The sequence below is a fragment of the Mustela nigripes genome, chromosome 1 (genome assembly GCF_022355385.1).
Source record: "Mustela nigripes isolate SB6536 chromosome 1, MUSNIG.SB6536, whole genome shotgun sequence".
Classification (NCBI taxonomy): domain Eukaryota; kingdom Metazoa; phylum Chordata; class Mammalia; order Carnivora; family Mustelidae; genus Mustela; species Mustela nigripes.
In genome coordinates this window covers 215,603,406-215,674,606 of record NC_081557.1, presented here as the reverse complement: position 1 = coordinate 215,674,606, position 71,201 = coordinate 215,603,406, and the positions used below count along the sequence as shown (strand labels likewise).

General features: G+C 44.2%; 2 protein-coding genes across 2 annotated transcripts; one reads left to right on the top strand and one right to left on the bottom strand.

The window, feature by feature from the left end:
* Positions 1-21,802: 21,802 nt before the first annotated feature.
* CLRN2 (clarin 2) lies at positions 21,803-34,031 on the bottom strand. The gene is made up of 3 exons (XM_059395830.1): positions 33,616-34,031; positions 27,632-27,811; positions 21,803-24,912 (listed from the first exon to the last, which is right to left on the bottom strand). Exons 1-3 carry the CDS (start codon positions 33,866-33,868, stop codon positions 24,647-24,649), a joined length of 699 nt encoding a protein of 232 aa, XP_059251813.1. The 5' UTR covers positions 33,869-34,031; the 3' UTR covers positions 21,803-24,646.
* Positions 34,032-37,363: 3,332 nt separating this feature from the next.
* QDPR (quinoid dihydropteridine reductase) lies at positions 37,364-56,165 on the top strand. Its single transcript, XM_059381454.1, has 7 exons — positions 37,364-37,522; positions 39,702-39,794; positions 44,624-44,720; positions 47,566-47,706; positions 51,606-51,714; positions 53,131-53,214; positions 55,477-56,165. Exons 1-7 carry the CDS (start codon positions 37,424-37,426, stop codon positions 55,580-55,582), a joined length of 729 nt encoding a protein of 242 aa, XP_059237437.1. The 5' UTR covers positions 37,364-37,423; the 3' UTR covers positions 55,583-56,165.
* Positions 56,166-71,201: the final 15,036 nt, after the last annotated feature.

Genomic DNA, 71,201 nt, shown 5'->3' with positions numbered 1-71,201 from the left:
AGGTCTTACTTGACACTGTATTTAAATTACTTATTTCCACTCAAGCACTATTCCTCTTTCCTATTTTGTTTTTCTTCATGGCGTTTATCACCATTGAACATACTACATGTTTTATTTATTTACTTTATTGTGTGCCACCTCTACCTTCCCTCAGATGTAAGCTGTAAAGAAAAAAGAAAAAAGAAATTCTGTTCATTCATGTGTCCCAAGAAACTAGAATAATGTACATGACACAATAGTCACTTAATAAATATTTGATGAATAAATTAATGAGCTATGTAGTGTACTGAAAATTGAAGAAAAGTTTGGCTGCAAAGAAGTAGAGAAAGATATTGTTGTACTTAGAGCGGAATGTGGGGGTCTAGGGAAGAGGGTATGTTTTTGTTTGTTTGGTGGACACTGACATTCTCCCTTTTCTTCTTAGTGCTTTATTTTGAAAAAAAAATTATCAGTTCCCAGAAAGCTGGAAAAGAAGCCAGGATATTCCATTTCCCTTTCACCTTTCCCCAGTGGTGACTTCTATATCGACATGATTATAGTACAATATCAAACCCAGGAAGATGACATTGGTATAATATGTGTATATGTATATACAGTTGTAAGTCATTTTATCACATGAGCCGATCTACATCTGCATCTATGTAACTCCAGTACAATATCCAAACCAGGAAACCGATGTTAGTATAATGTGTGCATATAGTTCTATGTTATGTTATGGCATCAAACGATTAAAAAGATCCTACTCATGCTCCCCTCTGCCCCATCCCTAACCCTTGGGAACCACTAATTTGTTCTCCATGTATAATTTTATAATTTCTAGAGTATTATATAAGTGGAATCATATAGCATGTGACCTTTGGGATTGGTTTTTCCTACTCAGCATATGCTCTTGAGATCCATACCAATAGTTCATTCCTTTTTCTTGCTGAGTATTATTCCCTGCTATGGATGCTCCACAGTTTTTTTTTTAGCCATTCACTGTTGAAGGACATTTTGGTTGCTTCCCGTTTTTGATTCTTCAAAAAAAAGCTGCTATGAACATAGTGTACAGGCTTTTATGTGGCTATAATTACCATTTCTCTGGAATAAATGTCCAAGAGTATAACTACTGGGTTGTATGATTAATTCATATTCAGTTTTTAGAGAAACCACCAAACTATTTTCCAGAAGGGCTGTAGCATTTTACATTTCTCATTTTTAAAAAAAGATTTTATTTAATTATTTGACACAGAGAGAGAGAGAGAGAGAGAACAACACAGGGAGAAGGAGAAGCAGACTCCCCACTGAGCAGGGAGTCCGATGTGGGACTCAGTCCCAGGACCCCAGGATCATGACCTGAAATGAAGGCAGATGCTTAACCAACTGACCCACCCAGGTGTCCTGGGTTTTTTGTTTGTTTGTTTGTTTGTTTCCTGTTTTTTGTTTTTTTTAAGGTGAGTGATGTGAAGCATGTTTATGTGTTGTAGGGGAGGACCTGGTCACCAGGAAGAGGAAAGATGCAAGGGGAGGAGGGGAGCAGAGTCCTAAGGAAGCAAAAGGGGCAGCACTAGAGCAGAAGAAAGGGGCATCCCTTGACTGAAGAGCACAAGCTAGTTAACTGGAGAAGGAAGGAAAGAGTGAGGTCAGACGCAGGTGGTGGCAGGAACTTAATGGCTTAATGGCTTCTCTTCTCACTAGTAAATAGAGAATGAAGGCCATGCTGAGAGCCAAGTGCTCGGAGATCAAAGGGTTTTGAGGTCAAACTGGATTGGGAGATGCTTCTTCTTAATGCTGCATCCCAGGTATGAGCTTCTTAACAAGTTTAGAAAAAAAAAATCACAGGGTGAAAAAGAAAACTGGCCATACTCTGTGGCTTGAACAAATGAATTTATGTGGTGAAGGATTAAATGTTTTGCTCTCCACATGTAAGTCCTCCCCTCACCCGTCCAGAGAACTGTGTTCTTTGCAAACCCCTTTGGGGGCCCTGAAATAGAAGATAGCTGCAGAGACATGCATGGGCTTTTGCCCTAGCCACCCGAGGCAGAAGTCCAGTTATGTGTGGGATCTGAGTATTGTGATCAGATTTCTGGTAAAATCTCCTAATATTTAAAAAGTGTCCCAATAGGGGTGCCTGGGTGGCTAAGTTAGTTAAGGATCTGACTCTTGATCCCAGCTCAGGTCTTAACTGGGGTCATGAGTTTGAGCCCCGGGATTGGGCTCCATGTTGGTCATGGAGCCTACTTAAGAAAAAAAAAAAAAAAAAAGTATCCCAATGTAATTTGGCTTGTACACAAGTTATGCCAAACTGATATTTAAAAATGAATTAGCATTTTTATAGGAACACTGGATTTCTTATAAAGTGGTACTGCAGAGCAATGGAGTCTTTTACATAATGAAGAAGCCCTTTGATCTCAGTGAATGAAGCAAGGCCAAATGGGTGTGTGTTGGGGGGGAAAAAGGGAGTTTTGACCTTTACCACACAACAAACACAAAAATAATTTCCAAGCAAATGTGAAAGGTCAAACAATAAAATCTGTGTAAGATAACATAGGAGACTGGGGTACCTGGGTGACTCAGGCAGTTAAGCATCTGCTTTCAGCTCAGGTCATGATCCCAGGGTCCTGGGATCAAGCCCCACACTGGGCTCTCTGCTCAGCACGAGCCTACTTCTCCCTCTTCCTCTGCCTCTGCCCCCACTGGTTCTCTTTCTCAAATAAATAAATAAAATCTTTTTTTTTTTTTTTTAAGGGATAATATAGGAGACTTCAGATGAAATTGGGGCAGGCGAAGATTTCTTATACAGGGTCTAGAAAGCACTAACAATAAAAGAAGGTTGATAAATTCAATTACATTAAAATGAAGAACTTCCAGAGTGCCTGAGTGGCTCAGTGGGTTAAAGCCTCTGCCTTCAGTCAGGTCATGATCCCAGGGTCCTGGGATCGAGCCCCACATTGGGCTCTCTGCTCCGCAGGGAGCCTGCTTCGTCCTCTCTCTCTGCCTTGCCTCTCTGCCTACTCGTGATCTCTGTCTGCCAAATATATAAATAAAACCTTTAAAAAAGAAATTTCTATAAAAAAATGAAGAACTTCCACCCAACAAAAAGACATCAAGACAGTGAAAAGGCAAACCATGGCTTGGGAAAAGATATTTGCAACCTGGGCAATCAGCAAAGGATTAGTATCCAGAATAAATAAGTACCACCTAACAATTACTGAGAGACGATGCAATAAAACTGGGCTCCGGAGCCAGATTGTCTGTAGCTTCCTCACAGTGTGCTTCCCTGTCTCCCTTTCCTTATCGTAAGGCATGAATAATAGTATACCTTCCTCCTGTGCTTGCTGTGAGAATTAATTGACATAGATACAACACTCTGAGTAGAGTTTTACACATTAAAAGGGCACAACAGAAGTTTAGCAATTTACTATGGGTTCTCTACATTTTCAAACAGGGTAAAGCTTGATGCAGAGAACCTGGTATTTAGTGTACTCCCGTCATCAGAGTGCCTGTTGTTAATGCGAGGGACATCCCGGGCATCACATGTCTTACTATACAGCAACCACGTGTGCACATTGTTCAGAAGGTGTGACACAAGCAAAGGTGACCCACCTCTTCCATAGTAACTGAGAGGCATTCTGGCATAACCTCCAAGTACCTGCAGTGACCTTGCAAAATTCTTCACCCTGTAATTTTGGCACCTGTATGATACCCTTAAACGAGATCAGAGCATCAATTGCATAATAGTGCAATTCACTGCTTCTACCAGTGTTATATTTGACAGTTTTACAGATATATACAGAATTCCTAGAGAACATTTTAGGCTTGCCCTTTATCTTGTTAGGAGTTTGCATTTGTATAGGTGTTTATCTGAAAGGAGGTGCTTTTCTCAATTTTACCATTTCCATATTGAAGCGTGAGAGCCAGGTTCTTGTCTCAAGAATGAATGAATGAATGAATCTCCCAGACAAAGGAGAGCTAGTAAAGCAATAGAGTTTTATTAAGCAAGGATACAGAAGAAGCTGTCAGGAATGAGAGGGGTCCTGACAGGGTGGGCAGAGAGGGCTTTTCATTGGTATTCTTTTATTTAGAATCACCCAGGAGTTTTGTGGCCTTACAACTCTCTTAGGGGTCTTTTGTTGAACAAGAATTTACAATAACATTTTTAACGGTTAGCTTCTTTTTTTGAGGCCTGGTCATTTTCTGTGGTCATTCCCCCCCACCCCCCGTGGTCACGATGTAATTATTAGAAAAAACATTTTAACCCTAGCTGTTGGAACAGACTAGTCTGATTTTTCTTCCTGATCTTCATTTTTTTTTTAAAGATTTTATTTATTTATTTGACAGAGAGAAATCACAAGTAGATGGAGAGGCAGGCAGAGAGAGAGAGGGAAGCAGGCTCCTTGCTGAGCAGAGAGCCCGATGTGGGACTCGATCCCAGGATCCTGAGATCATGACCTGAGCCAAAGGCAGTGGCTTAACCCACTGAGCCACCCAGGCGCCCCATGATCTTCATTTTTGTTCTCAGTGTCTACATACCTAAAATACCCACAGAACCTGGTTGGGGCCCCTATTGTTTCCCTACCTGAAGTCCCATTCTTTCCCTATTCAATAGGTGTAGTCTTGTGAGCCACTGTTCTTTTTGGTGGCAGGGACTCAAGTTCAAGGCACCCCCACCAGGCAAGCGTTTTCCTTGGTGGTGATTTACCAGGCAATTTTCTCCAAGTTCTGCCCTAGGTCAGCGGGATTTCACTGGCATCACTTGTGTAACAAAAATGCTTGTAAAGCCAGCAACTCTCTGGCTGTTCTAATTAATCCCTCTTCACTCCCTGAGAAGCGCCTGTGTAAGCAGGAAGTGATCGTTAACAACCAGACCCACGTTTATCAAAGTGTGGTTGTGGCCCATGTGGGTTAAGTCTCTCACCTGAGCTGCTTGTTAAAAATGAAGAATTCTAGCCTCTTCGCCTACTTGTAATCTCTGTCTGTCAAATAAATAAATAAGTAAAATCTTTAAAAAATATATATCTAGATAAAAAAAAATAAATAAAAATGCAGAATTCTAGATCTCACCCTAGACCCTCTGAATCAGAATCTCTGGGATGGTGAGTTGAAAGTCCGCGTTTAAAACAGTATTTCCGGGAGGCTGGGTGGCTCAGTTGGTTAAGGTTCTGCCTTCGGTCCAGGGTCTTGGGATTGAGCCCCGCACTGGGCTCCCTACTAGATGGGAAGTCTGCTTCTCTCTCTCCACTCCCCCTGTTTGTGTTCCCTCTCTCATCATCTTTCTCTGTCAAATAAATAAATAATCTGTAAAAAAAAAATAATCTTTCTAGTGAGTCTGCAATACACAAATGACAGAAATGTTTATTTCTGAGTGCAACAGAATCTGTTTCTAAAGTTAGAAAAATCAATGCCCAACACTCCTGGTAGAATGTAGTTTGAGCAAAGTGGAGGCCATTCAGATCTCCAGATTAAATTCTGGGAGGATGACCATGTGAAGTGGGTGGAAGGCGTCCGGAGGAGGGGAGCAAGCACTCCACACGGTGTAGTCAGCAATTTCAATTTTCTAAGATGCTCTGCATCTTAGAAGTGAATTCCTCAAAAAATAGATTTATTTCATCCTTATGCATTCTACCAATTAATAAGCACAGAACTACGTTTCTGTATCTTGAGCTCTCTGTTCAAGAGATGGATACTCTTCTTGGATCTAGGAGCGCACTGATCAGTCTATAGATTAGGGTAATTCTGCCCTAACATGTGAACCCTCAGGCTGAAGGTTCTTCTAAGTTTAGTAATGAACAAGTCTGCTTTGGTCATTCTTGAGACTGTTCTTGAGACTACCAAAAGACCTGATCTCAAGTACATAAAATTGCCTTGGGGTCCTGTAAAAAAAATGCAGTTTCTGATTCAGTGTTTCAGGGGTGAGATCTGAGATTCTTCATTTCTAACAAATTCTCTGGTGATGCCGAAGATGCAGGTCCATGGACCACGTTGAGTAGCAGCCTTGCTTGATTTAGACATGTTGTCTTATTTCCGGCCTTCAGAGAGCTGTTTCTGAGACTGTGGTCCCAGATCACTGAACTGGACAGCTGGTGGAGACAGATCAAGACCCAATACAAGCGACACACTATCGGACTTCGCTTTCAGCAGCTCCTGACATGGACACCGTGTTGGCTGCCGATGAATCATGAAGATCCTCTCCCTTTCGTATCTGATTCCGGGCTTTTAAACCAGCTTGTTCTTTCTCTGGAAAAACAAATTTGGAGTTCTGGCTTGTCTGCCCCCAGCCATGTCCTGAACTGTTGATAATGAACTGTTGGACATCTCCCATGCCTTTAATGGCTCAGTGGTGTCCAGATCTCATGTGGTTGTTTCTCTTTATTTTCCAGTTTTGCCTCAGCTTTCAGACCCGTTGAGTTTTCTGTTCCTTGGACACATTCTAGTTCCTGGTCCTAATCACCCCTTTTTGGTAGGAGTTTCATCCTCAGGCAACTTCCTGCAGCTCCCTAGTCATCCAGCCTGCCTAGCGAGGGGTCCAGTCCTGCTTGTTTGTAAGAGCTGGGTCTCCGGGTGTCTACACTCAAACATGTGCCTTTTAAAGAACTTCCTTGCATCCTCCTATATCCATAAGCTACTAGTAAAGAAGACTAATTGTTACTTCTTAGTCTCATTTTGGTCATGTCTGGGATTTTCCTCCAATAATCTCCTGAATTGGGGTGCCTGACTGGCTCAGTCAGGAGAGCGTGCCACTCTTGATCTTGGGATTGTAAATTCAAGCCCTATGTTGGGTATAGAGATTACTTAAAAAAAAAACAAAAACAAAAAACACTTTTTTACAAAGATTTATTTATTTATTTATTATTTTTATTTGAGAGAGAGAGAGCACAGCAGGGGGAACAGTAGGCAGAGAGAGAAGCAGGCTCCCCAGTGAGCAGGGAGCCTGATGTGGGGTTCTGCCAGGACCCCTGAGAGCATGACCTGAGCTGAAGGCAGATGTTTAACTGATTGAATTACCCAGGTGCCCCTGATAATAACTTTTAAAGAGTAAATTTTTATGAATAAAAGGATTGATTCAGTGACTTGTCATGGTTGCCCTAGCTACTCTTTTATCCTTGGTGAGTTATCAGTTAACCAAATATTTTTATTTTTAGGACTCTGTTCTCTCAGAAGACACAGAGGCATACTTTTATGGCCACGACTTTACAGATTACTGGAAGATGGAAGATCTCTAAAGTTCTAACAGTTTCTGTCCTCTACGGTCTGACAACACCTGCCTCCAGCCCTGCCCCGAAATGACACCCATTCTACTTAGCCAGCAGTGATATATGTAAAATATAAAAAGGACGTTCCTTCTTTGATTGGAACTTGAAATTGAAATGTAGCCTCTTATAATCATAGAATGAATCTGAGTTGGAAGACCCGTTCAACATCCCATGTCCCCCTCACCACCGCACCCCAAGACACAATGTGTTTTTTGCTGGTGGATTGCTTCCCCCAGGTGGTGAAAGGTGGTCATACCATCTCAGTTTGTAAAAGTAGTTTAACTTCAGAATCACAGTTTATGCATTTTTGCACACCAGGTGTTGCTTTGACTATGATTATTACAACTTATGCTTTTGTGACAATATCATAGTAATAACAATGTTAAAACATTTAGCTCAGGATTTTAACAAAGCAACAGTATCTACAGGAAGGTGAAGTTTGTTACTTCTCTAATATGTTTTGATTCGATGCTTCAAATAAAACAACTTATCTCTGATTTATAGTACTTCCTCTGGTAAGAAATCTTACAAAAATGCAAGTCATTGTTGTAAGTCAGTCCTTAGCACACTAAACATTATAAGCCAGCATGGTTAATTTTCTGGAAATGGGAAATTGCCGCCCTGTGGTGACAGAACAAAACAAAACAAATCAAAGGGATCTTACTACCAGATCCAGGATTTGGTAAACAGTGCCTGCCTAGAAAACAGTTTGTCATTTTGAGGCAGATTGCTCTAAAGAACCACAGTGAGGGATGCCTGGGTGGCTCAGTTGCTTAAGCTGCCTTTGGCTCAGGTAATGATCTCAGGGTCCTGGGATTGAGCCCCACTTCAAACTCATTGGGGAGTCTGCTTCTTCCTCTCCCTCTGTGGCTCCCCTACTTGTCCTTTCTCTCTCTCAAGTAAATAAATTCTTTAAGAAAAAAAAAAAAGAAAGAAAGAACTTTAATAAGCTTAGTCCAGTTTTGAAATTACCCGTTAGTGAGTGTCCTGGAGAAATTAGATATAATTATAAATTTTTCTTTTAAAAAGTGCTTTTATACCATTCCTAAAGGTTGTATTACTTTTATCTGACCCCTCAGCAACTCAGCAAGAAAGACAAAAAAGTATTATTATTTTTAAAAAATTTTAATTTTTAATTTTTTTCTTACCATAGCACATAACCTCCCCAATATCCCTCACCCAGCCACCCCATCCCTCCCACCCACCACCCCTCCAGCAACCCTCAGTTTGTTTCCCGAGATTAAGAATCTCTTATGGTTTGTCTCAGGGAAGATATTATTATCTTGTCTTTTTTTTTTCTTTTTCTTCTGGTTGAGGGGTGAGCACACAGCAAAAACAGTCCTGGAAATGGGCCAAGAATCACAGTTGTGCCAGCGTTTGTGAAATGCTTGATTCAATATTCAGTTTTTGGTTGTGCATTACATGGATGTCCCACCCATAGGCTCTAAGATATAACTAATCCCAAATTGTTCCTTCTCCGGGATTCCTGTGACAGTTAATGTTATCACCATCTAATAATCCCATCAAATGAGAAATCTGGTTGCCTCCTAGATCCTTCTCATTCCTCTGTCCCCACTTGCAACCAACAAGTCTTGTTGGTTTTCCTGACCCTCCTTCACATGTGTTACTCCCTAGTATTACTCCCCTAAAGCTGCCATAACAATGTATCACAGCCTGGGGGGCTCAAACATCAGAAACTTATTACTCAAGGTTCTAGAGTCTAGAAGTTCTGAGGTCAAGGTGAAGGAGCAGGAGGCTGGCTGAGGACAAAGCAAAGGCTGGCGCCTTGCCCCCCCCCCCCCCCCGCTTCACCCGCTCCCCTCCATATGTGTAGCATTCCTCAGGCACCCCTGACTGCCATAAAACGATAAATAGTTAACTTGCTGAGATCACAATCCTGCAAGACAGGAGTCTCCCTTGGTTTGCAAATGTCCTTGAGATTACAACAAAGAAGTTACCTTATCGATAGCCCTAATGTCACCCTCCCCTCCATAAAAAACCGAAGGAGGCAGAGGTAGAAGGAAAAGTAAATAAAGTTAAATTTCTTCTAAACCTAATCCTCACTAACAAGGATGCTTGATAGCAGGAATGTAACATTCCACCAGGAGACTCCCAATTGTCTTTACTTGATAAGTAACCAGGCCTTCAATATCCTGATAGTGCTTTTTTTCCCGCATGCGTGGGCTAACCAGCCAGTTCTGCTTCTGTAAGATTGCTTTGTCTGCTTTTGCGTGCGGGTCCCCTGACCCAATCCACTGACGCCAAGTATACCTGTTCAAACTATCAATCAATCAGCTCAGCCCCACCCGAAACTTGTTTGTATCTGTCTATAAAAATCCTGCACCGACCCAGCTCTGGACCTCTCGGTGTTATCGGCAACGAGCGCCGCAGAGGTCCAGGTTCAACCTGCAATAAACGACCCTTGCTGATTGGCTTTGACTCATGTCTCTGGTGGTCTTTTAAGGTGGGGGTAATATTCAATTGGCATTTCAAAGGTGTTACAGAGTTGGTTTCCTTCTGAGGCCTCTCCCCTGGGCTTGGTTGTCTTCTCCCTGTATTTTCACAAGATGCTAATGTATGTCCTAATCTCTTCCTATAATGAGGCCTACCAGGCATACTGGATTAAGGCCTACCCTAATGACCTCATTTTAATGTAATTACTGCTTTAAAGGTCCATCTCCATATACAGTTATATCCTGAGGTCCTGGAGATCAGGACTTCAATATAAGAAATTTGGGGGTGCTGCAATTTAGTTCATAACAATCTTAAATCTTTCTGAACTAGTTGAAGTCTGCCTCCTTCTGCCCTTAACTTTGCAACATGTGTCCTCCTGGATCTTCTGCCTCAATTTACTATCTACAGGTATCTTTCTAATACACAAGTCTGATTGTGTCTGATCATGCCATCTCCCTGCTTCTAATCCTTTGATCAAGCACATGTCCCTTCACAGGCTGAAGGAAGAGCTCTGGGAACCAGCCCACCTTTTGCACCTGCCTCCTTCTTTTCATGCTTCTTGTCCTGCAGTTGACCCTCATTGATGCCTTGTGAGAAGGCTATGCTGTTTCAGGGCTCAATGCCTTTGTTTTTATTTACATCCTCATTCTTCAACCTTTTTCTTCACCTGCCTACCTTTTCTCTATTCTTCAAAACTGATAGTAAACAAATGGGGCCCTTTTCTGGTTCTATGGGCCAATCACAACTCTGGCTCCCAGAACGACCTATGTGTATGAGTGCATCTTGGGGCATTATGAGGGACTGAATGTGGGTAGAACAAGATCACTTACTGTTTGAACAGTTTGTCAAGGAAATAATGATCTGACTCTGACTTTAGAAACTCAGTGCATCAACAAGCTGTCCCCTGCACTTTGGAAGGTATCAGCTGCCCCTGACCAGGCAGCCTGCGTGAGCCCATGGGCAGGAAAGCTTCTTCACAATTGTCCGTAGATAAACCATCTTCTTCCCATTTATGGCTGGCTGTCTAGGTAGTTTTGTGTTATATACATTTTAACTTTGGCTCCGACCTTTGAGGCTGGTGATTTATGGAGATACTCAATTACGTTTCCTTTTACCTACCCTGTTTCTATCCCCATTCCAGGTGACCTTGGGGCCCATGTCTCTTTGCCTTGGGAGCTTTGTGGTGATGGGGAAAAGAAGGGCAATCACACTGACTTTCAGTGCTCCGGGTTTTCTAGGTTGTGAATCGCACCAACACATCTGCTCAAGGGTTCCATCAGAGAAGTGGCCCTGTTTTCACATTTTAGCCAACCCCAAGCTCATCATAAAGGTCAACCATGTCTAGCCTTAAAATAATATGAGATCTTCCATACCAGTAACTATTGGAAAACTTACCCTCATGCCGGCATGTGGTTACTATTAATGATTTTATTTCCAAATCCTACCACTGCCTGTGGGAAGCTGTGTCAGGAACCAACTTTGCCCAGCCCCCAACCTCATGTTATAATCAAATGGGATGTTTGTGTTTTTCCTTCCTGGTCTGTAAACTGCCCAAACAATGTCCTATTCATCCTTGTAGCCTCAGCACCCAGTGCTGGGCACATAGTAATTCTCCCCAAATACCTACTGAACATAAAGTTAAAATAATCATATCTATGGGAGGACAGGGAAGGGGCATTCCAAGTAAATATTGGAAAATATCTTTAGTGAGAAGCTTTTGTCATTGGAGGTGGGAGAGTGGAGGTGAAGGTACAGATGAAACAAGATTAGCCAGGGGTTGATCATTGTTGAAGCTGGGAAAGAGGACTGCATTATAGTAGTGTCTCTGCTTTTAAATAGATTAGAAAATTTCCCTAATAAAAAATTTGAAAAAAGCCAAAGTACATTTGTTTATAAACAGGCATGAGAAAGAAGTGTTAATGTGATAATGAAGATGTTCCGGAAAGCTTCATTTTTTGCATTTTGTCACAATGGCCCTTAGTTGAGGAACAATGGCAATGACTTCCATGTCTCCTGGGGAGAAGCCCAGAAGAGGATGTCACTGTGTGGCTGGTCAGCCCTTGAGATGGTGTCACAGGTTCCCTAGGATAAAACCTTCATTTAGCTGCAGAGGGAACAATTGAGTATTAAAATGATCATTGTTACATGCTATCCTTTGACTCAGTTTTCGTAAACAGATTCATCTTTAATGATGCTATGAGTAAGGGATTATAGGATCTGATGGGATTGTCTGAAATCTCAGACCTGGAAATTTCCACTGCAGGGGAATGTCATGAAATTCAATAGCCATTAAAAGTTATAAAGAACATGGGCGCCTGGGTGGCTCAGTGGGTTAAGCCATTGCCTTCGGCTCAGGTCATGATCTCAGGGTCCTGAGATCGAGTCCTGCATCGGGCTCTCTGCTCAGCAGGGAGCCTGCTTCCCTCTCTCTCTCTCTCTGCCTGCCTTTCCGACTACTTGTGATTTCTCTCTGTCAAATAAATAAATAAATAAATCTTTAAAAAAAAAGTTATAAAGAACAAAATTGTGTGGAGATAAAAAAATAAGCTTGATGTTTTTATGTGAAGAAAAGGGAAGGAAAATAAGTACCTGCTGTATTCTATTTGGGATGAGAGACACAATGATGACATACAAAAGTTAGTGTTGGGACATTATGCTATAATATAGATGAACCAAGAAATCAGAGTGATTGGAAGAGCCCAGTCACAAAAACCCCATATTGTATAAACCCATTTATAGGAAATGTTTCAGAATAAGCAAACCCATAAGACAGACAGTACATTAGTGGTTGCCTACACTGGGCTTGGAAGAGAGGGAGAGGAATGCTAGGATACATGGTCTCCATTCAGGGCCATGAAAATGTTTTAAAGTTGTGGTGATGTTTGTACAATTCTGTAAACACTCTGAAAACCATTGAATCATAGACTTCATTAATTTTTTGAACTGTAAGTGACTGCAATTCATGGCATATAAATGAATCCTTAATGCAAGTGCTAAAAATGTTGGTGTTTTGGGATAAAAGGCTTCTTTTTTTTTTTAATGGTCTTTTTACATCATGATATAATTCATTACATTATCTTTTCCACAAACAATGCACAATTTATGGTCACTCATAGTGAAAATCTGGCAAGGATGCATCCCATTCACCAGTGATAATGAATTTTTATTAAAAGAAAATCCCAGAGAAGGTGTTTCCGATAAACTTCATAATCAAAGTTAAGTTCAATAATTTTTTCATTGAGTACTTGACATTTAAGCACTTATGACAATGACGTGGTGTTTGGTTTCCTAACGGATGCCATCTTCTTTCTTTCCTCTGTTGCTTTGTCAAGGATGAGGTGGGCAAGGACAGTTCTCATACTCGTTGGTCCTCCAGAGTGGGTGAGCAGTAGTCCCTAATCCCGAATGGGACTTGCTCTGCCACAGGTAAGTAAGAGCTCAGAGAAGGGTGGACATGTCAAAAGGAGGTACCGGAAGGCACTCTCATGGGTCACATCTGGGACAATTCGAGCATCAAAATAAATAATGAAATAGGAATGGATAATAAGCCATAGAGTAAAATAGGAATCTGTGAGTCCATACTGATAAAAATATATGAATGAATGAATGAATATGTAGATTCTACCTTGCAGTAAAATGCCAACAAATACATGTTATATTTGTAATGAGTACACAATGCAGGTTACATCTTACATCATTTGTAAGAGTAATGGAATTAGGAAAAGAGCCATTTGGTAACTATCAAAATAACAATTGATTTAGGCAGGAAACATCAACAGATGCTAAAATTAGTGGATAAGAATTTGAGGGGAAATGTAAACCTGGTTACATGGTCTCAAAATATCTCTCAAGAGGATACTGACTAATCTGAATGGGGAAGAGAGTAACCACAGTGGAGAAATCTGATAGTACCACTCCCCAAGTAATCAAAGTAAATACCACCAGTAATAGGAAAAAAAGATATCAAATGCTCCTATAGGATATACTGAGATGGTCCCAACATCATGTCAGAGGTGATTCCTGCTGAGAATGCCCAAATAAATCTAATAAAACCCAAATTGAGGGGGCGTCTACAAAGTAAATGTCCTGTGTTCTTCAGCACAGGTCAAGGTTATAAAAGACAAAAAAGACTGAGGGATTGTTCAAGTTTAAAGGAGACTAAGGAGATGTGATACCAAGTACAGCCTGGATTCTGCATCATGTTAAAAAGGAAACAAACTACAGGGGCACCTGAGGGACTTGGTCAGTTAAGCAGCTGAGGTCATGATCTCAGAGTCCTGGGATAAAGCTCCATGTTGGGCTCTGTGCTCAGTGGGGTGTCTGCTTGAGGATTCTCCCTCCCTCTCCCCCTCCCTCTGCTCACTCTCTCTCTCTCAAATATATAAATAAATCTTTTTTAAAAAGCAAAAAATAAACTATAAAGGACATAAAGGGGACTGTTGCAAAATTGGAATAAGATCTGTAGATGCGATAACAGAACTGTGTCAATGTTAATGTCCTGATTTTGATCATTGAACTGTGGTTATCTAAGAGAATGCCTTTAAAAAATATATTTAAAAAATATTTTATTTATTTATTTGACGGAGAGAGATCACAAGTAGGCAGAGAGGCAGGCAGAGAGAGAGAGAGGGAAGCAGGCTCCCTGCTGAGCAGAGAGCCCGATGCGGGACTCGATCCCAGGACCCTGAGATCATGACCCACGCTGAAGGCAGCGGCCCAACCCACTGAGCCACCCAGGTGCCCTAAAAAATATTTTTAAAGGAAATACACACACTAAAATATTTAGAGGTAAGGAGTAAGGTGTCTGCAGCTTACTCTCAAATGCTTCAGTGAAAGTTTTTGCACACATACACTTGCGCACACAAGTGTACATGCACACACAGTGCACGCCCACATGCATGCACCCACACATTTGCACACCTACATGCATGCACACATAGCATGTATACACCTTGAGTACACACATGTGCACACACAGTGTGCACACACCTGCACACACATAGTGCACACACACACATTTGCACATATATGCACATGCACACACAGAATGCACACAAATTGCGCACACCCACATACACACACCTACACACATACATAGGCACACAAGTGTGTACACACAGTACTCACACATATACACACACTAATGTGCACACACCTGCATACATGCACACACTTTCACACACACAGAAGAAGAAAGAGGTGAAGAGAGGAGAGAGAGAGAATATGATAAAGCAAATGCAGTAAAGTGTTCACATCTGGGGGTGCCTGGGTGGCTCAGTTGGTTAAAGCCTCTGCCTTTGGCTCAGGTCATGATCTCAGGGTCCTGGGATTGAGCCCCACATCAGGCTCTCTGCTCAGCAGGGAACCTGCTTCCCCCCGCCCCCGCCACCTGCCTCTCTGCCTACTTGTGATCTCCATCTGTCAAATAAATAAATAAAATCTTTTTTTAAAAAAAGCTAAAAAATTGCCTTGGGGATTAAATGTGATAACACAGGTAAATCTCATCAAGTGCTTAGTGTATGGCCTGGCATGTAGGATATATTTTCTGCAAGATAGTGAATATTAGAAACTTACTTGCTAATATACAGCCTTCTGCTCTGCCCAGCCCATCCACCCACCATCCACAGAACACACCCAGTCCATTTGTCCTGGATGCCCTGCTTGCTTGTGTCTCTCTTGGCCATGCATCCTCTCGGCCAGGGTGAAACACATTTACGTCAGTTCCAGTCACTTTCCCAAGAAACTTTATTAACTACTACTTATATGTGCCTTTCCCTTTCCTGAATTCCTGCAGTCAAAATGATTGACTTAAAAAGCAAGTGACAGGGGTGCCTGGGTGGCTCAGTGGGTTAAGCCTCTACCTTCAGCTCAGGTCATGATCTTAGGGTCCTGGGATTGAGCCCCACATCGGGCTCTCTGCTAAGCAGGGAGCCTGCTTCCCCCTCTCTCTGCCTGCCTCTCTGCCTACTTGTGATCTCTGTTCGTCAAATAAATAAATAAAATCTTTAAAAAAAAAAAAAGTAAGCGGCAGACTTTTTTGTCACATATGATTTTTCTCTTTATAAAAAGAAGAGTTATGTTGTCTGTTTTTTTTCAGAGGAAAGTGGCTTGATTATGAATATGTGTTCCAAATTACAGAACAATATGTATACAAATAATCCATTGTGTAAGCAAAAAAAGTGGCTGTATACTTATGAAAGAATATAAGAAAATGTATAGAGATGTATGAATGGTCACCTTTGGAAGTGGGGTTGAGAGAGGAAAGGGGACACTTTAAAAAATTTTATTTGTGTATTTTAAGGTTTTTTTGTGTATATAAAAAGTTTGTTTTCTGTATAATTTACGAACAGTTCTGGGTGCTTGAGATACATCAGTAAACGAAAAACTTAGATCTCTATCCTAATGGAGACGACATTCTCAAGGGAGAAGACAGACAATAAACACAAATGTAATGTACATACCAATGATGTGGGATGTTAAAATTAAGTAAAAAGAACACTTAGAGCAGGGTAAGGAAGAGCAGCCACTGGGGAGGTGGAAGACAGCTTCCAGTACTGATCATTTAGGAGGTAGTATTTGAGGCAAGACTAAGGATCATAATGTGACCTCAAGCCTTCTGAGAATTAATTCCTTAAATATGTGGGTAAGCAATTCCTGAAAATTTGAGATATGGTATAATTATTTTCTTGGTGAGTAAGCTTCTTGCCTTAACTAGGCTTCAAAATAAGTGTAAAAATATCTAGAAGACATAAAAATTGAAGTATTGATATTTTCAGTTTAAAATCTGTGCATATTTACTATTTTACATATTGGTGGTGATTAAGAGGAGGTAGACTACATAAAACAATTGCAATTCTAGTTGATACTCCATTTATACACAGCATTAGAACATTTATAAAAATGTAGGTTCACGGTATCTTAAATTTAATTTATTAGAAGGATTATTAAATTTTGTTAGTTAATTGGAGTGCTTAGAAAAGAAATTGAATAAATATATACAGGTTATTTCAAGATGTTTATTTAATTTCATTTGTAACTGGGACCAAGGAATCAAAAAAGCCTTTTGAAAGTGACTATTAAGATGTGCTAGCCTTATAAATAGAATAATGAGATTTGTAAGCTGGGCTTCAACTTAAAGAAGAACTGATTCTCTGAATGTATAACTTTAACAAGTGTAATAATTCCTATTTTACTATGGTATTGTAATTTACATGGACTGATACGAAACTTGATACATAAAGGAAACTTGAAAAAGTAATGCATTCCCACTCTGTTTTCTCAGTTAAAAAATAGTGTTTTTGTCATAATTTTACAAGTTCTAAGTAACTTGTTAATATTTGCTATAGTGATGTCTGACAGAGATGAAGCCTTATAGATGAGAGTCTTTTAAAAAAGGCACCCATGGGGGCCTGGGTGGTTCAGTCAGTTGAGCAATTTGACTCAGGACATGATCCGGGGGTCCTGGGATCAAGCCCCACGTCTGGCTCCCTGCTCAGCAGGGAGTCTGCTTCTCCCTCTCCCTCTGCTGCTCACCCTGCTTGTGGTCTCTCACTTTCTTTTACTCTGTCAAATAGTTAGATAAAATCCTAAATTAAAAAAAAAAAAAAAGAAAAGAAAAAAAGGCACCCTTACAAAACATGAAAAAGTGATCAACTTATGGATTTTCTAGGATTTTTTTTCCAGTGTAAGAATCTACTACAGTAGAATCCATCAAGTTGTGTGTGTGTGTGTGTGTGTGTGTGTGTACTTATTTATATATTTTAGTGATCATTATACCCAATATGAGGCTCAAACTCACAACCAGAGATCAAGAGTCCCACGCTCTAATGACTGAGCTAGCCAGGCACGCCTAAAACTGGGCTTTTAAAATGGCTCTCCTTGGGGTGCCTGGGTGACTCAGTGGTTTAGCCTCTACCGTGGCTCCAGAGTCCTAGGATCAAGCTCCGAATTGGGCTCTCTGCTCAGCAGGGAGCCTGATGCGGGACTTGATCTCAGGACCCTGAGATCATGACCTGAGCCGAAGGCAATGGCTTAACCCACTGAGCCACCCAGGCGCCCAAAACATTGCTTTTTAAAACCAAAGTAAAACTTTTAGTAATTTTTGCTGATGACAGAAATCACCCTGGCAATATAATTATTAAATAGTGGGTATATAGTGAGCTGTCTCTCGTGTGGGTGCTCTAGCTGGGGATATCCGGGGTGACTATCAGCAGGACAATAGGATTTCCCTACCAATTGGCTCACTGTTCTCTTGAGCCATACCGAGAGGGTCCACTGGCTTCACATAAGCATCTCCTTCTCCATAGGAGAATGGACACTTTTTGACCTACTTTTCAAATCTTGAGAGAATTGTTAAACAAGGAAAGGAATACATTACATCCAATTGACTCTTCCCCAAATGACAAAAGAAAAATCACTGTGGTTGCAAAGTTGTTTGTCATTGTTGCTTATTATTTTTTCCAAAACAAAAAAACAGTAAAACAAATCGTCACATGCCCTGTATAAATTTGTCTTATTTAACTAAGAATTCAACCTATGAATATAACAGAAATGCATATATATTCAAAATGTAGATGAACTGGAGGTTGGAATTGTCAAAATGTATACGTGTGGCATCTCGTCACCTGTGTCCAATAGTCCAAATGAAAATTCTGAACTTAGGGCCTGGAATGGAATAAGTGCTCCATTTGTGATAAATCTGAACATATTACTTCCCATTAAAAATAACATTTTAGAGTGGGAAGAAACATTGGAGACTATCTTATGCAAGCTGGTTATTTTACAAATGAGAAAACTAGATTTCTGATTTTAAAACCGGTAATTAGAGTAAGTACTTCTCAGGGCTCTGGGGAGGCTAAACTGAGATGAGACGGGTGGTGAGTTCTACACGAAGCCTGGCCTGTGGCATACGCTCAGTAGGGATCAAATGGTATTCCTGACAGGTGGGGACTCTCATTTGCTGACTAACTGTTGACATTGTGGTAGAAGAGAAAATGAAATTATAGGAGCAAAGGAGAGTGTGAAACCTAATTTATTTGCGAAGAATTTTGCATATGTCATAATTACATAGGTTTCTTATGATGCTCCACTTAGTTTAACAACCAAAACTCAAAAGGAGAAAGAGGAGGAGGAAGGGGGCAGAAGGGGGAGGAGCTGCAAGAAGAGGAGGGGAAGGCGGGGAGGGAAAAGAAGAAATCTTTCACATATCGAAATTCATCTCAAATCGGCACAGGTCCTCAGGGTCCTGGGACCGAAATCCCTGCTCAGTGGGGAGTCTGCTTCTCCCTCTCTCTCTGCCACTCCCCCTGCTCATGCTCTCTCGCTCTCTCTCTCTCAAATAAAAAAGGAAAATCTTTTTAAAAAAGTAAAATGGGCTAAGGAACTTCTCTGAGTGGCTGTTTCCAGCATCGTATCTTGAGATCATGGTTTACTTTTGAGATACTCTGTGCCTTATCTAGTCTCCTTCTGTCCCCCCGTGACTTCCAAAGATGTACCCCATGGATTGTATAAGTATCTGAACTCCATGTGGGTGATGGAGGTGAGCACTGCGCTTTCAGCAAGAATTTTCTAAATCATGATGCCAGTCTAGTACTGTTGACTAATAATAACACAATATTTTGCTCATTTTTGAAAAGATTTTATTTATTTGACAGAAAGAGAGATCACAAGTAGCCAGAGAGGCAGGCATGGAGCAGAGAGCCTGATGCGGGGCTTGACCCCAGGACCCTGAGATCATGACCTGAGCAGAAGGCAGAGGCTTAATCCACTGAGCCACACAGAAGACCACTCATTTGTTTTATATCTACACCTCATTTATTTATTTATTTTTTATTTTTTTCAGGAATATTGTGAGATCAAGAAATTCTGGTTTGAGTAACATTGCTCTGGTATGCAGAAAAATGTCCCCCAAAGATGTCCCAGGTTACTGGGTGGACCCAATGGAGTCACAAAGATCCTTATAATAAGAGGGAGGCACGAGGGTCAGAGTCAACAGAATCATCACCTGTGTGATAGAAGCAGAGGTTGGAGGGACATCATTGCTGGAAAGAGCCAGGAGCCAAGGAATGCAGGCAGCCTCTAGAAGATGGAAAAGCAGGAAAACACATTCTCCCCTAGAGCCTCCAGAAGAAAGTCAGCCAATAGCTTTACTTACCCCAGGAAAGCCCACTGAGGATTCATGGCCTCCGAAACTTTTTTTTTTTTTTTTTTTAAGATTTTAAAATTTATTTATGAGAGAGAGAGAGCGAAAGCACACAAGCAGGGGGAGCAACAGGGAGCCCAATGCGGGACTCAATCCCAGGACCCCAGGACCATGACCTGAGCCAAAGGCAGATATTTAACCAACTGAGCCACCCAGGTAGCCTGGCCTCCAAAACTCTTCAGATAATAAATGCATGTTGTTATCAACCACCAAGCTCGTGGCAATTTGCTTCAGTAGCAATAGGAGACTAATACAATTGTCATTTTGGATTATGTTAGAAACTTTTGCTACAGCATACATTAGTTCTCACTGATCACCAATTACTGCACAGCAACCTTACGATTTAGAAAATACTTAAATCCCCCCACCCCAGTGGAATTGCAAGCTCATTACATTCTTTGGAAGTGTGAAGAACTGTTTAATTCCCTTTTCACAGGGTATCCTATTTTTCTTGAAAGAGAGAGGGGTATGTTTGTAACATAACCCTGTTCTGATTTGACATGGAAGGGTTCTTGCTATCCAAAAGTCTTTGATTAATTGTATGCTTTATTGGTATGTTTTCATTAATGAAAATCCCGTTTTATGGCCTGAGTGTTTGTGTTCTCCCCAAATCCATATGTTGAAATCCTAACCCCCAATGTGATGTATTTAAGAGTGGGGACTTTGGGTGGTTTGGGCCATGAGCATGGAGCCCTGATGAATGACGTTAGTGTCCTTATACGAAGGAACAGGGGTCTCTGTGTCCCTCTCTCTGCTGGCCCCCTGCAGGCCAGGACACAGGCTTTGCCCCCTGCAGGCCAGGACACAGGCTCTCACCAGCTACCAGATCTGCCAGCACTTTGATTGTCAATTTTAGCCCCAGAACCATGAGAAATCCATTTCTGTCGTGTAAGCCAGTTGATGATAATTTGTTATCGCAGCCCAAATGGTCTGAGACATCACGTATTACCCAAATGTCACAGAGTGAACGTGAAGTAGCGCTTTGTTTTGCTGATAATGAATTATTACTTCTTTGAAATTAGCTCAGTTGCAATGGCTTTGATCTCCCCAGTGATCAGTAATAATATATCAGTGTGTGCATATGTTAGCTACCTTTAAAGGACATATGAGAATTAATCACACTCTAACCCATGTTACAGAATAATGTTATGATTACCAGTTTGACTTCGCCTGGACTGCTAGCCTAGAAGGAGTGGGTCCTGGGAGCCCATCAGCTACTTCGGTGAGCATTAGAAGACACCCCCTCTGGGTGGGAACTTTCCTGAAGTTGCAGGCCATTGCAAGCCAGGGGGCCATGGGCTAGATTAGAAGAGCTACCTCTTGGGCAAGGGGTAACCCTCACAGCCACATGCAGAAGCCCTGGGAAGGAGCCTTAGAGGTCTTTCAAGAAAGGTAGTCACGGTGCAGCAGGGAAACCAATGGCCTTGGCATTATGTAGATGGGGGTTGACTCCTTTCTCCATCACTTACTAATAGGGTGGCCTGAGCAAAATACTTCAGTTCTCTTGACCTAAAATTGCTCATCTGTAAAACAAAGACAGAGATACTTATTTTGAATAATTTTCAGAAGGAGGAAGAAAGTATGGAGGGTGCCTGGCCCACGCTAGATGGTGGTCATTGTCATGTAGTTTGGAATTTCTCATTTTGTACTTGAGGAATGGAGACCTTGAAAGGGCTGGGCCTCACCTAAGGCACATTAACCTCTTTCCCCTGTTTGACCCCCAGCTGCTACCGAGGGTGACTTGAAGCATTAGGCACGAAGTGAGTTTGGTGACTTTCTTCTAGGTGTGGGGAAAACATAACCATTTCGATGGGCTCTGGGCCTGAGATTTTTTCCATTCACACAAGTGAAATACTTACAGCCCATTTTGGTGACTTTGAACATCAGACACTTAATTTTTAAAGTAGGAGTTTATTTCCTATTTAGACTGTCATTAGCAACAGGGAAACACTCAAGTCTGCAATTTGGAGGAGGGGGAATAAGAGCCTATGAATCACCTTACTTACTTCATAAGAGGAGTGGAGGAGGGTCCCTAGGACCTCATGGAACATGATGCTGTGTTTTTACCAGGTTCGGTGTTACCTCGTGGTCACGGTTTAAAACTTTCAAGGTGTTATAGATGCTTCTGAAGCTCTTGAAAGCTCTGGACTCAGTTTCCAGGAAAATTCACAAAAGCCTGCAGTTGGACTCCCTGGAACCCACTATCTTGGTCCAGGTTAGCGTCTTGATGAGGTCATTCCACTGTTAGAGGCAAAAGTGAATTTCCTCTGCCCGTGTGCGGCAGTCTGCACACCCTTGAAGCAGTGATCACGTTGAAGGCTGTGGCTGGACTAATGTTGTTAGTCCAGTGTGAATCACAGGGATTTTTGTCTGTCTGTTCTCTTCTCTACTCCCAGCCCCTAGATCAATTTCAGTACTCACTGAATGAATAAATGTACCAAGACTCAGATGGTTATCTAAATAAACTTGCCAGTCTTCTGTATGATTTATTTTTCAACTGTCAGGAGGACTTTATGGTAAATTTAATAGGACATGGATATTTCTGCTTGTTTTCAACCCAGCACCGCACTCTGGCACTATCTCTTGGATCCATCTCCTATCACGTTAACCACCCCTTCTAGCCCTGTGCCATCTGCATATTTGATGAGTGACATCAGTCTGGTAAACAGTACTGCCTCTGTGTGTGGGATGGGGATAGAAGGCTGGAAGGGACAGATGGGCCAGCAGGGAATCATGAGCAATTAGAACAGAGAGATGCCATGGAAGCCTCCAGAAGCTTAGCATTAAGCAAAGTCGGGTGTCATTTTTGATGGAGCGAATTTAGGGAATGAGATGACTTTTACTTGGCATGAAGCCAGGAGACCTGACAAAGGAGTCACCTCAGCTGGCATTGTAGGAAAGTGAGTTAATGGAGTTTTGTACCTGTATGAGCAAGGATTCTCCAGACAAATAGAATCAACAGGATGTGTGTGTGTGTATGTGTGTGTGCGCAAATTGAGAGAGACAGACAGGCAGAGGGAAAGAGAAATTTTAAAAAAGATTTTATTTTATCTATGAGAGAGAGAGAGAGAGAGCATGAGCAGTTGGAGGAGCAGAGGCCGAGCGAGGAGCCCCATGGCGATCTCGATCCCAGGACCCTGGGGTCATGACCTGAGCCAAAGGCAGATGCTTAACCAAATGAGCCACCCAGGCGCCCCAGAGAATTTTTTGTTTACACTTGATTTAGCCAAAAGGCCGAGAAGCGATGAGATTTTTTTTTTTTTTTTTAAATTGGTTCACATGACTGTGGAGACTGGCAAGTCCAGGCTGGGGTGGCAGGCTTGGGATTGGATCTCCAATCCAAGTAGAACTGCAGTTTGAGTCCCCTGGCAGCTTGCTGGCAGAATTCCCAGTCCCTTGAGGGAGGTCAGTCTTTTTCCTAAGGCTTTCAACAGATTGGGTGAGACCCACCCACATCTTGGAGGGCTATCTCTCCTACTCAAAGTCTACTGATTGACACGTTAATCCTGTCCAAAAAATACCTTCACAGAATCGTCTAGAATAGTGTTTGACCAAATATCTGGGTACAGTGGCCTGGCCGAGTTGGCACATATAATTCACCATCATTGTACTGCTGAAGGGAAACCCAACACAAAGCAACTGGGTTTATCTAACTGGTGAATTAGAACAACATTCTAATCAGTCTGGGTGTTCGCATGTCTCTAGGCCCGCTGTGTAATTCCATCGCTTGTCCCCCCCCCCCCCCCATTGCTGACTCATCCTGAAATGCCCTTCTCCAAACCTGCTTCCTTCCCCACTGGAAAAACTCTACTCATCTTTCGAAGTTCCGATCAAATGTCAGCTCTGTGATACTTCCTTTAGTACCACATCCCATGCAGGAGAATGAATTCCTTCCCTCAGTCCTTCATGCACCTACTGTCATAACATTTATCACATTGCATTCCACCTGCTTGAACATCCATCCAACAGCCGATTAGCAAAGTGGTTGCAAGTATACAGTTTGGTTTTAGACTTCCTCAACTGAATTCTGGACCTCAGCAAGTTAACTGATCTCTGGATACATTAGTTTCTTATCTATAAGGTGGAAATAAAGTACCAACAATCTGAATTTATAGTGAAGACCCCATATATATAGGACTCTTAGATCAGTGTCCAGTATATAGTAACCACTAAAAAAAAAAAAAAGAGAAGAAATTATTTTTCATTCTTAGTGTTATTGTTGCTATCTGATGCCTGTCATGTGGAAGGATTAAATGTTTCTGGAGGGCAGGGGTGTTACCATATGCCTCTTTACTTCCACCCCTCATATTTTGTGGAACAGAACAGGGGTCTATAGACATTTATTGGAGTGTTCATTACCTTATATCTGTAGAAGACTCTAATCCCAGATACATATATTGATTCAAAGGTTGGCAACATATTGCCCATTTAAACCTCATCACAACCTTGCGAGGTCTTATTACCTCCATTTTACAGATGAGGAAAGTGAGAAGCAGGAATTAAGTGAATTGTCCAGTGTCCACACAGCTGGCAAGTAGCAGAGTCTCTAACTCCAAGGTCAGTGAGAGGGAAGGGCAGAGATGCCGGGAGTATGGGAAAGCTTTCTTTTCTGGTCCAGGCACCGCCCTGCCTCTCTCCACTTTCTCCTTCTTAACTTCCAAAACAGGGGCGCTCTGGACTGCAAAGCCTGCGCGCAAAATGTGGTGCCGGGTCCCACTGCAGAACTGACTCAGGAAAAGGTGTGAGCCGCAGGGGACGATCAATACAGGATATCCTCAGCCGTGACCGTGGCCTCTTCGATTTTGGTCTTAATCTCCGGGAGCGGAATTTGACTGATGGCCACCACTACCAAGTTCGCAGCGTGGGCGGAGGCACTGGCCACACAGATCCAAAAGGACTCTTCGTACCGTTCCTCCACCACCACGAAGCGGAAGAGCCTCTCCTGGAAGTTGGCGATGCGCTCGGTGAGGTCGTGAAACTCGACGGCGGCCATGAAGCTGGTGATGGCCAATGCCACGACTCCACCTGCAACCCAAAACGTCACCCTCATTCAGCGCTCCTTGGTACAGCTGTACTGGCCTTCTGCAAGAAGGCACTTCTGTACCACATGCGACACGTTTGCTTTGGGTTGAAAAATTCTTAGGGTGACACAACAATTTTTTTTTTTTTTCCTCAAGCAAACTTTACCCCCACCATGGGGATCTACCTCCGGACTCCAAGGTGAGAAGTCTTTAATCATCCTTAACCACCCTTTAATCATTCCCTTATCTTTTTTTTTAAAAAGATTTTATTTATTTATTCGACAGAGAGAGATCACAAGTAGGCAGAGAGGCAGGCAGAGAGAGAGGAGGAAGCAGGCTCCCTGCTGAGCAGAAAGCCCGATGCGGGGCTTGATTCCAGGACCCTGAGATCATGACCCCAGCCGAAGGCAGCGGCTTAACCCACTGAGCCACCCAGGGGCCCCTAATCATTCCCTTATCTTAAGGATAAGAAGAGGAGGTAAGAGAAAGAGGAGAGGAAGCAGATAGGGGGATCTGGAACGGTTCCAAACTTCACTCACTTTCCTACCTGTTGCTTCCAACCTCCGTGTTCTGGCAGTTCTCTCTCTCTTCCTTTTTGCTTTTCTACTGGTTGGTTTTAATTAATATTTTAAAAACACATTTATCACGCTTTTTGCTTAGATTATTATGTCTTTGTTAAAGGAAATTTGGACACCAGAGAAAGTCACAAAGATGAAAATACAAATTCACTTTTATCCTAAAAGCTGGGTATAAATACTTTGAACATTTTAATGTGTTTCTTTACATTTCTTCCTCTTTAACAAAATTGTATTCTGAAACTTTTACTTTGTAATGCTCTTTTTTTTCCCCTTTACTTGAACATTTTTCTATATTGTTAAGTATTCTGTTATAGCACCACTTTAAACTGGTGCATAATATGTTCTAAAAGGAACACACCTAACCAATTTAATTAAGTTTTTTTTTTTAAAGATTTTATTTATTTATTTGACAGAGAGAAATCACAAGTAGATGGAGAGGCAGGCAGAGAGAGAGAGAGAGGGAAGCAGGCTCCCTGCCGAGCAGAGAACCCGATGCGGGACTCGATCCCAGGACCCTGAGATCATGACCTGAGCCGAAGGCAGCGGCTTAACACACTGAGCCAACCAGGCGCCCCAATTTAATTAAGTTTAATTGAGTATGACTTTATTTCTGGATATCTAGATTGCATCTAAATTTTGTTACTATAAAGTGCTGCAATGAACACCTTTTTATATACATCTCTGTACTCTTTTCCAGTTATTTCCTTAGCATAAATCCCTATTTGGATTAGTTTAATTAAAAAATATTCATATTTTGGGGGTGCATGTGTGGCTCATTTGGTTGAGCCCCACTCTTGGTTCAGCTGAGGCGGGGATCTCCATCCAGGTCATGGGAAAAAGACCTGCCTCAAGCTTCACGCTCAGGGGGAAGTCTGCTACTCTCCCCACCCCCTCTCTGCCCCTCCTTCTGCAATCTTTAAAAAATATATATTATTTTTATGCCTTTTAACACTTTTAACACTACAGTTTTGTTGAACTGCCTTTTTAAAATATTCTCATCAATAGTGATTGAGAGCGCCATCTCTCTGAAGCAGTAACTTGACAGAGAGGAGCGTTTATTTAATCGTAGGACTAAGCACTTTTTACATGTCAGCCACTAGGAGGGTTCATGTGGGTGGAGCCAAGACACCTGCAGTCCGGAAGGGGCCAGCCATGTATATAAGTAATTCTATAGGATGGTTGTGGTCTGCAAATGCAGGAAAATACACAGTAACTGATCTACTGACATTACATTACTATACCTGGTAAAACAACATGATCTCTTTGTACACTTTTTGGTCACTCTGTATAAGGCAAAGATAGGGATAGGTTATTGCCATCATGATGGTTAACCATTTGACTGAGGTTTTTGGAAACAACTTCATTTCTGGGAATCTTGTTATTTTTTTGCATATGGCTTTTTATGTGCATAACTAAATGCTAAACATGAATTAAATATGCATATTATATAAGATATTATAATATAAAATATTATGCATAAATATATAGATATAGATATACATATATCTATATGTATGTAAAGTATAATCCCAAATCAACAGACACTTTTGTTTTTTGTCTTGAAAAATAGGTCATGATGGTTATAATTGATACCATGATTAAAGGAAAGACAAAGGGCTTAGACTTAGTTGTACATTGGTTGGAATCCCACCTCTGCTACCTATTGTTGTGTGGCCTTGGGTAAGGCTTTTAACTTCTCTGAGCTTCAGGATCTTCGATCCTGCCTCATAAGGAGGTTGTGAGCTTCAAATGTAAAGAGGCCAGGTGCCTCATCTTCTGTCATTTGGAAGGCTCCCCCCCACCCTCACAGCTGTGGGCTCACCTCTTCCCCTTCACCCACAGTGCCCTCTCTTCCCCCTTCCACCCCCAGCGCTCTTCTCTCCTCTCATCTTACTCCCACCTCTCCTCTTTGCTCCAAGTCCTCAGCCACTCATGCAAGCCACCAATTTGGCTCTTTACTGTGACAGAGATTCTGCAACTTTCAGTAAAGAGGACATTCATGCCCATGAGTAAGGTTATAGAATAGGGAAGTAAAGACTGAGGTGGGCGTTCTAATTCCTGCACACCTTCCACCTACCTACTTGGAACTCATCCTGGTGGTGGCAGTGGACATGAATTTCTCTCCCTCTCCCTTCTCTTCCTTACCTGCAAGGACGTTCCATAGGCAGATGCCCCCAGGGCCATTGACTGCCCTATATGGAACCTGGATCATGTTGAGAATGGCAAAGCCCATGCTGACCAGAGCCAGGGCCAAGGCCAAGAAGAGGAGCAGCAGAATTGTCACATGGAGGCCTGCATTGAGTTCCTTCACCAGGTGTGGGAAGACTGGAAAGAGAAGACACAGCCAATATTTCAGTGGCAGAGCTGGGCTCAAGTTTATACAGTCCAGGCTTGCTTACTCCAAGGCTTTACTAGAGTGGAGAGAGGGCAAGGCAGCAAGGTCTGGGTTTTCAAGAAGCAGGAGACTTCTTCTTCTTCTTTTTTTTTTTTTTTAAAGATTTTATTTATTTATTTGACAGAGAGATCACAAATAGGCAGAGAGGCAGGCAGAGAGAGAGGAAGGGAAGCAGGCAAGCAGGCCCCCTGCTGAGCAGAGAGTCCGATGTGGGACTCGATCCCAGGACCCTGAGATCATGACCTGAGCCGAAGGCAGCGGCTTAACCCACTGAGCCACCCAGGCGCCCAAGCAGGAGACTTCTTGAGATGAACACATGGACACCAGATTTGCCACTTCTCATTTGGCCAATAATCCTCTCTTTCTTGCAGTGGATGCAAAATCTGAATATGCCCTGGCTAGCCCTGGGATCTGGTGTGAGCTAATGCACACAAGCCCTAGCTGGTGGCTCTTTAGCAAAGGAGGTGGGCAAGAGAGTCAGTCAAAGAGGGCCAACTGAAAGGATTTAATCTGGGTCAGAGAGTTGCTTTCATTAAATCAGACAGGTACAAGAGGATTCAGGTACACCTGTGAAGAGTGTAGAAGGGCATAGCAGAGTGAAGCCTAGACCTGGCATCCAAAGATCTGGGTTCAAATCGCAGTTTCACTCATTTGCCACAAGTATAAAATAGAATCCTCTGAACCCTGCCTCCCTTACCCATCTTACCAGATTGTTGAGTGGATCAAGTGAAACACATGGGAATAATAATAGCACTTAATAAGCATTGATAGGAAGCTAGGAGCATCACCTTGGATCCCTTGGCAAGGTAGTCATTTTTCCCCATGTATGATGGACACTTACTTTTCATGTGCACCATACCCTATTAGAATATTAATTTTCCATATTCATGTGGCAGGATAATTTAGTGAGATCTTAATTTGTACCTGTTTCCTCTGTATTGCTCATGACACAGTAGCCATGAGAAGTGAATGATACGGTATGGCAGATACTGCCTGGGAAAGACTGAGTTCTCAAGATGGCGGCTGGGGCTGTTGCAGTTCTGTTGTTACTCTCTGACTTACGAAAAGTCACAGGACTCCGCAGAGCCTCAGTTTGCTCATCAGTATAATGGGGTAGCAATAACTGCATATGAACTGAGAGTTACCAACTTTTGCTGAGCACAGCCATGTCAAGTGCCAAACCCTTTACATCATTATGTCATTCAATGCTTGTGACAAGGATGTAAGGTAGATTTTATGAAACCAATTTCCACCTAGGTTTGGGCATTAAGTCCCTTATCTTTGGGCAAGGTGACTCTGAATTCTATATGAGATTATAATCCTGGATCCATATGATATGTAGAGTTTAGATCGCTGTTTCCAGTAATCACACTGAAGAGTTTAAAATGATGGAAGCTAAAGAAAGCCCGAGCATACCCCTTCTTCTGCAGCTACTTCAGGGTTTCTACTGAGCACCTCCTGGTCAAATCAGGGTCCACTTTGTGAGTTTGAACTCCCGGCTTCATCCTTTGATGTCATGATCAGCCCCTTCTTGTCCCTTCTGGGGAGCCAGGACTCGAAGCTTTCCTGGTTCCACCTCACTCCCCTGAACCCCGTTCCCCTCTGGCTCTTTGCTGGCTCCCCTGCCTCCCTGTAGTCACAGAAGTTTGGTGCCTCCCAAGTTTGAGAACTAAATATTGGTCCTTCTCCCTTCAAAATTCTTTCCACTGAGAAGTTTCCAGACACTCCACATTTACATCCTAGTTCTAATCTATCTTTCTTTCCAGTTCTGTATTTCCATTTGCATTTATCTCCATGTGGTTATCTTGTGGGCATCAGAAACTTTACCCTGAGCGTCTTTCCAAGGAATTTTTCTTGCAAGATTTCTCTTTAACCAGGGCTTCTCTCCTTTCTTAATGTCCCTTAGATTTTTTTTTTTCTTTTCAAATGTTCAGCCCTGCATGAGTGAATGTTGTGATAGACTCAAGTCTGTCCTTGACCTGCAACAGTGCAAAACCAGCCAACACAGCATAGCTCGGCTCCAGTGAACGTTTTCAGAGAGAATCAAACCCAAGGTGCTGTGAATGGAAGTTTATATTCCCTCCTCTGGGACACCCCAGGGCAGCTGGGAAAACTAAACGTTCTTGAACGTTATCCTACTCAGAGCTGGTACTAAAACGTCTTTTATGAGTCTCACACAATTCTGGTGCTGCAGAGAGCAGACCATGTTAGATGAGCCCCCAGGGGGCTGTTTTCCTCTGGGAAAGAGGAGGAGGGAAAGGGACATTTATTGAGTTCCTCCAGTGGAAAAACAGAAAGTGCTCCTTTGCTCTGGCTTCTGGCAGAGGGAGTTTACATTCTTGTGAGCTGGGATGGCAGGGGTTTAATCAGCACTGCTGTGGAAGGGTTCAGTCTTTGTCTATCCTCCTCGGGGCTCCTTCTACTGCAAAGCTGGTATCTGCCTCAGCTCCTTCTCCAGAAATGGTATTTGTGCTTGGGGATTCCTAAATTATGCTAGACCTACCAACTGCCGCCTCATATCCTCTATTCTCCATTGAACTGTGCTCTCCCTGTCATCCCCCACAAAAAAGAAAGGTTGAAGTCCTAATCTCCAGCATTTCAGAATCTGACCTTATTTGGAAATAGGGTATTTAAGAGCTAATTAAGATGAAGTTGTTAAGATGGGCCCTAATCCAATGTGATTGGTGTCCTGATAAAAGGGGAAATTTGGACACACAGACACGTGGAGGGAAGACCATGTGAAGAGACACGGGGAGGATGCCATGTGAAGACTGGATGACATGGCCACAAGCCAAGGACCCTCGGGGCTACCAGGAGCTGGAAGAGGCAGGGAAGGCTCCTTCTCCCATAGGTTCCAGAGGGAGCATGGCTCTGTCCACAAGCTGATTTCTGAATTCTAGCCTCCAGAACTATGAGAATACATTTCTACTGTTTAAGTCACCTAGTTTGTCATAGTACTTTGTTACGGAAGCTCCGGGGAACTAATATACCCTATGATTGTTGGGGTAACCACTCAGTCATTTCCAGTGGGATCTGTCCACCCTGGAACCTCACACCCCTAGGAATCCCCATTCACCCACCACTTCCCCACGACCCTTTGCTGGATTCTAGGAGAACAGTAAGGACTACTGGGGAGATGCCTAGCTTTGGGAAAGTCACCGGTCACAAATTCCAGAAGGAGCAACATGGTGGAAATTAAGAAGTCTGGCATCAGACTAACCTGGGTTGGGGTCTGGCTCTAGCACTGAGGGCTCTGTGACCTTCAGCAAGTTGCTTAACCTCTCTGAGCTTGAGTTTTCTCCTGACTGGCAGGGTTGTGGAGGATTAGTGTAGCATGGGTCACAAGTTTGGTGTCTTGCAGGGGAACATTCAGAACAGATGAATTTAAAAGTACTTTATTGTTGGGGTGCCTGGGTGACTCTGTGGGTTAAGCCTCTGCCTTTGGCTCAGGTCATAATCTCAGGGTCCTGGGATCAAGCCCCGAATTGAGCCCTGCATTGAGCCACGCATCAGGTTCTCTCCTCAGTGGGGAGCCTGCTGCCCCCACCCCCCTGCCTGCCTCTCTGCCTACTTGTGATCTCTCTCTCTGTCAAATAAAAAAATAAAACCTTTTTAAAAAAGTACTTATTGTTATTCATTAGACCAATGTTTTTGAGTGCCAGTGTTTTGAAGCATTCTTCTTGGGGCTTGAGATCATCAATGAATAAGACAAGATCCTTGTTCTTATGGCACTATATACTAAAGGGGTGGAGACAGATAATAAATAATAAACATAACAGATAAATTATCTAGTATGTAAGAAGGCAGTTATCATGGTTACATGATACATCATGTTATATAATTACCAGGGGCTATTTTTATTATATTCCCTAAGCACTGTCTGACTACAGTCTCTGGAATCATGCTGCTTTTAATTGTCACTCCCTTGTTCAAACTTGAGAACTTCCTTCATGAGGTTCTTTCATTTCCATTAATGATGACTATTTAAAAATTGTGTCTTCTCTCCTTCAGTTTTGTGTGTGAGTGTGTGTGTGTGTGTGTGTGTGTGTGTGGTTTTGAAAGAATCCCAAGCTTCCCAAAATTGTAAGAATGGTACAAAGGAATTTGGTTTTTTTCTCCTGAACTACTGCAGGTAAATTGTCTCTGCAGCCCTGAGTACGTTAGGGTCTATTTCGTTAAGAAAGAGATTGCCTTACAGAACCATAGTCCCCAAATCACTGAGTTAATGCTAGCACACGACGGCCACTTAATCATGACACTCCATTCAAGTTCCACCAATTTTCTCACCAAGTGATATCTTTTAAAGCAAACAGACCCAATGCAGAATCACCTAGTGTATATCATTGTCATGGTCTCCTTTTGATGACCTTTATTTTTAATTCTTTATGTATATGTGTTTTCCGTGTGTGGGTGTGTGTAATGTTTTTAGTGGAACTATTTTTCCAATACCCTTGGTCCAATTTAATTGCTGGATAAATATAAATATTCCCAGAGATTTTTTCCTGAATATCCATAACAAATATGAATTTCTTTTATGAATATAAGTGATGCTAGCTCATATTATTATATTTGTTAATGGCTTTAGCTTTCTGTCTTTATGTATTTTTTATAAAATATTTTATTTATTTATTTGACAGAGAGAGAGAGAGAGATCACAAGTAGGCAGAGAGCGAGAGAGAGAGGGAAGCAGGCTTCCTGCTGAGCAGAGAGCCCAACACAGGACTGGATACCAGGATCCTGGGATCATGACCTGAGCGGAAGGGAGAGGCTTTAACCCATTGAGCCACTCAGGTGCCCCTATCTTTAAGTATTTAATAAGATACTTAACCCTGGGCAGGATTCTAAAAACTACAATTCTGAAATGTAGAAATCAAATGAGTATAAGTCCTTATCCCCTTGCATTGCATTATGTTGATGGATTATGTTTGTGTAGGACACTGTTCTCTTGAGCGTTCTAGTTGATTCTAAAAACTTGCAGAATATTGACTTTTTTGCTTTGTTTTTTAATTCCCAGAAGACCCTTTGTAAAACTGGGCTTGGATTTCTGCTCTATTTACACCCAGAGCAGCTCTAAGGTCAGCCTGGATGTCAGCAGATGACCCTGACTACTCACAGTCATGGAGGGCAGTCAGTGTCTTGCCCCAGGGCTCCCCTTCAAGGATCACCCAACTTGGGCTCTCAACCCAAGTAGTGTGATTCCAGAGCCCCGGCACACAGCCTCTTTGCCTGTTCTCAGCCTGTGGAGGTTTTATATAAATAGAAGTGGAAGCGTGCTGGGCTGGCTGAGAACATCCCAGTCACGTGGCAAGTGTCCGACGTCTGGCTCTGCTGTTTCCTGGCTGGGGGACCTCAAGCAAGTTATATAACCTCTCCAAGTCTCAGTGTAGTCCTCTACAAAATGGAAACGTTAATAATTCCTTCTTCATAAATTTGTTTTAAGGCTTAAGAGAGAGAAGCCATGTAAAACATTTAGCAGAATGTCTGATACTCGTAAACGTTCAATATTTTAATAGTTATTTCTAATAGAGGTGAACTACAAAAGTATACAAATCCCCATTTTTAATGTTTCTATAAGCTTCTGCAGGAAAGAAAGAAATGTTCTTGGTGCTGAACAGGAATGTCAACGTGCCTTAAGTTGAGGCAGAAGTCAAATTCCACAGCTAGACATAAGCACTCTTACAAATTAAAAAAATAAAGTGTCCTAAAACAGCTTGTGTGCCCCAAATATACTCACTCGTGAATTGGGACTGGCGGCCCCCGAGCCCGCACTGTCGCACTTTACATCCTTGGAAGAGCCCGTAGTAAATATCCCCAATGAACTTGACCAGCTCTGGGTCGGTGGCGTTGACCAGGTCCACTCCAGTCTGACAAAGGATTTTCCCACTCAGCCAGTGGGGCGCGGCCAGGGCAACAACGATCAGGATAAAGGAGGAAAAGCTGAGTAAAGATGCCAGCCCATACCACGCCTTTTTGAACCATCCAGGCATTCTAGTGGGTGCAGGTTATCCTGCAGGTGTCCCACGGGTGGCGAGGGTGGTCGGCATTCTCTGGACACTCTGCGGTCTCCGGCTCCAGGGTCAGCTCTTCCAAACACGGCATTTCAGGATTTCGAGTGCATCTCCCGGTCCTCCCTCACTGCCTGCCTCCACAGCCTATGTTTACTACCAGCACATCCGGAAGTTTCTACAGAGACCGCCTTCACCTGACTCAAGTGTAGAGGCGTGTGTTACTGAGGGAAGTAACCGTATATCTCCCACTAGACTACTATTTCAACAGTGGGTTTAATTGTTCCTTTCAGGTATTTAAATAACCCTGGCGTGGACCTCTTGATGGCCAGGAAGTTATTAGCAGGCAAAAACTAGGTAGATCTGACTATAAAGAAACACTAACTATTCTAAAAAAAATGCATGCAACAGAAGGAAACTGAGCATGTAAGGGTTAGCACTTGAATGCTGCCCACAATGCATGGTGTCAGATGTCGAGCTCGGGGCTGTGTGCCTGGGCATTTCTTTCTGTGAAATGTCACTGCTGTCAGAATCTCCAGAACCGTTATTCATACCTTGGGATGACCTCTGTTCTCAAGGCTCTTAATTGAAATGTGTAGACAGGCTATATGATGCTTGGATTTATCACCGGGTGAATCTGCTGTGGGTAAATTGCAGCAGAAGTCAGCTTGTGGCTGGACTGGGGCAGCCTGGACCCCGACACTCACATTCCTTTCCTCCAACAGCACCGCCCCCACCAAAAACCTTATGTCTTCTGAAGTGGGAAAGAAGAGTCTTTTTCTAATGTGTTAGCAAATGATCGCCTTGTCAGGGGCTTTACTTCTAATACTGAAAATTTGTGTGTGTGTGTGTGTGTTTTCTTTTAATGTATAGCCATAGGAATGAAATATTTCCTACTTTCTATCTTATACCGTGGCTTTTCAATTTTGATTTTTAGTCTATTACTGAAAGCCAACTGACGTCATGTGAGCCTGATAACAGCAACTCTCAATTGTTTTGGGAAGTCACATTTGGCAGAAGTGGCACAGGACATTGTTTATTTGGTCACCGAGGTCTAGAGGGGGGTTCAGGAGTTTGCATTGTTAATGGATAGGAGTTCCAGAAACCTCACTTGGAATGCAATGAGGGGCCAGAGGGACATGGGAATGGAAACATTAGTTTCCTTCCTTATAGTGGGGTTTACTTCTGTGGTCTCTCCATAATGAAAATAAAACAAGAGTGTCTCTGAAGCTTGTGTAGAACTTTTCCTCATACAGAAGGCTTTTACTAGATGCTTGTTGTCTCCCCCGCCCCGGTCCCCACAATGCTGCAACAAGCCTTCGTGGCAGGCGAGGGACGAGGGATGTTCTATCCTGATGATCCCTCTCATGAGAAAACTGGATGTCAGGGCTGGGGCTGGAGTTCAGGTCTTTGAAATATAGCAGGTCATCTTCATCACAATGACCTTGAAATAGCAAATGTTTTTCTGGTAATAAAGACATACAAAAGGCTGAGAAGAGGAGTTGACATATTAATAAATGACCAATAATGTTTATTATTCTTATAGTAATGTTAAGCATGCTTTGGACCTGTGCAATACCTTGGCATCATATTTCTCCCTCCGATGATGGGCCTATGTCAACTATTGGTGTTTTAGGGATTAAGCAATTATTTTTAGAATGATTATTTTAGAAAAATATGGGAAACAAATGATTCCCAATAAGCCCTTGAGATGCTGAATGGAACTATCGTTACGTATAACTCTACTGAGGACCTGAGTTCAAATTCCTACTCCTCTAGGCAAGTCCTTGAGGCTCTGGTGCCTCAGTTTCCTAATCTGTCATGGGATTGTTGTACAAAGTAAAATGAAATAGCACATTCAGATTACGGTATACAGAGGACATCAAAAAAGTGGTGTTAACCTCCTCATCTAGTCTTCTAGTAATTCTGTTCTTGGTAATGACGCTTCTGATAATAAATGGTGTTGCGGTTGGCATCCTGTTCTCAAAGAAGGTATTTTTGCGTGCCTTATCTGGCACAAGGGTACTGAGCAAACATCTGTATGTCTGCTATATGCACGACACACTGCGTACGGGTGGAGGGTGATACAAACTTGTATAATATTGCCAAAACAGTGATACAAAAATTGTAGTATACTATATTTTAAATGTTTAACACTTCACAAATTAATGCTTTTATTTATTTATTTATTTTTCTTAAGACTCTATCTACTTACCCAACAGACAGAGACCAGAAGTAGGCAGAGAGGCAGGCAGAGAGAGAGGAGGAAGCAAGCTCCCTGCTGAGCAGAGAACCCGATGCGGGGATCGATTCCAGGACCCTGGGATCATGACCTGAGCCGAGGCAGAGGCTTAACCCACTGAGCCACCCAGATGCCCCAAATTAATGCTTTTAAAACAGAAAAAAAAAAAAAAACCCATGAGAATTATTACAAGAGTTCTAAAAAAATATGATTACTTATGGTACAACAGGCCTTGGTCTGCTAGAGACACAGTTAAAGATGTGAGTCTAATGATGGGTCCTTGGACCTCTGTGACCGTATGTAAGTCCCCATTTGACAGGAATGTTAAAGGTCCACAGTGACGCCCCACCAAATAGTACCAACTGGCCCCACTAACAGAGCCTGGCATTTTCTTTCTTGTAAACTCACAATCTCTAAGATGTGCAGTGATAGTAACAGAAGGAGTGGCAAAAGTAATTATATTAATAATGTCAATGGGCATTTATTGAGCTCCTACTACTGGCTACACACTACTCTAAGTATTCTAGTTTTTTTTTTTTTTTTTAGATTTTATTTATTTATTTGATAGACAGAGATCACAAGTAGGCAGAGAGAGGGAGAAGCAGGCTCCCTTCTTGAGCAAAGAGCCCGATGTGGGGCTCAATCCCAGGATCCTGGGATCATGACCTGAGCCGAAGGCAGAGGTTTTAACCCACTGAGCCACCCAGGCGCCCCAGTATTCTAGTATTATTTTAAAAAATCCTTTCCAGAACTCTAGGAGGACAGACCATTAGTATTCTCATTTTACTGAGAGCGGACCGAGGCACAGAGCAGTTAAGCAAGTTGCTTAGGGGCACTCAGCTATTAAACAGGGAAGCCAGGCCGTCGAGCTTCAGAGCCTGCACAATTAATTAATTAATTAATTAATTAAAATTATTATTATTATTGCCTGCACTCTTACTTAAAGGTAAAATATATACGTGGTTTTGTTTGTGTCCCCCGTGGACTCTCAACATCGTGAGCGCACACCTGCTCTCCACCCTCCCCACCCTTAGCCCTGCGCCCTGCACGCCGCTGGTGCCCGGCACCTAGAGGCCGGCGGGCCGCGGGGCTTTGCTGGCGCACCTGCAGGGCGTCGGTACCCGCCCAGCGTGACCACGCGCTAGGCGGCAGCAGCGGGCCCCGCGCGGGGTTGGCGGCCACGCGGTCCCTCTTGGTGGGGTCGGTGGGCGGGCCGGGGCGGGGCTGGGCGATCCCGGGCGCAGCGTTCGGGCTCGGGGCATTCTGAGCTTCGGGAGCCGGGCGGGAGTAGCAGGATGGCGGCGGCAGCGGGCGAGGCGCGCCGGGTGCTGGTGTACGGCGGCAGGGGCGCGCTGGGGTCAAGATGCGTGCAGGCGTTCCGGGCCCGCAACTGGGTAATTCGGCCGGGTCTCCGGCGGCGGTAGCGGGCGGGAATGCGGCTGACTAGGGAGCAGAGGGCCCTGCCCGTGCAGCCCCGAAGCCAGAGCCCCTGCGCGCCCCCAAAACAGGAGCGCTTGCACGTGCTTGCACAGGTCTGCTGTTCCTGACTACGAGTGCGTGCTCACGCCCCGGGTGCCGGCCTTTGCTCTGCAAGGAGGTGGGGGTGGGGCCGCTCGCTCGGTCTCCGCCGGGCCCTGCAAGTCGGGGAGGGCTCCGAGAGCATTCCAGAGGAGAATGAAGAGGAGCGGGTTTGAGGGTGCAGGGAGAGACGGTGAGAAGGACGCTCTGGAATTTGACTGCCTGGCATGGGTTACTACCTCTAAAATCGTGAACTTACTGCTTAACGCCCTCGAATCTCAATTTCCCCATCTGTAAAATGGGGATGTTGTTAGTAGCTGTCTCTTAGGGGGTTGTGCGGATTGAAGGAGATAATTGGTGTGGTTTTAAAGTACCTGACTCGTGGTAAGAGCTGTTGAAAGGTTAGCTATTAGTATTATTGTAATTAACCCGATCATTTAGCCAGCCTTGGACGCGATATTTTGAAGGCTCGCGCTGCAAATGCTGGTGGCTTCTTCGTTTTGAAAAGATTTCAACTACTTTGCGTAATCGGATAATGCTCCCTGCAGGGGGCAAGTAGGAGTGGAACTGACCTGTGGTCAGAGACCCTGACCCCAGCCGCGAGGCCGGGCTCAGCGCATTCCTGGTGGAGGTCCGCCTTCTGTCTTCTCGCTGCAGCTGTCACTTGCACAAAATGTCCTGGAGCTCTGGGGAGCTTCCTCTGGAGGGTTTAGTTAGTAGCCGCAGGAGCCTGGGTCAGGGTGCGCAGGAGCGAGGGAGAGAGTTTCCTTCTGGTTCAGAACCTCGTATAGGATTTAGAAAGGATTCTAAATGCACCACCGGCTTCTACTCTGATCTTGGGAAGACTGTTGGAGGCGTCTTCCAAGGTCTGCGGAGGTGAGAGTGGGAACAGGTAAGGAGTGCTGGCCGCGGGCGAGGCACTGTGTTCCTACATACTCTTAATTTCATTTACTCTTCCCCAGACTTGAATATAGTGGATTCTGTTAGTAACTGTGTATTCAAGAGGGGAGGCTTGTGGGTTCCGCTGGTTGGGGGCACTTGGCACAATCTGGCAAGCTGATTGACCTCTCACTCTGTCTCCCCTACCCTATCTCTTCACTCTTCATTTCTAGGAGCCCTGGGAGGGAGGGGCTGGGATACAACCTTTTCTTTGTGTCTGTATCCCCTGTGGCTGGTGACATAGAAGTAGTGAGTGTTGAATGAATGCTGTGTTCTTCAAAGCTTGTGGTAGAGATACTTATCTGTGGGGCCTGCAAACCTTGGGTCTCTGGAACTTTCTGAGAAGGAACTGGGTGTCACCCATGCCAGGAGCTCTCTCAGTTAATTTTCACACTAACCCTGTTAATTGTTAACAATTAATAGGCAGGAGAAAGGCACTGGTTTGTGGGATGAGGACCCAAAGCCATTCCTCTGTGTTGAGGACAGGGGTCCGAAAACTCTAGCCCTCCAAGGGCCGGATCTGGCCTGTCATCTGGTTTTGTATACCTCATGATCTAAGATTGTTTTCACATTTTTAAATGGTTGGTGGGGGGAGAAAAATGAAAAGAATACAGTTTTGTCACATGTGAAAATTACATGAAATTCACGTTTCTGGAGTTTCAGAGCCTGAAGTTTTACCGGAACATAGCCACGCTTGTTGGTTTATCTAGATTGTCTGTGGCTGCTCTGGGGTTTAAATAGCAGATCTGAGCCTTTCGACACAGACTGTATGACCAGCAAAATGTTTGGCCCTTTATAGACGAAGATTTATGCAGACCCCTGGTCTAGGGGGTCTCTGGAGGTAGATGGTTTGGCTTCAGAGGTGAGAGGGGAGGAGGAAGGTGAGGTGTTTGGAGGCCGATGGGCTGGGCTGGGCTGGGGCTTGGTAATGGGTAGGCTGACTGAAGCCAGATGTCCCTCTAAGGATGGCGAGAGGTCAGGAGTGAGATCCTTTCTCTAGTGGGTTTTCTTTTTAAGCCTCTTACCTGTCTCCATTGCCCCCATTTCTGGGTGTGGATCTTTAATGGAATTATAGCTTACTGTCTCTTGACCAAAGCTGTTTTCTCTTCTTGCTAGTGGGTTGCCAGCATCGATGTGGTGGAGAATGAAGAAGCCAGTGCCAGTGTTGTGGTTAAAATGACAGACTCGTTTACAGAGCAGGCTGACCAGGTAATTCCAGAAAAGGACCCCCATGTTTGCAAGCACTGTGGTAGGGGGACCATGGAGGGGGAGGGGGGAGTGGTTTCCACCGGTGACATGTTCTTTTTTTTCAACTGGTATCCTCTACTTACGAAAGCCATTTGAGCTCATTGAGGGAAATTTCGAAAAAGTAAAAATAAAACAAAAAAATGCAAAGAAGATAAATTACTCATAACCCATTTCTGGTTACCTCACTATTCACGTTTTGGCCCATTTTCTTTCTTTCTTTTTTTTTTTTTTTAATTTAAGATTTTATTTATTCATTTGTCAGAGAGAGGGAGTGCACAAGCAGGCAGAGTGGCAGGCAGAGGCAGAGAGAGAAGCAGGCTCCTCACCAAGCAAGGAGCCCGATGCGGAACTGGATCCCAGGACCCTGGAATCATGACCTGAGCTGAAGGCAACGGCTTAACCGACTGAGCCACTCAGGCAGGCGTCACTTGGCCCGTTTTCTTGTCTTTCCTATGCATACTATATGTTTTTAGTTTCATAAGTTGAGATAATCTTGTATTTTATATTTCATGGTGAGCTTTTTTTTTTTTTTTTGACATAACACCTAATTTAAATACTTCAGATCACTTTTAAAAAACTCTCTGGTGGTGCCTGGCTGGCTCAGTGGATTAAGCCACTGCCTTTGGCTCAGGTCATAATCTCAGGGTCCTGGGATCGAGCCCCACATCTCTGCTCAGCAGGGAGCCTGCTTCTGCCCCCGCCCCGCCCGACTCTCTGCCTACTTGTGATCTCTGTCAAATAAATAAATAAAAAATCTTAAAAAAAAACCAACTCTGTTGGCATGTGATTTTTAATTTCCTTAGTTTCCACTTCCTGCACATGTAAGGGTTTTGTAGTTTTTCTTTTCTACATTATCAAGAATCCTGTGGTGAACCTCTTTGTCTCCATCTCTGATTACTTAGGATGCATTCTGAAAAGTGGAGCCCCCCAGTTCAAAGCATGAATACTAACAAAAGAGGTTATTTTTAATTATAAACTGATAGCTTATTGAAAACCAGAAGTCAAACAAATATGTGAAATACCCGTTTCTCCCTATGATCCTGCCACTGCCTGGAAGCAACACTGTTGACAAGTTGATGGCCATCTTGGTGTAAATATCAGAGAAGCCCCTCAGTAGTCCAGTCTTTCCTGAAGAGCTGTTCCCACAAGCTGTTCGGGGGACTGTGCTGTCTGTGGTTCTCATGCTGGGGCTATAGCCCACATTCCCAAGGAGATCTCCACATCGTTCTTTGTGTGGTGTGCCATACTTTTGTGAGCACTCTGTGAAGCAGGTGGGCAGGTGGGGATAGACCCATTTTGGAGCTTGGGAGACTGAGTTTCAGACACTGAAGTGACATGGCAAACAGGCTGGCTGGTGGTGGATAAGGAGCATGGATTTTCTTTTCTTTGATTTTTTAAAAAGATTTTGTTTGTTTGACAGACAGAGATCACAAGTAGGCAGAGAGGCAGGCAGAGAGAGAGAGGAAGAAGCAGGCTCCCTGCTGCGCAGAGAGCCTGATTCGGTGCTCGATCTCAGGACCCTGAGATCATGACCTGAGCCGAAGGCAGAGGCTTTAACCCACCAAGCCACCCGGGCACCCCAGAGCATGGATTTTCTAATAAGAGACTTATCGGGGCGTGAGGATGGCTTCATTGGTGGAGCATCTGACCCTTGATTTCTATTCATGTCGTGATCTCACGGTCCTGGGATTGAGTCCCACATCAGGGTCTGAACAGGGAGCCTGCTTCTCCCTCTCTCTCTATCTTCCACCCCCTCTGCTTCTGCTCTCTATTCTGTCAAATAAATAAATAAGATCTTAAAAAAATAAGATCTTAAAAAAAAAGTGATTCATGTACGATATAGAAAATTAAGTAAAGCAAAAAGAAGGGGGGGGTTTAGCCCCACTATGTAGTTAATGTTTTGTAGTATTTCCTTCCAATCCATTTCTCCAAATGTATGCATGTGTAAGTCTAAAAAATGAAAAACAATAATCCAAACTGAGCATACTGTTTTACTCATTTGCTCTTTCTACAGCATCCGTTTGACAGAGGTTAGGATGCAAAAAGCCAGCTGACTTATTCCAGAATATAGATTTTTGTTGTTCTTACTTTTCTCTTCATGATCCTAATGTTTGCTGAACCCGGTGATTACCCGTTGGCCTTAATGGGCTTAATAATAAAACCCAGCTAGGCAATGTTACATGTCAGGCTCTGGTCTAAGTGCTTGATTCATTTTAACTTGCTTAATTTCTGTTACACTCCCAGAACAAAGTTTCTGATTGATCTCTCTTTTCAAAATGGGGAATTTGAAGCAGAGAACGTCTCTGGCATTTGCTCAAGGTCAAACAGGCAGAAGGTGGCAGAGTTGGGATTTGAACCTACGCAGTGGGGGTTTGATATCTGTGCTCTTGACTCCATGCTAAGCTGCCTCTCACAGCAGAGCTCCATGTGAACCAAGTAATGAGAGAGAAAGTAAATACAAGGAAGCACCTGGGCTTGGGTATCAGCAGCTCTTCTGTCTGTGTTCATTGTCTTGTCTCTTCCTGTTAATTACAGGTTTTTGAGGTCATGTGCGTTTTTGAAATTGACCCCATCTGAGACTTGACAGTGCATTTTATTTTATTTGTTTTATTTTTTTTAAAGATTTTATTTATTTATTTGACAGAGATCACAAGTAGGCAGAGAGGCAGGCAGAGGGAGAGGGGGAGGCATGCTTCCGCTGAGCAGAGAGCCCAGGACCCTGGAATTATGACCCGAGTCGCTGAAGGAAGAGGCTTTAACCCACTAAGCCACCCAGGTACCCCAGTGCATTTTAAAGAGAAAGATGGAGCAATGCCTTAGTTATTACCAGTTCAGACTTTAAAACCTTTAACCCTCCCTAACCCCCACTCACTTAGTTAAGAGTTTCTGGAAAAACGACATGACATCCAGTTTTTGTTTTTAAGGCTTCAGAAGAGGAAATTCAATCCTAATATGAGTAAAATTGACCCCCGAGGCAGGAAATTCACTAGAGACAGTGAGGAGATAAGATGTGAGAAAGGCATTAAATCTTTTTTTTCTTTTTTCTTTTTTTTGGGGAGGGAGAGGGAGAATCTCACATGGGGCTTGATCTCACAACCCTGAGATCATGACTTGAGCTGAAATAAGAGTCGGAGGCTTAACCGACTGAGCCACCCAGGCACCCTAAAAGGCATTAAGTCTTTGGAAAACTGTTGGGCAGAGAGTAAAATTGAAGGGGGAGGAATTTTAAAATACACAAATGTAAAAACAAGTCAAACAGGCGCATTGTTTCTGTGGGCTACATACTTCCCTGAAGAGTAGAACATGCACAGGGCTGTGTGTACCTATGGATATTGGAAGATCTCCAGCGTCTGGCAGCTGGGATCTGGGCTCTTGGTAACAGGACTTGGTTTAAGAATGAGAGGCCGGGGGGCACCTGGGTGGCTCAGTGGGTTAAAGCCTCTGCTTTCAGCTCAGGTCATGATCCCAGGGTCCTGGGATTGAGCCCCACATCAGGCTCTCTGCCTGTCAGGGAGCCTGCTTCCTCCTCTCTCTCTGCCTGCCTCTCTGCCTACTTGTGATCTCTGTCAAATAAATTGATAAAATCTTAAAAAAAAAAAAAAAAGAACGAGAGGCTGGGGCAGCCTGGCAACCAGCATTAACAGGAGGAAGGTCGACAAACGTAAGGCAGGATTAGGTGAGACACTCATGAATAGAGACCAAGGGAAATTCAGGAATTTCTTAAGAGGAAAGATGCAGGTATGGGGTGTAGGGAGAAGAAAGATTGGTTTCCATTGCCCAACCCTTCTCTTGGAGGCAGTGATTGTAGTTCTTAGAAATTGATGGGGAGGGCTGCCTGGGTGGCTCAGTGGGTTAAACCTCTGCCTTCAGCTCAGGTCATGATCTCAGGGTCCTGAAATTGAGTTCTGCATCGGGCTGTCTGCTAGGCAGGGAGCCTGCTTCCTCCTCCCTCTCTCTTTCTCTCTCTCTCTCTCTGCTTAAAAGAGAAAAAAAAAAATTGATGGGGAAAGAGGTGGGGGACTGAAATGTTGCCACTGGTAACACTTGCCACTTGGGTCAGGTCATCTTAGCCATTCTAGAAGTGGGAAAGGGCCGTGTGATTGATGGCCAGAATTGCCTGTCTTGCCAGATTTTTGTTCTGATAAATTGTAACAAAAGGACATGTATATATTTGCAACACTTCAAAAATTTCAAACAGAAGTAGAGAGATAAATGAACACCATGTACCTGGTATTGACCAACATTTTGCGATTGACTTTTTATTTTTTTTAATTGAAGTATAGTTATTTTTTATTGCTCTTTTTAAAAAATATAATTTTTCACTGGCGTTTTGATTTGGAGTTGCACTTACGGGGATTTTTGTATGGAGGGGAGAGAAGAATTGATTATCTCAGATAGTGTTTCTGTGATGCGTGAGGAAAGTCTGGAAAGAAATATACCAGAAGGTTAGTTGTGGGCAGTGAAGCTCTCGGTGAATTCTTTAAATTTTAAAGCCATCTCCTAACTTGACTCCCGTTGTTTTATTCGAGGCATGCTTAGGTCCCAGCCCTTCAGGATGTTGCAGAGAAGACTCTAGATTGCTTTATAACACACTGAAGTGTCGTTGGGTTTCCTTATCCAAAATGCTTACTGTAGATTGGTGGTGCATCCAATCTTTCAAAGTGTTCATTGCCAGGTGCTGTTAACTGGCTTTGAAACAAAGTGGAAAATAAACGGAGGTGTCCATGAAGATGTTAGCCTGTTTAGGATTACCTGACAGTTTATGCACTTTTTTGTCCCTTTCATTTAAGGTGACTGCTGAGGTCGGAAAGCTCTTGGGTGAGGAGAAGGTGGACGCGATCCTTTGTGTGGCTGGAGGCTGGGCTGGAGGCAATGCTAAATCCAAGTGTGAGTCCTTTTCTGCATTAATCATTCATTCCACTCTGCTCTTTGTCCATCTGGCACGGATTGGGTCCATCCCATGTGCCGGGCCAGATGTTTTCTGTATTTCTTCCAGAAGCTTTGCAATAGCTCTGAAAGGTAGGGATTAACCTCTCATGTGACAGATAAAGGAAAAACTTCCCATAAAAGGGGGTTAGGGAAAAGGGACGTTGAGTTTGAAGTTTAGAATAGAAGCAGAAAGAAATCAGCATTGTGTCCACCCTAATCTTTCAGGACCTCTTACTGGGAACTGGAGGATATGTGAGAAATGGAGAGATTCTTCTGAAAGTCAGACTCCAAACTGTGTGTGTATTAAAGCTGAGTATAGGGGTACCTAGATGGCTCAGTCGGTTGGGCGCCTGCCTGCCTTAGGCTCCGTTCGTGATCCCAGGGTACCTGCTCAGCAGAGAGTCTGCTCCTCCCTTTCCCTGCCCCTCCCCCTCCATGGGTGCTCTCTCGATTTCTCTCACTCTCAAATGAATAAATAAATAATGGTTACTTAAAAAAATAAAGCTGAATATATTTTTCAACTTACTATGGAAATTTTCAAGCATACAGAGAAGTTGAAAGAACAGAAGTTGCAAGAAGTGGGGCGCCTGGGTGGCTCAGTAGGTTAAGCCTCTGCCTTTAGCTCAGGTCATGATCTCAGGATCCTGGGATGAGGCCATTGGGCTCTCTGCTCAGCAGGGAGCCTGCTTCCCCCTCTCTCTCTGCCTACTTATGATCTCTTTCAGTCAAATAAATTAAAAAAAAAAAAAAGTTGAATGCACTGTGCCCTTATGTATAAGTGTAGGAGTTAAATTTAATACGTATATATATTTTAGTTGAAAATATATTTTAGTTGAAAATATAAACATCTGGAAATAATAAATATTAATGAGATTTTTATGGTTGCCTGACACTGAAACATTTTTAAAAACGTATTTACTGGGGCACCTGGGTGGCTCAGTGGGTTAAAGCTTCTGCTTTCCGCTCAGGTCATGATCCCAAGGTCCTGTGATTGAGTCCCACATCAGGCTCTCTGCTCAGCAGGGAGCCTGCTTCCTCCTCCCTCTCTCTGGCTGCCTCTCTGCCTACTTGTGATCTCTGTTTGTCAAATAAATAAAATCTTTAAACAAACCTCAAAATATATTTATTTACTTATTTTTCTTCCTTGTTATGATTTGTGTACGTATCTAGATTCAGTAATTAACATTTGCTGGACTCCTGCTCTCTTGCTTTCTGGTGTGTGTGTGTTCTGTGTGTGTATTTTTTTGTTAACCATTTGAAAGTACGTTGACATTGTGCCACTCTTTGGCATGTATCTTTAGGGAGTAAACCCATTCTCCTACATTCTCATAGTACCATGGACCTCCCTAAGAAAGTTAATAATAATTCTATTAAGATTACTAATACTCAGGCTGTATTCAGATTATTCAGATTCCTTAATTTATTCCAGACCTTGTATCATTTTTTTCCCCCACCTAAATATTCTAGTCAGGGTTTGTGCATTGCATTTTGTTGTTTTTAGTCCCTTAATCTAGAATTTTTTTTTTCCCTATGATAGACTTGGTGTGTTCAGAGCATTTTTCTCAGAGACTGTCCTGCATACTGAATTTGTCCATTTCTCTAAGGTGTCACGTTCCTTGTTCCTTGTCCATGGTATTTCCTGTGAACTAGAATTTAGATCAAGAGACTTACTTAGATCCAGATTAAGTATTTTGGAGGTGAGTGTTCCTCCTGAGTGATGTGTGCTTCATGTGACATCACGTTGGGATACTTAACGAGGTCAGATCATGTTGCCACCTACAGTGATGTCCGTTGGGTGCTCGGTTAAGGTGGTAGCGAAAGACTGCCATTGGGAAGGTAACGTTTTCCTGCTGGTAGTTAGTGATTGTGGGATGCTATGTGGGCATTGTGTGTGAATGTCCTATTTCTAAGCCCCTTGAGGGTCTCAAATTCCCCAAACTTAGTGGTATTAAGCCTCCATTGATAATCTCTGCCTGAGTCAGTGGTTTTTAAATTCTGTCATTCCTTCTATGTGTATCAGTCAAAGCTCTGTAAAAAGGGGATTGATTTCTCTGTGAAATCAATTACATGCAAAATTGTTATTTTGTGGGGTGATCAGATTGGCAAAACACCCTCATAGCCTTTTGTGTGTTTTGGAAACAAGAATTGATGACTTTTTTTTTTTTGGTCTAGTCCTTTGTAGCTGGGCAATGCAGTGCCCAGGTTATCTCCGCCTGATGACCCGTCCTCCTGTATCAGGCCTTTTCTCTCTGGCCTGTGGCTTCTTTCTGTCTTGCCTGGTGGGTGACAGGATGTACATTAGCACTTATTCCCCACCACATCTCAGGCAAGGCCAGAGGGTGAAAATAAGCGTGAAGTGGTTGTTTTATCAGCTCTCTTTCAAAGAATCTTTAAAGCTGGCATTAAACTTTCAGCCATAAAAAATGTAGCTCTATAAAATCCCTCTTTATGTCCATGCAGTACTAGTCCCTCAGATTTTTATTCCAGGTAGAACCTGACTTAGACGTACAGGTTCTTACTCTGAGTCTCTTGCCCTTTATAAAAAAGAACAATTTTTTAGTTAGAGCCAGTCCAGTGTATTACTTAACATGTGAGGAAGCTGAGACTCAGGTAATCCTGTGGTCTGGCTTCGAACCCGAGTCTCTGACTACAGGTCCTGTGCCGTTTGGACTGGACCTTGTCGCTGGGGACTGGGAGGGGAGGAGTGGCTGTTGGGGCCTCGTGACGCCTCGTGAAGTGGAGCTCACCTTCCACTGTCTTCCCTGCAGATGCCGAGCTCACATGTTTTTCTTTCTCCACTCAGCTCTCTTTAAGAACTGTGACCTGATGTGGAAGCAGAGCATGTGGACGTCGACCATCTCCAGCCACCTGGCCACCAAGCACCTCAAGGAAGGAGGCCTCCTGACCTTGGCTGGTGCCAAGGCTGCTCTGGATGGGACTCCTGGTAAGCCTTCATTTCCCAGTCTGTGAAAAGGGAGCACTCCCCCTTCCCTCCTGTGCTGCTGGGTGCGTCCCTGAGGTCAGGGACCTGGGAGCCTCTCACCCTGCAAGATGCTTTACAGCTGGGTGGAGTTGGCTTCCTTGAGGCCTGGATCTTTTTAGGGGGAGGGCTTCTGACCCTTCTAGGTGCATTGTCTTCATGTTGATGTGGGGACAGAGTCCTGGAATCTGGCATTCCCACTGGCTTCCCATGTCAGAGATCTACCCTTCAAGGTGTGGTGCTGAGCTAGATACTGATCAGTTAATAAACACATTTTATCCTCACGGCAGAGTGTCTGTGTGTCCCTGGGAAGCAGCTCAGCCTCTGGAAACGGAGGTTGTAGGGTAAGAGAAGCCAACAGTGGTTTCTCCGCCAGAGCCCAGGGGCTTTGGACAGATTCTTTGATGTCTTTGACCAAATTCTGCTGTAGTTTCTCTCATCGTAAGTGGCAGTAATGCCACACCGATGTGTAGCCATGAGGCATTGGAGGCATGGACGCGTATCCAGTGCCCAGCGCGGGCCCAGCCCTCTTACAGCTGCTCCTGTCCTCTTGTGTATATTCTCACTGAATCCTGAGGGGGGTGGTTCTTCCCTTGCCTTTAACAGGCAGGCAAGCAGACTGGAAGTTCAGTGAAGTGATGGTCATGATGGCATCAGTGAACTGCAGATTTACTTTGAACCAAAACCCTGGATCCTTTCTAAATTGTGTATCTTTTCTCCTGCATCATATAGATGTGATGTTGGCATTTTTCCTTGGCATTTTTACTTCCTCTTCATTTCCTGGGGCTGCCGTGACAATGGACTGTGGCCTCAGGGGTTAAACAGAGAAACTTATTTTCTTACAGTTCCTGGGGCTGGAAAGCCTGAGACGGAGGTATTGGCAGGCTAGGTGTCTTCTGAGGCCTCTCTCCTTGACTTTCAGATGGCGACTGCTCCCTGTGTCCTCTTGTGGTCTTAACCTTTGTGTGTCTGTCCTGATCCCCTCTTCTTGTAAGGACATCAGTCACATTACTTGAGGGCCCAAAGGTTTCACTGTAACTTCATGACCCCTTTAAAGACCTTGTTTCCAAATACAGTCACGTTCTGAGGTACCACAGGTTAGGATTCCAACATACGAATTTTGGGGGTACAAGTCAATCCATAACTCTCCCTTTGGGATAAGGCTAATGAAGTTTAAGTGGGGTAGGGGAACAGCACAGAGAGGCAGAAAGTGTCTCCCTCTGCTACCTAAGTAAGCTCTTCTCTTAAAAAAAGGAAGGGAGGTTTTTGGGGGAGGAGGTGCTTTTTAGTAAGTGGTAGAGACCTCGAGCACCTTTTTCAATTTTAATGTAAGTCACTGAAGTGTAAGGCTCTTACAAATTAACAATTTCTTGGCATTCATTTTCATATTAGATGTCTTGGAGCCTGTGATCTTACACACCCATGGCTCTTGCAGTAATTATAGCTCTGTAAATGTTAGGTGTTAGTTTGGTTGAGATCTGATTTTTATTAAAGGTGACATAGAACAGAGGCACTAGAAAGTGAGTAGAGAAATGAGTAAATAGCTTGCCATTTAAAAAAGAAAACCCTATGACCAAAAGACTGATTTTTCTAAAGAACAACAGTCTTTTCCTTTATTTTGGCTTTTAAATACCTTTTTTATTTATAGTTTTGGATATTGGCTAAGACTGCATTGTTTTGGAACCACACTGATTGGTTTTCTGTTGTGGTTTGGTCGCTTACTGTGCAATATTTGGCAAGTTATTTAGCTTATCTGAGCCTCAGTTTAGTCATCTGTAAAATGGGGATAAATAATTGTACCACCTCTGTGTGGTAGTTGAGACTTGTAAATATCTTAATGGATGTAAATGGCTTAGAAAGATTAAATTATAGAGTCAGTGGTCAGTGTGAACTTTCATTATTATTTATTCCAGACTGATGTTAAAAGCCCAGCTATTTCTGCTTCATGTATTAATAAGCTTGTTCATGTTTAAGTTCTTAGTTAGATGTTGTTAAATGTATTTGAGTCATGAGGTCTTTTAACTTTGATTCAGATCCCAGAGTAATCTGGGGAAATCTGTGTATAATTCAAAAGTAACTGATGAATACGCTTAGTGGTCCTTCAAGCACAAGAAAGATTTTTGTTTTTGTTTTTTTAAGAAAGGTTGTTCAAAGGGTGGCTGGGTGGCCCAGTGGGTTGGGCGGCTGCCTTCGGCTTGGGTTGTGGTGCTGCGGTCCTGGGATCGAGCCCCACATCAGGCTCCCTGCTCAGTGGGGAGCCTGCTTCTCCCTCTCCTTCTGCCATTCCCTCTGCTTGTGCTCTCTCTCTCTCTGAAATAGATAAATAAATAAAACTTAAAAAAAAAAAAAAGGAAAGGTTGTTCAAAATTGGAGAGTTTTCTCTTGGAAAAGTACTCAAAAAACCTCACCCTTCAGTGTCCAGGCTTATATCTGTAGCATCTCCTGGTGGATAAATGATTAGAAGGAAGGTGATTACTTGTTTACCACCTAGGGACCTATGCTGTGTTTGGAAATCAGTCTTTAGGGACTACACTGATCATTTTAATAATTGGGAGGAAAGTGTTTATCTTCCCCGTGAATGCATCTTGCCAAATGATCTCCTTAACCTACATTGTGTGGAATCCTGTGGAATTAAGTCATAAGGGTCCCTGGTAGCTTGTTGCTGGTTGCTTGTTTCTTTCTTCATCGTGTTGTTTGAATGGAATGAGGAGGGGGCCCTGCATGTCTGCTGGGGTCTGGGGCTGCGTGCGTAAGATTCATGTGCTGGTTAATTTTAATCACGCAGAGTGTGTTAGATCTTTATATCACTGTTGGTTTCCTTCCCCAGATGAGACAGAGAAGCCAGAGATGGCGAAATCTTCTTGTGCTTCCCAGTAGCGCTTTGAGACCTTGACCCTCTTTTGCAATTCAGGGTTGCTGTTGGAGAGTGTAGTGATTGGTTCCTTAGCTGGGCTGTGGTCCGCACCTCCCCTGGATTTTTGATGCCTTCTCATCTGTTAATACCTTGAACAGCATGCTTGCTGGGTGTTTCTGAGAAGGCTGCTGATCTCCAGAAGAAATAGTGGTTTTTTGAAGGAGGAGAAGTGTTTACTTGCTTGGTTGTTGTTGGTTAGAGAGAATCTTCACCTGGATCCGGTGGGGAGAGAGACCGGGTTCTTGCCACCTGTCTGTGGGACAGACGGAAACCGGACCTAGTGAAACGCATGGCTGGCTTCATTCAGCAAACATTCTTCACCGACCCGGCGGGAGGAAAGGAAGATTAATAGATTGTGTGTGTATCCTTAAAACGTGAGAATTGTTCAATTGCTATTCCTTATAAACAGTGAGTGGGGCACACTACTGCTGTCACTTTGACAGGAAACGTTTATTGAGCACCTGTCTTGGGCTGAACCCACAGTCAGGTCCTTTGTCTCCATTTTCCAGATGGGGTAACAGGATTAGAAAGGTTTTGAAAACTTGCCTGTGATTTCTTCAGTGGTGAGTGGAGGAGCTGGGACTTGAACTTGGGCAGCCTGCTCTCCAGATGACTGCTCCATCTCACCCTTGAGCACGTATTGATCTGAGGGTTTAGACGCAGCTCTTGCCTGGCTTCTAACCTCGATGCAAGTCTGTGTGTGAGCCTGGGCACGTTTTGCACCCTGTCCGCACCTCGGTTTGATCAGCAGTAAAAATAAGATCGACCTCCTGGTTTTTATGATAAATGTGAACTGTGGGGTGAGTAACAGGAACACTTGAATATTATGTCCCTTTCCCTTTCTCTCTACAGGTGTCCATCCTTCTCTTCCTCCAAGACTGGCGCTATGGTCTCTGGACACATTTGTGGTGGCCACTGGTCACTGAACTGTTTTCTCCCCCTTCCCCAGGGATGATCGGCTACGGCATGGCCAAGGGCGCTGTACACCAGTTGTGCCAGAGCCTCGCCGGGAAGAACAGCGGCATGCCTTCCGGCTCTGCAGCAGTCGCCGTGCTCCCGTAAGTGGTGGGGCTTCCCGGTCCCTACCCACCTCTGCCCCACTGCCAAGAGTTAACATTTGAGTAGCTTTCCACCGGGAATTCGTGTGTGCTGTTGTCTTGGCTTCTAGAATTTGCCAGAGGTCCTGAAGATGCTTCTTCAGATGTTGGGCTAGTCCCCAGGCTATCCAGAGTGATTGATTGGCTGAGGGGTGGGTTGGTCTGTCTTGCCTTGTTTCTTTCTGGGTTTTTTTTCCTTCCCTCTATCTGTCCCTCTGTTCCTCCTTATTAAACGTAGCCTACACATTTTATTTTGATAGGTACAGTTCTTTTAAGTTAAGAAGGTCAGTGGAAGAGAGATTGTATTTAGTGTTTGTGTGGGTGTGTTTGTGTGTGGTAGGGGCTGGGGTCTGAGGGAGAATGTGGGAAACTGGGAGATACTCCTGTTGGTGACCAGGAAGAGGGTCCCTCGTCAGCCGTCCCAAGGCAAGGCAGCTGCTTTGGAGGTAGAGTTCCTTCCTGCTGGAAGGATTCCAGCACCAACTGGCTTGCCTCTTGCCTGCAGTTCTCAAAAGCGGACATTGGAATCGAGAGGGTCCTGGGATTTCTGGTTCCCTTTCACTTGTGAACTGCTGTGAATCTGTGACCTGTTCCCCAGCTGTTTTTTGTTTTTTTTTAAGCTTTTATTTATTTATTTATTTATTTATTTATTTATTTGAGGGAGGGAGAGAGAGAATAAAAGAGAGTATGAGAGACGAGAAGGACAGAGGAAGAAGCAGACTCCCCGCTGAGCTGGGAGCCTGATGCGGGACTCTAGGATCATGACCTGAGCCAAAGACAGTTGCTTAACCAACTGAGCCACCCAGGCGCCCTCCCTTACTTAGCTGTTTTGAATGATTCCTGAGGTCTGAGTGTTCTTGGGAGAGTCATACCTATCTGCATTCTGTATTCTCTTGTTGAAAATCTCGAGGTTTTATAGAAAACAGCCACAAAAACGAAGGGTGAGACTTTTTTCCCATACTTAAGGGAATACTATTTTTAGTACCCTTAAAAAATCCTGAGAGATGAGTCTGCTACGTTTTAGGACATGGAGTAAAGATAAAAGCAGCAAAACAGTTTATTTCATAAAGACGATACTTAAGAAATGTCAGGACTGTGTTTTAAAAAAGACTTTTTCGTTTTGTTCCTGTCTGCCTGGAAGGTGAGTCATGAAGCACCACCCTGAGTTAGGTTTGGACGTGATGTTTATAAGTGTGGAGGGCTCCCTGGCTTCCCTCTGACTGTCCTCATGGGACCTTTCTGTGTAAGTGTGGCCACCCTGTGGCCACCCCTGGTGCCAGAGGCTCATCGTGCATGTTCCCAGCCGAGGAGGATGGGGTGGCTATAATTCTGAGAGCCAGCAGGTACACACAACAGCCCCGTGTCTGTGCCCTGCAGGGTGACCCTGGATACCCCAATGAACAGGAAATCCATGCCTGAGGCCGACTTCAGTTCCTGGACGCCCTTGGAGTTCCTAGTTGAGTGAGTACTGACATGGTGTCATAATATGGGCACCTGCCTGCCTCAGTTGTCCACCTTTTATAGACTGGGGGACAAGCTGTGTTCTCTTAGCTAACACACGGCTCTGTGAGGTCACCAGGCCCCCGAGGGTGTGTCACACATCTGTGTGAATCTTAAGAGGGGGCTTGATAGTGCTGACCTCTGAATCTCGAGCTGACCGGCCTGAGCGCATTGTCTCACTGCTCCAGGCCTCAGCTTCCCCATCTGTATAATGGAGTCCTGTGAGGGGTATTACATGTGGGAATGCTTGGCTTGTCGATGTCTGATGCATGCAGTAGGTGTTCCGTAAACCTCTACTTCTGTTAACATTGTCATCTCTGCTTAGGGGAGCAGCAGTCTGGGGGTAAGATGCTGATCTAGGGCACATCAGGGCTCCTGTGTCTGCATTAGCTCTGAGACACAGACCTACAGAAGGTGTTCTATGTTCCCCAAATCCCATTCAGCCCTTTGTGAATTTGGGTGGCATTTGAAGATCACAGAGAGTGAGTTTTCTCATCCTGTTGTGTGTGTCTAGATCTCAGTTCCCCAAAGCCCTCCATGTGGTAAGACGTACTCCCTGAGCACCCACTGTGGGCCAGATGCTGTGCTGGGCCCTGGGCAGGGAGATGGATAAGGAGCAGTCCCTGCCTTCACCGAGCTGGGGCTGACCATCCCCCGCCTGGCATCGGTATGGGCCAGGTTTGGGATGTGCTTCTGGCCTGAGGTTCTCTTTTTCATTAAATTGAGAGATACCAGGGACTTTTATCTGATGTTTGGGACTAGTTTTAAGTAGTCCTTTTTATGTGCCAGGCACCATTTTAAACCCTTAACTATTCTCTTATTTAATGTTCATAGCAAGTCAGTGGGGGGAGTGCTCTCATCTTTATTTAAGGTTTGAGGACTTAGAGCCCTGGGGGCTGGGGAGTAAGGAGCATGCCTAAGATCAGGTAGCAGAGCTGAGATTTGAGCCGAAGGGTATGGCTGCTGAGCCGGTGGTCTTAATGGGGCCCACAGTTCTTTCTGCCTCCCAGAGTTTGAATTGGGTTTTGCATTTAAGCTTCTTTTTTAAAAGCCAACACTTCCCAACGACATCCATGACCTAGGTTCTAGATGCAACATCTGGGGTCATGTGTGTGAATTAAAGCCAAGCCGTAGGTCCACAGAGGTGGCGGGGATAGCCCTCCTTTGTCCCAGAAATCACGATACCATTTGTGGGATTTGAAAACTCACTTGGCAAAGTGGCATGAAATGTGCCTTGAATGTCTGGAGCTTGGTGTTCTCCCTCTTCTACGGCAGACTAATGAGGAAGATGAAATAAGACAGTTTGATACATGTGTAAGTAGCACACATGTGCTGACACATCCAGCCTCAAAACCCGTCTCCTTCACAGACTTCCCTAAGCCTTGCCTGGCCCCAGAGAAGGGTCATGGATGTTATGTCAGGGAGTTTCAGCCGTGCTTTGGTCTTTCGGCTCATGTAATAACGGCTCTCGGCTTCTTCAGCTGTCAAGAGTGGGCCCTCGAATGACTTGACATTGAATGTCAGCTCTGGTCAGGTTACTGATCGGCACTGAAGAATATCCCAGGACCTCCTGAGTGCTTCCCAGTTAATGAAGGTGCAGAGTCCTAGCTGGCAAATTGTCCAAGGGACCATGCACTCAATGTAAATGTTCGAAAAATTATCAGCTACTTGTTATACCTCGTGAATGTGCTGTGTCCTTTTTAATTTCTATCTTCTTAGAGGTCTTCCCAAGCAGGGTTCCCTCCCTTCACACAGAGTGTTAATCCCCCCCCATTCCTGCTTTTAATATATTGTATTTTAATAGTCTGTTTTTTGGTATCTTTGCCCATTACTGTGGGTGTTCCATTTTTGTTTTCTTAAAAAATAAAAAAATGAATTTCTTTTCTTTTAAATTTCTAGGAGAGTAATAGAGTAAAATATATCTCTTATCTCTTAGAATTAACGAGTTAAGGTTTCTTTTTAGTCACTTAAAATCACAGTGCTGGGTTATAAAGGATTCCAACAATGAAGAAGAATACAAATGTACTTAAGTTAAAATCTCGCTGAATCCTGCCACTTGGAAATTCGAATGAATATTGAGATCACGGGGGGCCTGGGTGGGTGTCTCTGTGGCTTTTTCCACGGCTGCTGCTCCTCTCCTCTCCCTCCAAGCCACGGGTGGGAATAGAAGCATGTGTTCAGATTTTTGCTTTGAAAATGTAAAGCTGATCTTCTGTGTTCTAGAACCTTCCATGACTGGATCACAGGGAAAAACCGGCCGAGCTCAGGGAGCCTGATCCAGGTGGTAACCACAGAGGGAAAGACAGAGCTCACCCCGGCGTATTTTTAAGCTTCATCTTAGTGCCTCCTCGGGACCTGCCAGACGAGTTGTCTGTCTCAGCGTGGCTGTGTCCAGCCCTGTGTTTTCTCTAATCCTGTTTGTGGTCCGAGATAGCGAGTCCTGTTTTTCCTCTTTCCCAATGTGCATTTTTCCTCCCTGGACAGTGTAAAATGTTTATGGGAAATAAAAAAGATACATGAGGGTGGAGGCCCGCAGATGGCACGTCTGTCTGGGTCAGCGATGCGAGTTTAGGAGGTGTTGAGTGGGTCGTCTTGTATCTGGGTCATCTTGAATTGCATTTGAGACTCCGATCTCTGTCCCTGACGGTGGCTGTTGACCCGCCTGCCCAGTTCAGAGGTTTGTTGATACGGGAGATGTTTTGGGGGCCTGAGTTATTTTTGAATGTGAAATTTATGTCATGGGTATTGTTGTTGGAGCCTCAAATTGAACTGCCTTACAACTCCTTTTGTGGTGTAACTAAAATCCCGTGGATTCTGTTCAGATACCTTTTTCCTGTACAGTTGCCAAAAGTGCAGCAGAACTACTTGTGTTCATTCGGAGTTTATCTTGCTAATAAATGCACTTCATTTATTGTGTCGTCGTCTTTCATCAGTCACGTCTTAAATACAGATGAACCTACAGCCGTCAGGGTGAAGGACTCAAAGCCCGAGATAAGTTCTTTCTTTTTTAAAGATTTTATTTATTTGTCAGAGAGAGTGCGAGAGCACAAGTAGGGGAAGCGGTAGGCAGAGGGAGAAGAAGGAGGAGGCTACCCCCTGAGCAGGGAGCCCCACATGGAGCTCGATCCCAGGACCCTGGGATCCTGACCCGAGCCGAAGGCAGACTCTGAACCGACTGAGCCACCCTGGTGCCTGCTTTTTTGATTCTTTTAAAAAGATTTCTATTGAGGTAAAATTCAAATACCAAAATAAAGCATTTTAAAGCGGAAAATTCAGTAGCATTTAGTGTGTTCACAGTGCTTTTTAACCACCACCACTGTCTAGGTCCAGAGTATACTCATCACCCAAGTGAAACCCCATCCCCACTGATCGGTTGCTCCTTGTTCCCCATGTGTGCCTCCAGGCCCTGGCAACCACGAATCCGCTTCCGGTCTGTGAAGTGGCCTGTTCTGGATTTGTCATGTGAGTGGAGTCCAGTAACGAGCAGCCTTTGGTGCCGGGCTTCTTGCTCTGCCTATTTTCCAGGCTCACCCACGAAGGAGCAGGTGTCCGTACCTCGTTCCTTTCTGTGGCTAACAGTATTTCTTTGTCTGTATAGACTGCAATTAATTTATCCCCTCCTGAGTGGATACATTCGTGGATGGTTTCTGCCTCTTGGCTGATGTGACTGGTGCTGCTGGGAGCATTGATAGGGGGACCTGTTTTTAGTTCTTTTGGGTAGAGTGGGGTTGCTGGGCCATTTGGCACTTCTGTATTTAACTATTTGAGGGGACTTTTTGGACCCTTGATGCTGTACTTTGTGGGGACCAAGGGCAAGCCACCCCAAATGGGCCAATTGGGCCTGATGCATATTTTGAGCTGAAGGCAGGTAAGACCCCATGGGCTCAAGAGAAACTTGGGCCCCTCCCTTAACTACAGAGAAGAATCTAAAGTGGGCATCTTTCCCTGAATAAGGGTTGTTAGCAGAGAAGTTTTATCTGAATGACCCATCTGTATGACAGGGCAAACATCGAATTACCAAACATCTGCTGTTCTATTGCCTGTGAATAGAAAACATGTGAATCACATGTTTTCCCTTAGAAAACCCAGACCGCTACCCCCTGCTCCTTAGTTCGGGATGACTTATGTAGCTCATTTTGCCTGTCTTTGGAATTTCCATGTCTTGTGTGGATTCCCCATACATGTATTATTAAATTTGATACCCTGTTAATCTGTTTTGTGTCCACTTGGTTCTTAGACCAGCCTGAAGGACCTTTGAAGGGGACAGGATATTCTTTTTTTTCTTTTTCAGCGTAACAGTATTCATTATTTTTGCACCGCACCCAGTGCTCCATGCAATATGAGCCCTCCATAATACCCACCACCAGGCTCCCCAAGCCTCCCACCCCCTGCCCCTTCAAAACCCTCAGGTGGTTTTTCAGAGCACATAGTCTCTCATGGTTCATCTCCCCCTCCATTTCCCTCAACTCCCTTCTCCTCTCCATCTCCCCATGTCCTCCATGTTATTCCTTATGCTCCGTAAATAAGTGAAACCATATGATAATTGACTCTCTGCTTGACTTATTTCACTCAGCATAATCTCTTCCAGTCCTGTCCATGTCGCTACAAAAGTTGGGTACTCATCCTTTCTGATGGAGGCATAATACTCCATAGTGTATATGGACCACATCTTCCTTATCCATTCGTCCGTTGAAGGGCATCTTGTTTCTTTCCACAGTTTGGTGACCATGGCCATTGCTTCTATAAACATTGTACAGATAGCCCTTCTTTTCACTACATCTGTATCTTTGGGGTAAATACCCAGTAGTGCAATTGCAGGGTCATAGGGAAGCTCTATTTTTAATTTCTTAAGGAATCTCCACACTGTTCTCCAAAGTGGCTGCAGTCTCTTCAATAAATGGTGCTGAGAAAATTGGACAGCTATATGTAGAAGAATGAAACTTGACCATTCTCTTACACTGTACACAAAGATAAACTCAAAATGGATAAAAGACCTCAATGTGAGACAGGAATCCATCAGAATCCTAGAGAAGAACATAAGCAGTAACCTCTTCGATATCAGCCACAGCAACTTCTTTCAAGATATGTCTCTAAAGACAAAGGAAACAAAAACAAAAATGAACTTTTGGGACTTCATCAAAATCAAAAGCCTCTGCACAGCAAAGGAAACAGTCAACAAAACAAAGAGGCAACCCATGGAATAGGAGAAGATATTTTCAAATGACAGTACAGACAAAAGGTTGATATCTCGGATCTATAAAGAACTTCTCAAACTCAGCACACACAAAACATAATCATATCAAAAAATGGGCAGAAGAGGGGCGCCTGGGTGGCTCAGTGGGTTGAGCCGCTGCCTTCGGCTCGGGTCATGATCTCAGGGTCCTGGGATTGAGTCCCGCGTCGGGCTCTCTGCTCGGCAGGGAGCCTGCTTCCCTCTCCCTCTCTGCCTGCCTCTCCATCTACTTGTAATTTCTCTCTGTCAAATTAATAAATAAAATCTTTAAAAAAAAATGGGCAGAAGATATGAACAGACACTCTCCAATGAAGACAGCCAAATGGCTATCAGACACATGAAAAAATGTTCATCATCACTAGCCCTCAGGGAGATTCTAATTAAAACCACATTGAGATATCACCTTACACCAGTTAGAATGGCCAAAATTAGCAAGACAGGAAACAACATGTGTTGGAGAGGATGTGGAGAAAGGGGAACCCTCTTACACTGTTGGTGGGGACAGGATGTTCTTGGTCTCTGACAGCTTCAAGGTGATGGTATCCAAATTTTCCAGGAAAGCAGGAAAGAAGGTGGGGGCTCAGGAAGGCGGAACCGATTTGTTCAAATCCCCCAGGGCTATGGCCTGAATGTTTGTGTCCTCCCCATCTCATTCCCAAACACTATGCTGAAATCCTCGTGCCCAGTGCATTGGCGTTTGGAGGCGGGCCTTTGGGGGGGCCCTCTTATGTATAGGGTTAGCACCCTTATAAACGTGGCTCCTGTGAGATCCCTGGCCTGTCCAACGCTGAGATCCAAGTCAGTGACCCCGAGAGGGCCCTTACCTGACCATGTTCCTGCCCTGATCTCAGACTTCAGCCTCCAGAACTGTGAGCCGTACCTGTCTGTTTACAAGTCACCCGAGCCTGTGGTGTTTTGTTGTGGTGCCCATGGCACTGCATGTCTGTTCTGGTGAACCCAAGACGGACAGTTTCCATTCTTCATGTGAAAAAACAGTCCCGTAAGTTAAGCGGCTCTCCAGCGGTATAATTAGTTTCAGGAGAGCTGATTTCATTCCACTTGGCAACCAGAACTTAACAATTGGTTATTTAGGCGTGATTCTCCTTAGTGATGTGCAAAAAGTCGAGAAGGAGCAAGCGGTGAGGAAGAGGGAATGTTTTCTTTCATGCTTTAGCTTACCATTCAACAAGTAGTTTCTGAGTGCCTCCTACATCACAGGCTCTGGTCTGTGACACACAAGTGCCTGAAGGAGACAAAGACTTCTGTCCTTAAGAGTTTCATTCTGTACATTAAACAGTGTAGTGGAACCTGGATATGTGTAGACTATGTGAAAAAAGTAGAGCCTGTGTGTGTGTGGGGGGGAAACATGCTAAAGGAGTGTTGGGGTGGGAGGGGCTTACAGTTTAAGGTAGGGGGTGGTATGGGCTGACTGTCCTCCCCAAAATTCCTATGTTGAAGGCTGACCCCGCAATGCGGCTGTAATTGGAGATGGCCTCTAAAGAAGGTAATTAAGGAGAAATGAGATAATAAAGTAGGGAGAATCTGGATCCCATATAATCAATGTCTTTATGAGAAGAGACACCAGAGAGCTCTCTGTGCTCTTGCTTTGAGGAAAAGCTGTATGAAGTGTTGGAGGGGGGAGACCTTCTCCTGTGCTACAGTCCTAGCTGGATCGAGATCAAGGTGACATGTGACAGATTAACAAGAGAAAATGAAATTTACGGGGCATAAATACAGAAAGTCCACACAGGCAGCAAATTCCAGAGACAAGGAGGCAACAGGAAGCTTACATGAGCTAAGGAGAGAGCTAGTGCCTGGGGATACAAAGAGAAGCTCATTAGCAGGGAGAGGAGTGGAGATGTCTGGGGAAACAAGGTTGCCCTTTTATGCAGTTAAGTTCTTAGGTGAAGGGGAGTGTCTGTTTTAGGCTCTTTTTTTCCTGATGTAAATTTAGGCAGCTGTAGGGTAGGGGAGCAGAGAGGTTTTTCCTGAATCTGTTGGGTTTTTATTACTTTTAACTCAAAACTATCTTTATGCCTAAGTGGCCAGTCTTGGGGCAGCCTGCCCTGGGCCCCTGCAGCTCATAAGGCAAGAAGGTGGATGTCTGCAAACTAGGAAGAGTCCTGGAGCAGAATCCTAATTGACTAGTACCTTGATCTTGGACTTCAAGCCTTCAGAAATTAAACTGTTGGTTAGGCCACTCGTTGGTGGTATTCTGTTACAGCAGCTAGAGCTGAGGCAGACAGTGAGTAAGGACCTCATGTTAGGAGGTGACATTTGAGCACATCTTAAAGGAGGTATAGAAGTTAGCCACTCATTTAGGTTTGTTTCTCACTTCTTAGGTGAGAGAACCAGGCAGTGCAAAGGCCCCGAGGCAGGAGTGTGCTAGGCATGGCTGAGGAGGCCTTGGTGGTGGAGTGGAGTGGTGGGGAGAGTGAGGGGCAGCTGTAGATGAGGCCAGAGACATGAGCATGTGGAGCACAGGTTCCCAAACCATCTCGGTTCATGGTGCCCTTAGTGTCTTAGTAGTTTTTCACAATGCCTTCCATCAAAGGAAATACAGAACAGTGTTTTTTTTTTTTTGTTTTTGTTTTTGTTTTTTTTTAATTTGACAGAGATCACAAGCAGGCAGAGAGGCAGGCAGAGAGAGAGGAGGAAGCAGGCTCCCCGCTGAGCAGAGAGCCTGATGCGGGGCTTGATCCCAGGACCCTGGGATTGACCCAAGCTGAAGGCAGAGGCTTTAACCCACTGAGCCACCCAGGCACCCCCAGAACAGTGATTTTATAAGTGGTTAGATCCTCACAACTCAGTAGTTGAGTCTGGCAGATGCTGCCGTGTTAACCTTGGAAATGGAAGCCATCCTGTGGTGCCCCTGTGAATGCTGTTCTAAGGTGCCTTGGGGGACAGTTTGAAAATGGCAAATGTAGGGTGGCCCATTTTCAGGACTTTGGCTTTGACCTGTGACAGCCATTGCTGGGATTCGGAGTGAAGGAGTGACAAGATACATTTTAAAAGATTGGTTCGACTGTTGTGTTGAGGATAATTCTGAGGCTAATTGCCATCAACCAGGCAAGAGATGATAGAGCAGCTAGGGAGGGAGACGTGGGTGTGGTGGGAAGAAAGTCGTAATAGCATCTATTTTAAAGGTGGACTCAACAGGTTGATTTATTGTGAGGGTGAGAGAGAGTGGAGTCACTGATGACTTCCAAGGTCTGTGACATGAGCAGAAGGGAAGATTGGGTTGTTTATAAATGTTGTGGAGAAGGCTGTGGCTAGGACAAGCTGTGCTGGGGTATCAGAAGTGTAGTTTGGACGAAGGTTTGCTCTACTAATATCCCAGTGGGCAGATGCATTTGGAGTCTGGAGTTCAAGAGAGAGAGAGAGCGATCCGGAGGCTGTGGGCATTTGAAGCTGTGTGATTAGATGATAAGACCATGGGAGTGTGTCGGTCATGATCTAGGAGGTAAGGACCAAACAGTGAGGTGAACAGGGCAAGTTGAAGGTAAAGAATGGTTGAAGACTAAAGGATTAAGTCTAAAAAGCTAAAGAAAACTGAACCTTGGACTAGGGGAAGAGTACTCAAGGAAGGACAAATTTGGAAGGCAGACCCCTACCCAAGGCTAGCATCTGGACCTCTTTCGAGAAGGTATGGTTGTGGCTCATTGGATAGCACAGAAGTTTGCTGGGTGTTCTAGGCCAGTGCTGGTCTATGATCACTGGAAAGCAGGAGATGCCCTGCCAAGATATAAGTAGACTGAGGCTGGGAAGCACACCCATTGGGGCATCTTTGAGATTCACTGGGGATTCTGTCCACTGGGAACTGCTGAAACTTAACAGGAAGTTATCCATGGGAGTGTTGCTAGATGTCCTCTGCAGGCACATGCATGGTGGTCATGAGGCAGGAGCAATACGGAAATGAACCAGGACCAGGAAGAGAAGCCCCTTTCTCTTGCAGTGTTCCTCCAGCATGCTCTACTGGCTAAAGGAACATTGCATCAACATGCAGGGGTAATGCTTGCAAGGTTCATCTCCATTCAAACAGAACAGGCAATGAGATGTGACTTCAGAGCAGAGAGGCAATACACTGGTAACTCACTGTATGGACTGGATGTTTGTGTCCCCCCCCCCCAATTCATATGTTGAGACCCACCCCACCCCCAATGTGATGATGTTAGGAGGTGGGGCCTTTGGGAGATATTTAGGATGAGATGAGTCACCAGAGTGGGACCTGCACGATTAGTGTCCTGATGAGAATTGTGCAAGAGCTTGCTTCTCTCCTCTGGTTGCTGCAGATGTGAGGAGACAAGGAGAAGTCAGCGTTCTGCAACTCAGAAGTGGGCTCTCACCAAACCCCAAATATACCGGCCGCTGGATCTCAGACTTCCAGCCTCCACAACTGTGAGAAATACATTGCTGTTGTTCATAAGCCACTCAGTCTGTGCTAGTGTGATACAGCAGCCTGAACTAAGACGCTAGCAATCCATTAAATACGCGTGGAGAGGAGAAGACCAAGGACCCAGAACTCTAAAACCGAGAGACTAGGGAGAGGAGATCAACTAGGTGCCCCGAGAAGGAACAACCAACAGGGTGGGAGGAAAATCACAAATGTGGTGGGGGGCTGAGTGGCTCAGTTAGTTGAGCGTCTGCCTTCAACTCAGGTCCTGGGATTGAACTCCTTGCTCAGTGGGCAGCCTGCTTCTCCCTGCCCCTCTGCCTGCCGCTCCCCCTGCTCATGCTCCCTCCCTCCCTCTGTCAAATGAAATCTTAAAAAGTATAAGGATGCCTGTGTTTGAACACGGTACTTCTGCTTACTTGTGGTAGAAACCTCGAGTCCATCCTTTTCATCTCTCTGTGTCTCGTTCAGATGAGACGTGGGAGCATAATGGTAATGATCTGCAAGGATTCAGCAGATTCAGCAGATGAATTCATGCAAAGGGACTGGTGCAGAAAAGTGCTCAGAAAGTGTTAGTTAAATAGATTAGTCTCTAGTTTATCTTGAAATATGATGGGAAAACCAGAATGTTACCTTTTAAGAGCACATCATTCAGTAGTAGAATTAGCTGTTAAACACCTCGGGGTCAGGTTAAAAACATGCACTTAACTGGAGAACATTTACTGACCTACTATGATTTGCAAAATGTGGTATGTATTACAAAGGTGAGGAAGAGATTTGCCTTAAGAGGCATTTGAAGACTTTTGGGGCAAGAAAGAGGAACACAAAGAGCTATCATTTACTATTTACCTTATACTTTATCATTTATATTTATTTATTTATATAATATATAGTATATAATATAATATATATTATTTATTATAAAATTTATCATTTATTGTTTACCTTATACTTTCACTTCACAAGGGACACAAGAGATTAAGTCATTTCCCCAAACCACACAGAGAGAAAGTATGTAGAGAGAAGCCAGGATTTGTATCGAGGTCTGTGGGATTGCTCACTAAACAATAAACTTGGAATACGTTTTCATTTGATTTTCACAAATAACCCTTGGTTTTGGTGCCTGGGGTTATGCACTCCCCAGATATGCGTGGGTGGCTTTGCGCCCAGAGCAGCGCTATATAACCTGTAGTTCCTGCAGTTCCAGAACTAGCCCCTGCTGCTGCTTCCCCTTGTCTGCACCACCCGGCAGAGACGCCATCCTGCACACCGGCCAGTGGGACTTACAGGGGCTGGGCTCCCATGGTGGCGACCTGGAGGGGCCTGGTGGTCACTCTGAAGGGGATAAGTTGCCATCCCGTTGGAGTGGGGAGGAGCCTGGAGAGAGCCTTTTGCTCCCTTGGATGGACTTTTCTGAGATGCAACAATTCATTCAGTCCCTCTGAAGACATCTTGCCAGACCAAGCAGCCAGCTGCCCTTGTTACTAAGCTGTGATTGGCAAAGGAGTGCACTGCCTAGAATTGTTCTTTTTAATATTTTATTTATTTATTTGAGAGAGAGAGAGAGAGAGAGAGAGATGACAAGCCGGGCCCAGGCGCGGAAGGAGAGGGAGAAGCAGACTCCCTACTGAGCAGAGAGCCGGATGCAGGACTCCATCCCAGGACCCCGAGATCATGTCCTGAGCCGAAGGCAGATGCTTAACCGACTGAGCCACCCAGGTGCCCCTGTTCTTTTTATTTTCCTGTCTTGCTACCTTTCCTCTTCATTTCTGCTTCCTGAGATTACATAGGCCCCAAAAGAAAGTGTTAGTACATAAACTTTTTTTCTTTAGGGAGCTCCCATTATTATAGGATTTTTATCTATCTATCTTTCTATCAATCATCTACCCAATCTATCTACAGATTTGCTGAGATATAATTCACATACCCTATAATTCACCCATTAAAGTCTACAACTCAACAAATGGCCTTTAGTATATTCATCAAGTTGCCAACATCACCATGATCAACTGTAGAACATTTTCATTATGCCAAAAAGAAAACCTGTACCTTTAGCCATCACCCACAAACCCTCCATCTCCCGCAGGCTTAGATCACCACGAATATACTCTCTGTCCCTATTGATTTGTTTTTTTCTGGACATTTCATATAAATGAGTTGTGAGGTATGTAGTCTTTGTGACAGACTTATGTTCACATGACATCTTGGCAGGGTTGATCTGTGTTGGAGAGTGCACCCGTACTTCATTTTTTGTTACCAAATAACTTCCCATTGTATGGATTTGTCACATTTTATTTATCCATTCTTCAGTTGATAGACATTTGAGTTGTTTCCACTTTTTAGCTATTATGAATTACGCTGCTACAAATATTTGTGTACACCTTTTGCTGTGAATATGTGTTTTGCCTCTCTTGAGTATATGCTTAGGCATAAAACTGCTGGTATTGTTATGGTAACTGTATCGTTAACTGTTTTAGGAATTGCTTGTTTTCCAAAGCAGCTGCACCGTTTATTCCATTTGGCCATCTTGCATATCTTTGGTGAAATGTCTGCTCAAATCCTTTGCCTTTTTTAATATTGTGCTTTCATTTTTCTTATTGAGTTCTGATGTTCTTTACATATTCTAGTACACGTCGCTTATCAGATACATGAGTTGTGAACATTTCCTCCCATTCTGTGGGTGGTTTTTCACTTTATCGGTGGGATACTTTGAAGCACACACTTTCTAATTGTGGTGCTGTCCAGCCAGCACATAAGCTGTCACTTCTAGCAGCCATATTTTAGGGAATCTCGACTAAGACTCCCAGTGAGGTAGGTGAAAGTCTCATTTTACTTGTAAAAATGTCTAAGGGTCGTAATTTCTTCAAATCACATAGAAACCATGTAGAGGGAAACCAGTATTTGCACCAACGTCTGTGGGATTGCTCAGTGTATAGATGGAGTGGGAAACACTCATTGTCGATTGAGTTTTCTCTTTGATGTCATGCTCTCAGCCTGTGCTGCTGGTAGAAGGTGCCATGCATGGACCATCTGCTCTGTGCCTGGTGCTTCACTCACCTTCTTGGATGCTCTTCCTCAAGCAGCCTTGAAGGGTCCACATCTTCATCCTCCAAGACGGGAGTAATCATCTTTTCCTTTCTTGAGGTTCTCACTTGCTCCTTGACACAGGAGGAGAATGAGGGACATATTGGAGAAGGGGGAGTGGCGGAAAGACTAGTAGGACCCCATGGGCCAGCAGCTGGCCACTGCACAGGTTTCTGGTGGGGTGGGCCCCCACTGCCCTGCCCTCTCTTCTTCGGTCCTGAAGAACTGATTTGTAACACCCTCTGCACTTTTTCTCCTTTTGTCTGCTCTTGATTGTTAAGGAACTTTGAGTAGAGGAAGAATGAAGGTTCGGTTCTCCTTAACCCTTAAAGCATCGTTTCTGTCTTGCATCCTCATTGTTCAGGGAATGTTGAATGAGTGGACGAAAGACAAGCTTGAAGTTCACTCACCTGCATGTTCTTCGTAATCGATGGAGTCCTATATCCACAGTGGTTGGGGAAGTCAGACTGTAATTCTCTCTCCTGAAGCCAAAGTTTTTTTTTAAAGATTTATTTATTTATTTGAGAGCGAGCGAGTGAGTGAGAGAGCACAGGTGTGAGCAGGGAGGAGGGGCAAAGGGACAGAATCTGCAAGCAGACATCCTGCTGAGTGAGAAGCCCAACACGGGGCTCCATCTCATGACCCCTGATCTTATGACCTGAGCTGAAATCAAGAGTCGGACAGACAGTCAACCCACTGAGCCACCCAGGCACCTCAGAAAGCCAAAAATTTTAAACCACCTCATTTCTTCCATCTGTCAGTCCGTCCATCTCTCATCTACCCTTTGCTTTTCTCGGGCTTGCAGGGTGGGTGGTGGACTCAAGGGTACCTTGATTCCATACTTGGCCCTGCCACATCGTAGTGGTGGGACCATGAGCATTGGCGTGGGGTCGGGGGTGATGTCCTCTGGCCTCTTTTCTAAGATCTAGTTCTTGCCTTTCTCTGTCCCACTCTGTACTGCAGAGAACTACATTTCCCAGACTCCCTTACCAGCCAGCTTCCTGTAGGTTTTGGCAATGGGGTGGGGTGGAAGAAGGGGGCCCCGGTGGCAGCCAGAGGGTGGAGGGAGAAATCACAGTACCCCCGTGCCCCCTTCCCTGAGTCAGGTGGCATCTCTGGGGGGCAATGACATCTTCAGCCATGACTGTGTCTCCTCCATTGCCCCAGCCCCTGGCTCTGTGGAGCTGGTTCCTGGCAGGCCAGCCCATGCAGGCTCCTCTTTTGATTCCCAGCCCTGGGGGTGGCAGTGGGTTTCCAGTGTTGCTAATCTTTGGGTCACCTCACCATCCCCTGTTTGGACTCTGGATTTTTCCACCTCCCATGTGGCCCATTCTTTATATTAAATCCTCCCTGTTCGAGTAGCCTCTGTTTGCTGGCTGGACCCTGATCGAAGAAGTTTCTCCATCTGTAAATGGAAATGATAAGCTCTACCTTAAGGAGCAGCTGTGGATATTCAATAAGATGATACATGATTATTATTTATTTGTATTATTGTGCTGCAGGGGAACATGGTAGTCCTAACACTGTTGCCGAAACCAGTGGCGTCTTACCACTGGTGGTGTTTAATTTGCCCCCAGAACCACTGGGTCTCAAGTTCACAATTTCCGTCTCTCTGGGAAGTGGTAGCAACGTCATCCCCGGCCGTTCTGGGCCCCTGTGGGGGGCCCGGACCAGTCTGGGAGAGGCCTTCCCAGGGTGGCCATATTCTGTGGCAGGTCCCAGCTCAGGGCAGAATGGACAGTATGGTGTTTCCACTATGAGCATTCTGATGCTGCGGCTGTTGAGAAATTCTAGAACTGGTAAAGGTTGAAGTGATGTGACCAGGGAAACTGAAGGCACACCCTGACTCCAAAGCACAGCTCTGAGCCTCTAGGAGGCTTGAAAAGTGGGTTTGGAAGGTTCTGCTTTTAGGTCCCAGCCTACGGGAGAAAACTGGGATGGAGTCCAGATTTTTTTCTCACAGATCAGTTTCTGCTGTGACATTGTATCACTTGGATTTAAAATAAATGTCATCTGTCACATTTTAGGGAAAGAAGGGGGAGTGGGAAGCTCCAAGGGCACCAAAAGAAGCAGATAAATAGTAAGAGAATCCTTTTAGCCAGAGGCTTCTGCAGTCCTTGGACCAGTCTGTGTGCAGGGGATTGTGGGTAGAAACCTGATGTGCTTCTAGAATGTTCTTAACAGTAAGAGCACCTCTGTGTGTCCTGGGGGATACTCCTGAGTCAAACAAGTCCCTTTTTGACCTCTGTCTCAGTTTCCTAGATACATGTTTGCCCTATTTTCAGATTGAATTTCTTACTAAAATGTTTGTAAATTATTTTATCTCTGGATAAAGTAATTTGGACTGGAAATCTGGATAAGAGAACAATGAAAATATTCCACCTCCCTGGTTATCTAAGGAATGCAAACCGAAACGAGATAGTGGTAATAGTAGTTAACAGACATGCAGTGACTTTTAATGCATGTGGTGACCTCTCTTGTTGGACCCTGCTAGTAGGAGAGCCAAAAAGAACTCTTTTTGGAGGGTAATTTGAGGGTCTCTATCATTATTCTAAACACTTTATACCACTTGACCTAGTAATCCCGTATATGAAGTGCTATGGAATCATCAGAAACAAGGACGAAAGTTAAAACAAATACGTTAATTCCTGCGTCATGAATTACTGAAATCCGTGAAACAGCTCAAAAGACCGACCAACAACAGAGTATTGTCAAATAATCACTAACGCTGACATTTGTGGAGTACTTTCTATACTGTGCAGGCCACGCTTGACAAACGTTAACCAATCTTTTCAACTCCAATGAGAAACTCCTACTTTGATGTCCCTTTTACAGTAGAAGTATAAGGCAGACGACTTGCTCCAAGTCGCCTGGAAATAGTGAGAGCCAGGATTTGAACAGGCACTCAAACAACAGTGTGCTCTCAGCCACTGTGCTCTACCAGCCACAAATAAGCCAGAGAATCAGCATCACTTAGTTGTGCTAAGAACAGATGTAATTTATTGTTATTGCCCTTATTAAAGATCACATTTGCAAATAATGCTTAGTGATATGAGAAATTTTTCATGATGTAGTACCAAGTGAAAGTCAGGATGCATGATACATGTGATTACATCGTATCATGGGACCCCATTTAAACACATTGTGCCGTATTTTGTCGATGTGAAGACACTTTGTGTATTTCACTGTTGCCGAAACCAGTGGCATCTTACCACTGATGGTGTCTCGTAGCTTAATTAGTAGCTACGTTCTTAGCGCCCATAAAGTCAGGGTGTCACTTAAAACCAACAGTGTTTTCGATTCATTAAAATACTGAATACAGCGAGGTGGGAAAAACAGGAAGGAAAGACAGCAGAACAGCAGCAGTGAAGGGTCTCTGGGTTGTGGGTGAGGCCTTAAGTTTATACAAATGAGATGAATCTTGACCATTGGACTCTGCCTCTGCCAGAGAAGGACGGTTGTTTCCTCCGGTTGGCAGTTAGTTAATGATTTGTCCTCATTTGTTTACTGTCCATCTTGCCTGCAGGGCGATAACAAACAAAAGGCAGACTCTGTTTACTAGGTAAACGCTGCATCCCATGCTATTCAATGGGGTTAGCCGGTGATCTAGCCCAGAACTGGACACACAGTAGCAGCTGCCAGTGCTGGTTCCTTGACTGATGCAGCCTCTTCTCTTCCCTCCTGCATCTTTGGGGCCGCTGACGGCACAGGATGCCTCGTGCATGCCAGGCACCATGTCAGTTCTTCACTTCATCTGTTTCAGCCTCAGAATAACCTTATCTGTCATTAGTATTTTTCCATTTTACAGATGAGATCACTGAGGCACAGAGAGGAACAGCCGCTTGCGCAGCACACAGCTCTGAGTGGTTGAACTGGGGTTCCTCCCTGGGAGGATGGCTCCGCACGCTGAGCTCTCCACCAGCCTGTTAGGAGTTTTGCCCTCAGTGGTATCACCCGAACTGCAGGTTGCTCCAGGAGGTCAAATAACCGGCTTAAAAGGTCACCACTAATGGCTGATCCAGGTAAACTAAGAAGCTCATCCAAAGCTTGGGTGATGGACAAAGGCTGGGAGTGGATGGGGCATAACGCACTCCCCTCCCCTGCTCTACAATCCTGGCTTTCTCCCGCTCCCTTTTTCTCCCCTTCACCCTTTGCCTGGTCTCTATGGTCCTCCCTTCCTGAAAAGTGGTAAGTTGGTTTTTTTTTTTTTTAAAGTAAGCTCTATACCCAGTGTGGGGCTTGAACTCATGACCCCCAGGTCAATAGAGTCACTTGCTCTATCGACTGAATCAGCCAGGTGCCCCAGTGATGGGCACTGGGATTTTATACAGCGTTGGTTGCCCTACAAAAATGTATGGAGTTAAATTCTGTATATAGAAAATAAGGCTCATCTTAAGCTCTTCACTGAATTCCAGCTAACTCTTAGCTAAAGAAGAAATGTGGCTGAGGAGGGCTGCTGGCTTTTTTTTTTTTTAAAGATTTTATTTAATTTGTTTGAGAGAGACAGCAGCGTGAGAGCAGGAGCTGGGGGTGGGGTAGGGGAAGGGCAGAGGGAGAGGGAGAGGGAGAGGGAGAAGCAGACTCCCACTGAGCAGGGAGCCCCATGCGGGCAGGGCTAGATCCCAGGAGCCTGGGATCTCATCCTGAGCTGGAGGCGGCGGCTTAACCGACTGAGCCACCCAGATGCCCTGTGCTGCCTGCTCATTAGGATCTTTGCATGAACCTGCCACTACCTCATGGCCCTGTTATTTCCTCCTCATTTCACAGCATCACTCCAGGGTGCAGGGGGCTGGAAGTGGGGGTGGGGTAATGTCGAATTCCACATTACCAGTTTCATAGTCTTTTCCAGAATTGCGGTTTTACCTTTGTTTGCATGATCGTGATTAATGTCTGTCTCCCCAGCAGCCTTTAAGTTCCATGAGGCAAGAATAGCACTGTTTGATTGTTTTTTGTTTTTTTAAGATTTATTTATTTTGGGGAGGCGGAGCATATGGTGGAGGTAGGGAGGGGCAGAGGGAGAGGGAGATAGAGAATCTCAGGCAGACTCCCTGCCTGGATCTCACAACCCTGAGATGATGACCTGAGCCAAGATCAGCAGTCGGATGCCTAACCGTCTGAGCCACCCACGCACCCCACTGTTTGTTGTTTAAACTCAGCTTCATCTCTCCGACCCACAGCACAGTGTGGATACACATTGGAGATACATATATTTGTTGAACGTGAAGAGTGCCCTGGAAC

Excerpts from the sequence above, each read along its gene's own strand:
- CLRN2 (XM_059395830.1), bottom strand. The coding sequence starts at position 33,868 with ATGCCTGGATGGTTCAAAAAGGCGTGGTATGGGCTGGCATCTTTACTC. Across the intron at positions 27,812-33,615 it reads CCGCCAGTCCCAATTCACGA|TCTTCCCACACCTGGTGAAG; the intron begins GTGAGTATATTT and ends TTCTCTTTCCAG. Across the intron at positions 24,913-27,631 it reads CCTATGGAACGTCCTTGCAG|GTGGAGTCGTGGCATTGGCC; the intron begins GTAAGGAAGAGA and ends TTTGGGTTGCAG.
- QDPR (XM_059381454.1), top strand. The coding sequence starts at position 37,424 with ATGGCGGCGGCAGCGGGCGAGGCGCGCCGGGTGCTGGTGTACGGCGGC. Across the intron at positions 39,795-44,623 it reads TTACAGAGCAGGCTGACCAG|GTGACTGCTGAGGTCGGAAA; the intron begins GTAATTCCAGAA and ends CTTTCATTTAAG. Across the intron at positions 47,707-51,605 it reads TGCTCTGGATGGGACTCCTG|GGATGATCGGCTACGGCATG; the intron begins GTAAGCCTTCAT and ends CCCCTTCCCCAG.